The 60,712-nt window shown below is 51.8% G+C and overlaps 2 protein-coding genes across 3 annotated transcripts; both read left to right on the top strand.

Moving 5' to 3' along the window:
• Window positions 1–1,325: 1,325 nt before the first annotated feature.
• HSPA9 (heat shock protein family A (Hsp70) member 9) lies at window positions 1,326–20,487 on the top strand. 2 transcript variants are annotated; one of them, XM_035338334.1, is made up of 16 exons: window positions 1,326–1,477; window positions 2,817–2,904; window positions 2,996–3,177; window positions 3,676–3,800; window positions 4,991–5,064; window positions 5,154–5,260; window positions 5,991–6,153; window positions 6,776–6,863; window positions 8,620–8,834; window positions 11,242–11,469; window positions 12,217–12,321; window positions 13,114–13,231; window positions 14,865–14,959; window positions 17,154–17,246; window positions 18,911–19,051; window positions 19,721–20,487. In XM_035338334.1, exons 2-16 carry the CDS (start codon window positions 2,884–2,886, stop codon window positions 19,778–19,780), a joined length of 1,815 nt encoding a protein of 604 aa, XP_035194225.1. In that variant the 5' UTR covers window positions 1,326–1,477; window positions 2,817–2,883; the 3' UTR covers window positions 19,781–20,487. The 2 variants fall into 2 exon arrangements, with proteins under 2 accessions (XP_035194225.1, XP_035194224.1); XM_035338333.1 differs by having other exon boundaries at window positions 1,327–1,477; window positions 6,776–6,868; window positions 8,625–8,834.
• Window positions 20,488–22,418: 1,931 nt separating this feature from the next.
• On the top strand, window positions 22,419–49,499 carry ETF1 (eukaryotic translation termination factor 1). Its single transcript, XM_035338335.1, has 11 exons — window positions 22,419–22,548; window positions 22,644–22,776; window positions 36,243–36,418; window positions 37,247–37,386; window positions 41,345–41,483; window positions 42,381–42,571; window positions 43,110–43,239; window positions 43,997–44,152; window positions 44,753–44,817; window positions 45,799–45,946; window positions 47,381–49,499. Exons 2-11 carry the CDS (start codon window positions 22,691–22,693, stop codon window positions 47,461–47,463), a joined length of 1,314 nt encoding a protein of 437 aa, XP_035194226.1. The 5' UTR covers window positions 22,419–22,548; window positions 22,644–22,690; the 3' UTR covers window positions 47,464–49,499.
• Window positions 49,500–60,712: the final 11,213 nt, after the last annotated feature.

Here is a 60,712-nt window from a genome sequence, read left to right as displayed (position 1 = left end):
GGGGTATGGGGGGGGGGTTGTGGGCTGAAGGGGCCTGGTGGAGCCTGGGAGGCTTGGGGGGAAGCGGAGAGGAGCTCGGGAGGGGATTAAGGGGTTTAGGGGGGCTATGGGGAGGGGTCTGAAGGGTCGGGGGTGTCTGAGGGGGGGTTGGGGGGCCTGGGATGGGCTGAGGGTCATGAGGGGGGCTGAGGAGGAGCTAAAAGGGTGGGTTGAGGGTTCTCGGAGAGGCTGAAGGGGCATCGTGAAGGGTGGGAGGCTTGGGGGAAGCTGAGAGGAGCTGGAGGGGTGAAGGGGCTTAGGGGGTCTTGGGGGGCCTGAGGGAGGTTGGGGGGGCTGGGGTGGGCTGAAGGGGGCCTGGGGGGAGCTGAGGGGGGCTGGGGATGAGGGGCCTCAAGTGGGGGATGAGGAGGGGATGGGTGGTGAGGGCCTGAGCGAGCCTGATGGGGCTGGGACAGGCCAAAGGGGGCTGCAGGAGGCTGCTGGTGCCGTGTGGCTGCCAGCCCCTATGGAGACAGGCCCAGGCCATGTGGGGGCGGCAGGCGGGGGTTGCAAGAAGCGCCCCGTTAGGGTTCAGCGCTCCCCTGGCGCTGGTGCCGTTCACAGGGAAGCCTGGGGCAGGGCTGCTCAATTCCCCACTGCCCCGGGACAAAATGGTCGTGGAGGCAGCGGCAGGGGACCAAAATGAGTTCAGGGGACGGGGCCTCTCGGTCCAGCAGCTCTTGGTGCTGGGAGTGCTCAGCGCTGGGTCCTGAGCAGAGCCCAGCACAGGGCCAGCCTGCCCGAGCCAGCCTGTGACACCCTGTTCTGCTTCTGGCATGGGGCAAGGCCACGAGTCCCGAGGGATCCCCAAAACACTCATGTGTTGGGGTGCACTTGTTTGCAATGAGATGCTCTGCTAGAAACAGCAGCCAGAGGAAAGCACGGCACTGTCAGAGCTCTGGGATACTGACGTGTGCGTGCGGAGACGCAGCTGGTGCAAAAAACACGTAAAAACTGTCACAAAACCTTGAGCGCAGATTCTTCAAGTAGAACATCTGTAGCTGACCGCACGCGAGGCCTCAGGAACTGGGTTAATGTTTATTTGCTGCTCCTCATCGTGGCCCAAAGGTTCAGAGTTAAATTAGTGAACGAATTTTTGTCCGCTTAACTGGTAGCGTGTGCATAGACTGCTTCGAGTGGAATTGCTCAGTTCCAGTAATAAATATTGGTATCATAGGGATAGTAACTGTTGTGTGTTTTTTTTTAAGGCAAACAGAAACTTTCTTAAATTCTTGCTTAGTTTGCCCTTAAGATTTTTTAAAAAAATAGTGTTGTAGTCGGGCTGTGATACTTCAGAACTTGTCTTCCTCTGAAAGTCTTGGGCTGAAGATCGCTTCCCGTTCCAGCTGAACCTTCACGAGAACCTCTTTATTTTGTAGACATTCTGGAATGGCCTCAGTCAGAACGTTCTCAGAGCGGCATCCAGCAGAAAATATGCGTGAGTATTGCCTTGCTTTTTCAGGTCTGGATGTTTGATCTTTATTTTGACCCCTGTGACTCCAGAACCGATGATGGGAGTGGGAGATGGTGAAAAAGAGCAGAACTAGAAGCTATGCCTGTCATTTTCCTCAGGCTGTGTCTTTATCCCTGTGCTGTTTGTTTTTCAGGGGAACTTTTAGGATTGTTCTGCCCCCCACCATCAGCAGCATCCACAAAATTCTTGAGATTTGTTTGACTGGGGAGGGAGAAAGGATGGAGAACTTGATTCACACTGGTGTGAAACCGGGGTGACAAGTGGCTCTGTTTCAGTGCAGATAAAGCTTATTCCCAAGAGCTTCTGCATTTCGGTCACTTGTTTTTGATGTTACAGGGTGATGAGAAAAGGGCAGCAGCTGTATAACTTAGTCAGATGGTCTGTGGGCAGCGGTGACTGGGGACACGGGGCAGGAAATCTGCTTGTGTTAGGGAAACGGCCCAGCTCCGGTCAGTACAAAGGCACGGGGCGGTTGCTCATTTTCGAGATCGCTGCCTGATGCTGTGTGAACCGGAGTTAGAGCGGCCGAGCACCCCGGGGAGTGAGGTGGTGATATTCTGGTCATAAACAGGGCCCTGGCCTGGCTTCAGGGTGCTCCTCGATTCCAGAACATGACTTTGTAAAGCAGAACTATGGTTTGGGAGTTCTTGCTAGCCTTGGAAGAGGTAACGCGCTTCCTAGAAAGAAGGAAGAGGTTTAAGTTTCCCTCGTGTGAGAACCGCTCCTGTTTTTCAGAATTAGCTTAGTGCTCTTCAGGAGCAAACAGATGGTTCTTTCACTGCGCCTCAGAGGGCCCTGCGTGGGCTTAGCTGATTTTGTTGTCTTTGTGCATTCTTCACTTCATGCCAAGCAGCAGTAAATGAACGGATCCAGTTTATCACTAGCATCTTGACCCCAGGAGGATGTCATCAGGCAGGTTGGAGTGCAAAAATCAAAAGTAACCCAAAACAGGTCCAGGAAACCTCATGTGAGGAGGGCTGGGCTTGCTTGCAGCTCACCGTGTATCTAAATCTTACTGGATGTTGAGGAGATGTAGTCGAGATATTTCTGGTGAAGAACAGTGTTATGGGTTTAAACAAATACATGGGGATTGAGCTGTAGGCGATCTGATCGAGTCGAGATCCAGGAGGTTTAATTCCAATGCAAGAGTCAGGGAGCACCTTTGGGCCCAGAACAGCATGTGGGTTTGCTTCGGTGTCTAGTGAAAAATGTCTTTGTCCTGCATTCAGACCAAAAGGTTGTTGTATCGAGGTAGGATCTGCCTTTAGCAGTACTCTGATTTTTCCTGTAATGCTCCTTACAGCTCCGAAGCAATTAAGGGTGCCGTTATTGGAATCGATCTGGGCACAACAAATTCCTGCGTGGCAGTTATGGAAGGAAAACAAGCCAAAGTAAGTCAAAAATAAACGTCAGCCTGTGGTCCCAGTCGGTGTTTTCAGAGGCGGTGATTTCTGACGGTGTCGTGTGATGGCTTTCACGTAGGTGCTGGAGAACTCGGAAGGTGCCAGGACGACGCCGTCGGTCGTTGCCTTTACAGCAGATGGTGAGCGCTTGGTGGGAATGCCAGCGAAGCGGCAGGCGGTAACTAATCCGCACAACACCTTCTACGCTACCAAGCGTCTCATCGGGCGGCGCTTCGACGACTCTGAAGTGAAGAAGGACATGTGAGTGGGGTGGGGAGGGCGACTCCACCTGCAGCAGGAAGAGCCCAAAACCCAGTGCTGCGTAACGTGACCGGTTGTGATTTAAAATGCAGCCCTTGTGTGGGTAATGAGGGCTCAAGCAGTTACACCCTCGTGTTTCCAAGTTTTTCTGCTTATACTCTGAGGACCACACACTATTTTTATTTTACGGTTTTCAGAGAAGTCATCAAACAGTGCACCCATTAGTATTTCTCCTTGAGAGCCTTGCTAATACTGTGCAGAACACTCAGCATCTTCCAAGCAAGTTGTGTCTTATTCTTGAGAGCTGTAACTGAATAAGAACAGAAGTGTGTTGGTACTTCTGGGACTCCCTGGACCTGAGGCCGTTGGAAACTTCAGTATTCTCTGTCTAAAGCCTGCATGTTGTTCTGATGATGCTACTTGTAGGGGATCCATGTGTATGTTGATACAGAAATTGCAAATGGAGTTGCTCTAGGGTTTTTTGTCTCTTTCTTCCAGTAAGAACGTCCCATTTAAAATTGTCCGTGCCTCCAATGGTGACGCCTGGGTGGAGGCCCACGGGAAACTGTATTCTCCCAGCCAGATTGGTGCCTTTGTGCTAATGAAGATGAAGGAAACTGCAGGTTGGTGGATTTGGTCGTTGCCATGCACAGATATGAGCATGACGAGTACTGGGCAGCAGTAACTGGCTGTGCTGCAGCAGTGCAGAGACTTGTGCTGTGGGAATTCTTGCCTAGCAGGCTGTGCTGTGGGGCACGCTGTGGAAGGGGGTGATGGTGGGCTGCTAGGAAACCTCAGGGAGGATGAGGGCCTGTCTTAACATGGGATCTCTGGCAAAATACTAGTGCTTCACTTAAAACGCACTCAAGTGCCAAGTGAGCTGATTTTCAACTGACTTGAGTGCCCCCTTATTTCAGAAGGGGGAGCTCCTTTTCCTTGAAAACTGCAGTCCTCGTGCCTCCTAGGCTGCAGCTGAGCACAGGCTTTGGCAGCAGGGTTTTGAGGTTCTTACCCAGTGACCAGAAGTGTAGTCAGGGAATTCTCAAGGGACCTGATCTGTCAGCTGCAGGGGAAAGCTGCATAGCCTGTGGTGACTTTGAATCTTTACTAGGAAGAAATATCCATTGTCCTGGAGATTTTTTTTCCTTCTCAATTCCTAATATAGTTTCTGGAATAATTTATAACAAATCAGTGTAATAGTAAATCAAATAGCTGTCTTTTGCAGCCTGGTTAGGAAAGTATTATGCAATCACTGTGAAGTGTTTCAAGGGCAAGACTGAAGCTTGTGACTGAAGCTTCATGTGAAGGTTTGTTTTTTTTTTCAGTTAGTTCCTGGACACTTGGCTAAAGTTGCCAAGAATAAAATAGGAATACTGTTTCAAAGGCTCGTAAACAAGTAGTGTGTATATGTTATATACCTTAGCTATAAATGTTACCTACAACAGGTTGTATGGTAAGGACAAAAATGATGAAGTGATCAGTACCTCGCATGCTGAACACTCCAAAGAAACAGAAAACAACCTCAGTCTTGCACACTGAGAAGGCTAATTAAGCTCAGGAAATCTCTCTCACTAATGGCATCCAGTTACCGATTGAAGAGCAGAGCTGTTCTGTCAGAAATCCACAAAGTGTTCCATGGAAGGACTTGGTTTCTGCACAGCTCCCTTTGCACCTTCCCAGAAAGCAGCAAGTTCTTGAGCAGGAAGCCATTCTCTTGTTAGTTCAGGGAAATTATTTCAAATCAAGTGGTAATGAAGATTGTGGGATTCTTTCTAATGTAAAAATAACTTTTTGTCTCTTTTTTTCCCTCCAGAAAATTACCTGGGACATTCAGCAAAGAATGCTGTGATCACAGTTCCTGCTTATTTCAATGATTCTCAGAGACAGGTATTCACCAAGCTCTAAGGTTTTCAGGCTTTTAGGCTGCATTTAGTTTCTCTCACTTATCAGCGCTCATTTTTTTCCCCCCCAATTAGGCTACAAAAGATGCTGGGCAGATCTCTGGCTTAAATGTTTTGAGGGTGATTAATGAACCAACAGCAGCTGCACTTGCGTATGGTCTGGACAAGTCTGAAGACAAAATGTAAGCTCATGTTCATAGCATCTCCCCCCTTAACTAAGCGTGCTGTAATTTGCTCTCTAAATGCACCTTCTGGGCTGTTTTTTTCCTGAATCACTGGTTGGAATTCCGCCAAAGCAACCTCTCAGGAGTGAATCAACGCTGTGTCATGTCACCTGTCCTCCGTGTCAACTATACTTGTTAAAGAAAGTTCGTAACTTGCAGCTACAGCTGAAATTGGTGCTGAGTGTTGATAGTGGTATTGCCTGCTGGTAGCAGTGATAGCTGTGGCTCCGGCCAGCTGGGTGGGAGGTGGTCACCAGCGGTGCTTAAAGGCTGCTGTAAGAGGGAGGCTGAGGTTTGGTGCCTGGTAATCCACAGTTTCTCTTCCTGGCTGCGTTCAACCTTCTGCCGCTGTCAAGGGTGGTCATAAAAATGTGGGGGGTGGGGGTTGTTACTGGTCTCGTGTTTGTGACGGGGATTATAGTGCTGTGGAAGCCTTCCGTCTTGTAGGACATGTTTCATGATGGTTCTGGTGTCCTTGCCTTTGTCGTTAGATGTCTCTGCTCAAAGAAGAGGAAAGAACTGGACTCAGGGCGCTCAAGGAATGTGCACACTAATCTGTTCATTGTTGTTTTTAAAGAACTGTTGTGGATGACAGCATGAGTTCTGCACACTTAGCTCTTGGGAAGAATGACTTTGAGCCACAGAGCTTTGTCTAGAAAGTAATGTTTTTCTGTCTCTGTCCATGTAGCATTGCAGTTTATGACTTGGGTGGAGGCACTTTCGATATCTCCATTTTGGAAATCCAGAAGGGAGTCTTTGAGGTGAAGTCAACCAATGGCGACACGTTCTTGGGTGGAGAAGATTTTGACCAGGCTTTGCTGCAGTATATTGTTAAAGAGTTCAAGAGAGAGGTAAGGTACCTCATCAGAACTCAACCTCATGTTACGTTGTCTTCTAACCCTGCTTAACTTCTGTGGAAGGATAAGAATTTCCTTAAATTATTAGGACTTCTTTTGGGATCTCTGGCACAATTGAGACTTAAAAGTACTGAGGATACCTGTTAGCCTGACTTCCAGATCTTAGATTGGTCCTCTCCTGGAAGGCAGAATAAATAGCAGGGTTTCTGCTTTTTTTTTTCTTCCAGCGTAGCAGGACTCCCTATATGTAGTCTGCTTACTTTTACTAACAAGAATCTGTGGGCCGATTGAATGTGTCAGCACAGATGTACGTGGTGCAGTGTTGGCCGTGGGAAACTGTGATGGAATTCCAACTCTGCTCTTCTGTGATGCAGCAGCTTTTCCCAGCTTTTATCTGTAACTAACTGAATAATCACTTCTAGAGCAGAGAGGGCTAACAGACGGTTTTGAAATGGCTTTTGAATCTTTTTGAGAGATCAAGAGTTAGAGAGAAGTTTAACAGGCTCTATTCCAACAAACATCTTTGCAGTCAAGAGTGATTAAAAAGGTGAACTGCAGTGATGAAAAGCTCTCCATGGCTAGCTAACAGTCTGCTAACATGTTTTTTGTTGCTTAGACGGGTGTTGACCTGACTAAAGACAACATGGCCCTTCAAAGGGTGAGAGAAGCATCAGAGAAAGCGAAGTGTGAGCTTTCTTCATCTGTGCAGGTAGGTGGCTGGGCTCAAAGGAGAGTATCAAAATGTTTTACTGAGCTGTTTTGATTATTTTTGTTTCTAAAACTCTGAAGTTGCTTTTCTCCTGTGCTGGCAGCTCAGGGTTCTGTTTAATGAAACAGCATTGGTTTAACTGCAAGCTCTCTTTCTCAGGACAATCTCTCAGTGTGTGTTTAGGAGCAAAATCAGTTGTCAGAAGTGAAGAATGATAACAGATGCTGCCTTTTGCTGCCTGACACCATGTTTGCTCGTTGTGCAGAGAATGGGACCTTGTTCCCAACTTACATATTACAGAAGTATGATGGGCAATAGGGAACTGAGCTGCAGCTAGTGCTTCTGTGTTACAGGAAGGACTTAAGGCTTTGTGCAAGCAGGTCCAAAACCTTGTGGTGCTGCTCGCACCACTGAAACAGCTCATTTGTCTAATAGCAAGGAATAATTTCTATAAAGAATCTTATTTTCCAGCAGAAGGGTTGCTTAACCAATGAGCAGCACACACACCCTTTCCTTTTCACCCCTTTTGTATCTTAGTGTATTCAGGTTTGTCCTCTATTCAGTACTGAATAAGGAGCTGGAGAAGCAGCAAGCTGGGGGTGTAATAGTCTTCCCGAAGTGAAATTAAGGTCAATTATATAGTAATTGAAATGGGGGCTCTGCCAATTTCTGGGTTCTGAATAAACATTTTTTTTTGTTGGCCAGTGGGGAGCTCATAGCAAGGAGTTTAGGCCAGTCACAATGGGCGCATAGTTCTGCCAGGGACATAGCAGGCTCTGTTTTAACTGGCTCAAGAGCTGGTAAATGCAGTCTGTTCATGCCGGGAAAAACTGAATTCCCAAACTCCTTGGTGGAGAAGGGAAAACAACTCACTGCTGGCCCTGTCCTCCCTGGTATTTTTGAGCATGCCATTTGCGAAGTGAATGCGCACCTCTAGCCTGTAACACGAGTGCAGTTCTTGTTCTGCGAAGTTAAATCTCTAGAGCTTAAAGCAGTCATGGTTTTGTAGTCCTGATGATGTCATCATGATTCAGCACTTGAAGGTGATTTCAGTGTAAGACTTGATTTTAAAATCCAGGGTGGGGATTTGTAAGATTGTGCACAAATAGCCCTGAGAAACAGGGACTGTGGCCCAGGGCACTGGTGAACGTTTGGGTTAAAGCAGCAGACTAGTCAGACAAGCTGCTTGCCTTTGACCAGCAGTCATGAGTTAGTTCCTTTGGGTAGCTTACCTTGTGTGAAGTGTTAGGTAGTTGATAGCAAAGTCTGTCTGAAGATGGGCTTGTGTTGTGCTGGAGGGAGGGAAATAAGGTTGTAACTTCACAGGCTTCAGCTCTTACTTCCTACCTGTGATAGAAATTAAATACTGCTGCTCACAACCACTAGTGAAAAGATGGTTTCGTTGTTGTTACTTCCTCTGTAACACTGACAAACCGTGTGCATAAGCCACGATCACACGAGCTGTGAAGAGCAAGAGAACACATTTTCTGTGACTGTGAAAGACCTCAGAGTAACACGGAGTATTAAAATTGGTACTTAACGGTTGTAATTGTGAGATGTGTAACAAAATCTTATCTATTGTCTGAAATGTAAAATACAAACGTAGCTGCTGCCAGGTGGGGACTGGGCTCTGAGCGCACAGGCACGTCCATGTTCTACAACAGGCAGAACAGAACCTGTAGCTTGGTCTGCAACCTGTGTGGGGCTGCCTTGCTTTCTGTTCGTGTTTTTCACACTGTCTGTTTGTGTGCTGCAGACTGATATTAACTTGCCATACCTTACTATGGATGCCTCTGGACCAAAGCACCTGAACATGAAGCTGAGCCGCTCGCAGTTTGAGGGCATTGTGGCTGATCTGATCAGAAGGACGGTAGCGCCGTGCCAGAAAGCCATGCAGGATGCCGAAGTCAGCAAGAGTGACATTGGTGAAGTCATCCTCGTCGGTGGCATGACCAGAATGCCGAAGGTATGAGCTATGTCCCTGTTAGGGACCCAGCTGGCACAGCTACCAGTGCTTGCTGCTGAGGGTGATCTATTACAGAAAGATCAGGGTCTGGTCACTTCATGGCTCCAGCCATTGAAGGCCCCCCAGAGCAGAGCAGAAGTGCTAGGTAGTCCTATGAAAGCAGTGGCAAGGGACAGTCCTCTTCCTGCAGCTCAGCTGGGGGTCGTAGCTGAGTCGCAGTTTAAAAAGACAAGAGAGGTATCAAGACTTGAAAACTCAACCTGATTTTCTGATGCAGACCGAACACAAGCAGTGTTGTTGAGATGTGCAGTGTGCTTTTTTCTTGTGGAATTCAGCATGTGATAAAGGTCCACTTCAACAACAGTAACTTCTCAGTAATCTCTGGCACCCATGAGCTTTCCTCACCTGCGCAGGGCACTTGCAGCTAGCTGTGAAGAAAGCTCAGCAGCACAACTGTTCAGTTACCTGCTGCTTGTGTGTGTGTTTGCTTACTCGAGGCGGTGCTGGCTGTTGTCAGGCATGCTTAATCGGCTCTTCTCAATGCTCATTACCTAACACCTGGTCCTGGTGTTCTGGTGATAAGCACCAAGGAACTTAAAAGCTTGCTCTGCTGACGTGTACAGTCTTGCAGATAAGGTGCTCTGTTCTGGTAATTTACTGCTTTTATTCATAGCAACGCAGACTGTTAGCTCCCCTGAAGTCAGTGCTGAACAGGTATGTGCGCTGCTGTCTTCAAGGGTACAGCTTATCCTTTTCTGCAGAGATCAGCAAAATTTCATTCCACAGGATCTGTCAGGCGTGGGCAGCTTGTTTTTGCTTGTAATTGACAGGTCCTTGCTAGGATAAGACATTGTGCATGGTCCTGCTTGGGGTTCTCAGTTCCTTTTTTTTTTTCTCTCTCTCTCTCCCCTTTCTGATGTGTTATGTGAGCCTGGGGGCTGCAGGTGATGTTAGTGTGTGCAAAAGGTCACCCAGGTAGCGGAACCAAAGGGAGAAGATAAGGAAAAGGTGCTGCTCTGGCCAAAGCTCAAGTGGAATAACTGATAAACCTTCCCAAAGCCCCTGCCAGTCTGGTTGGATACAAGAAAAATGCTGAACTGTCTATGAAGTGAGGAATAAGTGAGGAAAATACTTCTGGAAGTGGGGAAGCCCTTCCTGAAACATGAAGTATCCTTTAAGGGTGGGAGACAGTACATAAATACTCCCTTCACCTTGTTTATGTCCCGTGCTCATGGCTCTGAGGTTATATAATGCTTTCCTGCGTGCCTGTAGCCAGAGTTAGAGCTCTGGCTCCAAGATCAGTGCCCATATGTTGTGCATAGCACAGTGTTCTCTTGTGTGTTGTTGTTTGCTTTGCCCCTGCTAGGAGGGAGCTTGCCTTCTCTGGAGTACTCACGTGGCCAGTGCTCCAGGAAACATAAAGTGGGTGGTTAGAAGTAATGGTTCTTTTGTGCTGTAAAATATGCCTCCGGAGGGAGAGACTTGCACTTAATTATATGTTCATGCATAGTGTCTTCCTCTGCAGGGACCACTGCCTGCAAACTTCTCTTGGCTTACACGCAGAGCTGGACACTTGCTTACAGTGCAGTTTGCCAGGCACGCGATGCTCACCTGTGCAGATGTTTGCCTGCTGAGCCCGCTCAGACAGGCAGGATGCTGTGAACAGGAACCAGGCATCACACCCTTCTCAGCAGGGGAGAGAAACGGGCTACTGAGCTGCGGCTCTCATTGCATTCCCTTCTGGGTACTTCAGCAGTAAATCTGTTGCAATCATGAGCACATCATTCCACAGGGGCAGAGCAGTGAAAAGCTAATAACACAGCTCAAACCGTCTGCTGACATAGCTATCTACCTCTCTGGTGAAACAGCCCATTAAATAAAGAGTTTGAAAACGCTGCCCTTCATACACTTTAATTTTTTTCTTTATGACATGCAAACAAGATGAACTGTCCTTCTCTGGAGACAGAGCACAGGGAAGGTCAGAAATCCTGAGTTGTGCTGTCCTTGGCAGCTGTGTTCTGCCCGGTGCTGATTTGTACAAGTTCCAGGGGAGCAGTCCTCGGCTCCTGCTTGATAAACATGGAGTGATCCCTTCTGAATAAGGCCGGGCTATGTGAAAGGACCAACATAGGTGGGGTGCGCAGGTTGATGGGCAGCTGGAGAGCCTGACTGCAAGAAAGTCTCCGGAGAAAAGGTTTCCTAGACTGCAGCAAGTGCATGTCACAGGGAACATGGAATGGCAGATGAGGGGAGCAATCACAAGCTAGCATTTCTCTCGTGCCACCAGGTAACACAGCAGCAGGACCATAAAGACAAAACCTTTGGTCAGGGTTGGAGCGTTCCTGTGGCTGCAGCATGGTGCAGCGATGGCTCGCTCCCATCTGAGCTGTGCTTTTTCCCCATTCAGGTGCAGCAGACTGTGCAGGAATTGTTTGGCCGCGCTCCGAGCAAAGCAGTTAATCCCGATGAAGCCGTGGCGATCGGCGCGGCTATTCAAGGCGGCGTGTTAGCTGGTGACGTTACCGACGTGCTGCTGCTGGATGTGACTCCCCTCTCCTTGGGCATCGAGACCCTGGGAGGAGTCTTCACCAAGCTCATCAACAGGAATACCACCATACCAACCAAGAAGAGCCAGGTATGAATGGACTCTGTCCAGTGGAGGTCTCGGCACCCAAGCAAGGCTGCCCAAAGCATCCCACTAGATAGTCTTCTCTCCTCAGCTGGCAAAAAGAAGCAGCTTAGAAGTCAAGGTTTAGTGTCCACCAATGAGTATCTCTGTTAATTGTTAGTGTGCCCAAAGGAGGAGAATAAAACTGAGTCCCTGCATGCCAAGTATCCCAGGGTGCCTGTGGCCTGCTCAGGATTGCAGCGTGTGCCGTGATGTAACTGACACATCATCCTGAAGGATCGTGTGGAGACCTGTAACTGAGCACCACGCTCATCTGAGACCTCCTTTCTTCATCTGTGTGCCTTGGAACCTTTCTTTTTCAGATGTTTTTTTTTGTACTGTGGGCCACCAGCATACTTGGGTGTGATCCTTTCTGTCACTTTGCCTTGGCTGGCTCTCCTGGTGTGTGCTCCTACTGATAACACTGGTTCTCTCTGGTGTGGGGCTGGGACGGGAGTCTTGTTGCTTCAGGAGGAAGCGTTCTGGTAATGTGGCTGCCTGCCAGCGACTGGAGCCTGCTGCTGGCATGGCCTTGCCAGTTTTTGTGTGTTCCAACGCATATAAGATGAGATGCCAGTGAACTTGGCTGTGGCTAGTCTTGGTGCTTTGTTGTTTAGTCAGAGCTTTTTAAAGGAGCAGGGACACATGAGCAGGAATCGGTTCATGTGGTGCAGTTTGCTAGCCATCCACTAACTCTGTGTTTGTTTTCCACAGGTGTTTTCTACTGCTGCAGATGGGCAGACTCAAGTGGAGATTAAAGTATGCCAGGGGGAGAGGGAGATGGCGAGTGACAACAAACTTCTTGGCCAGTTCACACTGGTAGGTTGGCTACTCGGTATTCCTGACCTTAATTTTGACCTTCTTTGAGAAGTTCAAAGCCTTCTCCATGTCAGGCCAACCCTGAAGGCAGTGTTAGGGGTGAGTTGTCTTACAGAAGATATTTCACCCTCTTTGTAACTTAAAGAAAAAAGCAATCCCTAAAGTTAAAGCCTGATGCTGGGACAGCTTTTCAGTGGCAGGGGACCAGCCAGTGTTTAAGATTGAGCTCAAAGTTTCCCAGCAGTGTTAGGTGATGCTTTAGGGCTAGGCGCAGTCACCTAGCAAAGCCTTCTCCAGTTCTGCGCACAAAGAGCTGAAAGAGCTCTGTACTACCAGACGTGCACAGCAGCTAACCTGAATGTTGGCCTTTCACTCCAGGCTCGGTGCAGTCCCTATAGAGCAGTCACTTTCCAGCCTGGTACCACTTTTCTGCAAGCACGTGTGCATCTGCCCCGCTTATGGGAGGACAGTTCGGCACTTGGTGTGTGCAGCACGTGGCTGACTGTGGCTCCATGCACAGAATTGGTTTGTTCAGGTATCAGTCAGTGTCAGCGAAGTTTGGCAGTTAGAACCATTGGATTCTGTCGTTGCTAAGAAGTAGTTCCTAAGGTAGGAGTCTATGCTGTTAAATCTGTTAAGATGCTGTTAATTCTCCACGTGATGCCAATGGGCGTTTTGAGGGCTCAGCCCTGAGGCTTAGTTACCAGTCGATTTAACTGGCAGATCACCAAGGTGAGGTGCCCAGCATTGGAGCCTTGCACCCTGAGCTAATGGCTGAGCTCTTCTTCTCAGGTTGGGATTCCTCCGGCGCCACGTGGGGTGCCCCAGATCGAGGTCACTTTTGACATTGATGCCAACGGTATCGTTCATGTGTCAGCCAAGGACAAAGGCACCGGGCGTGAACAGCAAAGTAAGTGCTCCACGGTGCTGCGTAGGGGTGGGAAGGGCAGGTGTGGAGCAGGGTCCTGTGCCCCGAAGGGACAGAAATCAGGGACTGGGAATCCTGCACCTTGTCCCTGTGCTGTGCTCCTGGGCACAGTGCTCCTCGCGGAGTGCTCTCTGCCACCACACAGAGGTGGCCGAGGCTGCTTGCATGGAGGTACCAGCTTTTAAGGGAGAAATCAAACTGGGGAGACCCCTGTAAAATCCGAGGCTGAGTACACCAGCGTTGTGCTGCCACCCTCTTTTGGTTCTGATCTTTGGCAAAGATCTTGAAATTCAGGCATACTGAAGCAGCAGGTATTTTGAGAGACCACTTGATTCGCTTTCCTTTGTTTAGGCTGCAAACATCTCTAAATGGCAGGGGGCTCAGGGACTTGAAGCTGCCAGTACGTTGTGCTCTGTGTGCAATGAAGTGTTAGGCCCAGCGTTCTGGGGTAATTAACGGCGTGGTTGACTCTTTATAAAGCCCTGTTGTGGGCTTAGAAAATTAATTTGAAGCATTTGTAGATTCCCCTGGTACAAATAGATCGCTGTTGTGCCTGTGACTGGGCAGGCTCTACACTGCCCTTCAGTCATCTCTTGGAGGGAGTGACTAGAGCAGTCGGATGCATGCTCCAGTTAAGGAGAATACTGTTAACTCTGCTGGCAACTTGAAAGTATGTGGTGTTCTTAATCATGCTGCTTGGCTTTTGGCATAAACTTGACTCCAAAAGCACACTGCATGTTACTTTGATTTCTTTGTAGATTTTTCTATCTGCGGCAGCCTTCTAGCTCTAAATAAATAGGCAACCTGATAATAGGCAACTGGAATTTAAGTTGCCTCTCTGTCTGCAAATATGGTCCTAACTGGAAGGCTGAACTCCTCACCCACAGCTGCGTCCAAAGGGTGTGTGTGTGCCTTTGTTCAGGGTTTTGTACCCCTGGCGAATAACTATACAAAACTTTGGGGCCTGGCATACCATTTTTTTGACTGCAATATCCAGGATGTCAGTCCGCCCGACCAAGTTATGCTTTTCTACAGAACTCAGTTTACGTCTAGGCTATATGTTTTGGCTTTTAGACACAAATGGAGAAAAATAGGGGACCTTTAGGTGCCCACCTACGGAATCATGCTGGGCTTGCTTATCAAGGGCAGCATGATAAGCTGGGTAGGGAATACTGTTACTGTGCTACCAGCCTGAACGTCTGTCCAGTAGTGAAAGGAATCTGTGTCCTGGTAAAAGCAATTTGGTGATGGGGTTTTTGTGGTGTTTTTCTGGGTTTTCATTTTTTAATCTCCCCCCTTTTGGTTTGGGGGCTTTTTGTGCATGTTTGCTTTCCAGAAGGAGTAACTGGAGAACAAGGTGATTACAAAGAAATAGGCAGGAAGTGTCTGGCAGAGCTGGGGAGGAGGGAAGGAGGGAATTTAAGATGTCAGGCTTTTATCTTGCCAACTGCATCGATGCCCCTTCAAAGGCTGGTAGTCTTTGTACTGCCCACGGGGTCTGCACAGGTGCAGAGTCCCTGAGCAAGGCTGCTGATGTGGAGAGGGTTTGGGAAATTAGTCTCCTTTCCTCAAAGAGGAGGGCACATTCTTTATTAATGTTAATTCTCTAATGCAGTTGTTATCCAGTCTTCTGGTGGCCTTAGCAAAGACGAAATTGAGAACATGGTGAAGAATGCAGAGAAATACGCAGAGGAAGACAGGCGGAGAAAGGTAACGAGGCTGCTGCGGCACCTCACAGCTTGCAGCGAGCCTGCTGCTTACTGCCGTCGTGTGCCATTAACCGTGCTGACCTTGAAGGAGCTGGAGGTTCTGATCTGCACAGTCCTGAGCCGTGGGCCCGTGCGGTTACCTGGATATCTGCTTGCTTCCCCGTATCCAGTTCAGACTCCACAGTTGCAAGGCAGGCTGGGCTGGGTAACTGGCCCTGTGCGATTAGTAACTTAATTCCTCCCTGAAGAGTTACTGGGGCTTGGAGGCAGCAGTAAGCAAACTCACCTGCCTGCTACTCGTGACTGACAGCTTTGCAACTGTAGCTAATGCTTTCTGTCACCAGTGCTCTGTGCTGTTCAGCTGCCCGTTATCCTGGCTGTTTATCTGAAGGTAGCCTGCTGCAGCCAGCTTCTCACAGTGGGGGCGTTGCATTTAATTGCAGGCAGTACAGGGGATATGCAGTCTCCTTACGAGTTCATTTTAAAGCCGAATTTATAGAGCCTGCTAAGCAAAGCTGCACCACATCCACCGCGTCCTATTCCTCCCTAAGTGGGAAGTTGCTTTCTCTAGTCTTTAAAATCTCCCTGTCTAGCACCTTGAACGCGCAGTGCTTGCCCTCAGCGCAGGTGAAGCCGTCAGGAGGTGTCTGAAAGCCTCGCTGACTCTGTCAGAAACGTCTGATGCTGGCCATGGTTGAGCGACTGAACCTGTGATACTCGCAGGGTTAATGGTTGGAACTAATTGGTTTAATGAGGGTAGAACTAATGAATGACACTACTAAATACGGAGCATTGATTTTTAAAGCAGACACGAGGAAGGCCTGCTCAGGGATATGACACCAGCCTATGTTCAGTGATGGCTGAAGCCGCACGCTGCATTTATCTGCTTTGTGTTCCCCTAGTCTGTATTAACCTGTCTCAGGCGTTCGTGCGGCCCCTACTCATGGTAGAGAAGGGATCAGAAGAGGACCAAAGGAGAAAGTGCATGGAATAAATTCACATGAAGCAGCCTCCGTGTGCTGTAAGAGCTCTAGATCCACAAAAGATTGGCTTAACCTGCAGGTTAGGTGCAGAGCACTTAGACTTTGGTCTGGAAGCCCCACTGGTTAAATAACTGCATCGTTGCTGGGAGCCGAAGTGGTGGCACAGCACTTGAAGAGATTGTGCTGAAATTTCCTGTTGCCGTTCTTTGACTTTGTACCTTAAATCATGGAGGGAGGAAGTTCTTCCCTGTTACAAAGTGGGATTCATCTCTGCCCAGTGAACTACCGCATGGAGGCTGCTTTCTTAACGGGCACTTCTGTCTCTTTATAAGACCTGCGTAATTTGATTGTCAAAGGTCCCCTGGTACACCTTGCTGATCGTGGTTTTACCACCATGGAAGTAATCAGTGCATACACAGATAGCACTCCGCTGGACTTAACATCCTACTGCCAACTCTCACATCCCACAGAAAGTACAGGCACAGCACAGCAACTAAATAATTTATCACCTGCTTTCCTCCGTGAGGCTCCTGAGCATGTTATCACACCCTTGCTCAGGTAGACCCATCTTTGAGCTGGAGAGGGCTGGGTGTCCCAGAGGCTGCTGCTGAAATAGCTCATGCTGACATTGGGGCTGAGTTATGTCTGAGAACTACCGTGCTCACTACTGTCCTCAGAGCCTCCTCAGTCACCTGTTGGTCGTCCTCGCAGCACTAACATCAGGAATTAATCCTTCCTACCTAGCACAGTGGTTATTTCATCGCTGAGTTGTTGCATGTACTGCTAATAAGGAAACACCAGTACAACAACCCCACATTTGAGTTGTCTCTAGTGCCCACGTTGCTCAAGAAGCCCAAGAGTATTCTTGGAAAGCTCCGTGGCTTCCTCAAGGAGCAGAACACAGAGCTGTGCAGTCTCTGCACTGGCTCACTTTTCCAGGTGCCAGCAGTAGTGCTTTGTTGGTTGCTTCTGTTTTGGTGGGTGTCAGAGGAAGGACTGTCTCATGTAGGCTGCCTGCTTGGGATTCGGTGCCAGAATACCCCTAGAAGTGGTTGGCTTGCATTTCCTTTTTCCACCTTGCCATTAAGAAGGACCCTGGCTGGGAGCTAGAATGGAGTTTGGGGAAAGAAATGTTAGCCGCTAGCTCGCGTGGAGCGCAGCTCGGAGCGCCAGCGCTGTGTGCAGTAGGCCCTGATGAGCTCTCTTCCCCAGGAACGCGTGGAAGCTGTCAACATGGCCGAGGGCATCATCCACGACACGGAGTCTAAGATGGAGGAGTTCAAGGATCAGCTGCCAGCAGATGAGGTAGGTGACACCCGATGCCGTAGGGTAACAGAGGTGAGGATCTTCGCTGTATCTCTGCTCAAGCTCCTGAACTCCTCGCTGGCCCTGGGCTGCGGAACCAGCTCGGTGTTGCCGTTCTGTGTAAGGGTGGCGCGGTCATCGGCTCGTCCGGGTTTTGCACTTGGGTGGGATGAGTATGGGGAGGTGTAAGAGCAGACTTAGGAGGGCGTGGTTTGAGTAAAAGCAAATATCCTATTTCAGAGCGTGAGTTGGGTGTCAGTGAAGGTCTAAGAGCCTGGGAAGCTGTTAATGAGAGGCTTCTGCATGAGTCGTGTCCTTGGCCTGGCCTTGGAGCAATTTGATAAGAACTGGACTATGTCCTGCAAGAGAGGGGAGTTCTGCTCAAAAGCTAGAGATTCCAAGCAGCGCCTACCCGGCGTTCGCAGAGGGACAGGGGAAAGCTGCTGTGCAGTCCTGGCAGTCTCGGTGGTGTGAACGCAGCATCCGAGAGCTTGGAGGCAGTGAAAATGATGGTATCCACTTAGCTCCAATTTTCCTTCTATCTTTGGAGTGAAGTGGATAGTTAGTGTCAAAGGAGTGCTTTTCGTGCCTTCCTAAGTGACGGTTTAATTTCAACATTATGAATTTCAAAAGCCAAGTTTAAAACAGATTGCACAATCTTCAACTTAACAACTCTTGGGAATGGGATAAAAGGGGCTCTGTGAGGCATTTGAGGGAACAAGATGTTGGTTTGTTGGTAAGGAGCCTCTGATCACTTAAAATTCTGTTTTTCAGCTCAGGTCCTCTGTGTCTGGGATTATGATTGCTGGAGTTTTCTCTCGCAGGAGCAGAGCCTGTATCTCTGTTCTTCACGAGGACTGTTTCCTGTGATGTTTTTGGGGGGAATACCAACAGAAAGAGGGGTAGCAGTGCTTGGAAGAAGGTCTGGGTGGAGCTGGGAGCCTGGCACAGAAGGCCTTGATTGCCTTCCCCATCCCACAGGTCTAAATGAGGAGCATTCTGCCCACGTTTTCCCTGCGAATGCTGCTGAGCAAGCGCTGCCGGCACAGCTGTCCCCCAGTAACCTCCCTTCTCCAGGCCTGCCTCGCCAGCAGCCTGCCAGCCTGACAGAGAAATGCCAGACTGTGTGGAGGGTTTGACAGATGGCTACAGGGGCTGGGATGAGACCGTACTGCTTTTGTTTGCCTCTCTGCTCCTCCCACGTGCAACAAAGGGATTAAACAGGGCTGTGAGCAGCATTACTCGTTGGCTTCCTGACAGTGCCTTAAATATAGATGAAAACCGGCTTTCTTTTCCCTTTACCCTGGCTCCCGGGGTGACTGCCTGGCTGGTGAGGTGTGCCAGGGAGAGCAGCTCTCCTCCTTGGCGGGCTGTTCAGTCTCTGCAGTGCTTTCTGTCCTTGGCGCCTCTGCTGAGACTGCAAACGAGGGGACCGCTTAATGCCAACTGTGGTGCGTTTAGCGAGGTGGACACATGCCCATTGGGGACGGAGCGCGGTCCCAGTCCCTGCAGACCATATGGCTCAATTTGAGACTCTACCTTCCCAGCTTCTGGCAAAAAACTGTAGTTTTGCTGTGGCCACTAGGTGGGTGAAATGACAGGACTGAGATTTTTTTTCAGTGAACGGGTGCAGCGGGATCATGTTTGTCTTGTGTTCTTTGCAGTGCAACAAATTGAAGGAAGAAATTGCTAAAATGAGGGAACTTCTGGCTCGTAAAGACACCGAAACGGGAGAAAACATCAGGCAGGCAGCAACCAGCCTGCAGCAGGCTTCCCTGAAGCTCTTTGAAATGGCATACAAGAAGGTAGGTTCGCGGTCACTTAGATGTTACAGTGCTCAGATGGGGAGGGGGGAGTTGGGCCACCAAACACCTAGGCACGAGCTGTGCTGGAGGTGGTGCTGAGTCTCAGCACAGCTCCCTTTGGCTGGGGCTTTCCGCTATGTCTGCAGGTTATCTAAAGTAATGTCTGGAATAACTTGAAGATGATCCTGTAACGGGCTTCCTGTTGAGCCTGCCTAAAACCACACTAGTCAGACCAGCGGGATTTTTCTCCCAGTCTTCCCAGTGAGAGGCCTGCCTGGCCGAGCCCCTTTGGGCAGACGGGTGCTGACCCTGACCGGGGACGTGTGCTGGGATGGAGATGGCACACACCGGCCAGGTGACCTTGGTGGTGCTAAGCCGCCCTTCTTGTGGAAAGCTGCTTTCTGGTGTCAAACTGACAACGTTCAGTGCTGCAATGTAAGCTCGTTATGTCCACTGGGAATGAGTGAATAATGGGAAGATAATTTCCTTCCTCTTAGCAGTCATGCGGAGATGGAGATTGCTTCCATTCTCCAGTGGACAATTACCCTTTTCTCTGGAGAAGGGTTTCTTCAGTCTAGAAGTAACCTAAACAGCTAGTTAGGGGAAAAAACCATGTCTGGGGAGAAGCACGTTGTTGTTGCTGCCACTAAGAAGCTCTCTCTTTCACAGATGGCCTCGGAACGAGAGGGTTCTGGAAGTCCAGGAGATCAGAAGGAAGAGAAGCAATAGGAAGTCTCGGCCTCGCCTTGACTAGCGTACAAAGAGGAGGTGGATGTTCTTGATGCTTGGGAGAGAAGGCACCTTCCTGAGCAGAAGTGGGCAGAATTCAGACTTACTGTGTTTTTGCAGTATTCTATATATAAAATTCTTTAATGTATAAACTTAGTGATGTGTCTGCTAGGTAAATTGTCACATGATGAAAGTTAATTCATGCAAGACAAAGTTCTAAGTGTTTGGCCCTGCGGTATTCAACTGAGGCACCCGAGGACTTGCTGATCATTTGTTTCTGATACTCGACACAATGGTGTACTAAATCTGGTAGCGGAGTTTGGAAACCATGTTAGTAAATCAAAGGTGGAGATGGAGGTTCTGGTGGAAGCAGGCAGAGAGAAACACCTGTCTGGATCCTCCTCGTGCACTTGTGAACAGGTCCTGAGGCCTGTGAACAGCAAGGGTAAGGCTGGTTACGTTGCTAGAGAACATGCAGATCTGCAGCTAGTACCCTTGTTCTGCAGGAGGTGGGTTCTTCAAATTTAGCTGCAACATTTCTTACAAAAGAGGCTACACGGAAGCTGCATACTTTACTTGTCTGAGCCTTCTGCTCCATCCTGTGTCTGTTCTCTGCTTATGGCAAAACAATTTCCTGGAAAATAAAACTGTTATTGGATCCGTTCTGGATTTTTTTAAATAAAAGCAGAAAAGTGTCCAACCTGGAATTTGTGGTATCATGCCCTTTGTTGGAGAAGGGGAGGCTGCTTGTGAGAGCTCCTGTGAAGGAACAGCCAGCTGTAGCAGCACGGGGTTTCTCAAATTTGTGCTTGATTCAAGTGCAGAAAGAATGCACCTGGTGTCAGATTAGGGTCCGTTCTCTCTACTCCCCTGGAGCTGCCTGGAAGTGCTGCTGTGATCTGCAAGAGCTTGGCCGGGGGCCTCTGCCTTCAGGCCCTTTGTGCTTGGGCTCTGTCCCCTGAAGCAGCAGCCTGTGGACTGAGAGCAGCAGCTGCCTGGTGCTGCTTGTAGCAACCCAGCCTTCCCCCTTGCTGTGCAATACATGTCCCCCTTGTCCTGGTACACCGTCACCTCTTAATTCTTGCTCCTTCTCTTCTGGTGCTGTGGGTGTAATCTGCAAGGAAAGGAAATTTTGTAGCTGCCCTGATGTGGCAGCTGAGATACATAGCCGAGAGGAAGAGGTTTATTTTTCCTAGCACTAGGCACTTCCCCTATGAGGATGGCTGTGAGGCCCGGAGCCATTGCCCTTCCTCTTCTTGCACTCATGAGCTGTAGGGGGGTGAGAGCGGCTGCTTCAGCCACTGAGATCTCTCTGGCAAGAAAACCCAGAGGCAGCTTCCACTCGAAAATGAATGGAAAGCTGACCTGGCCCCCTGAGGCTTTTTCCTGTTGCCCCTTAAAAGAGTGGTGAGCAACCTCTGCATGAAGCAAAAGGGAACCTGGAGCATTTCTGTCTGGACAGAAGGTGAAGAAGAGGCCTGGCGCAGCCACGGGAAGAGCTGAGAGGCAAAGCGCTGCGTGGCCAGGCTGCGGGGAGCGAGGTGTGAGGAAGCTGGCTGAGGGGTTGCATGTGCTGCTGCTTGTGCCACCTGGGCCTGCAGGTGTGTGTGAAGCGGTGGCTTCGTTCTGTCACGGCATAGCCCCAGCGCTGTCCTTCCTGGGGGTGGTGGTAACGGCAGGGAGCGCATGGCTGCGTTGGGAGAACGGATCTTACACGGCCAGGCCGCAGGCAGCTCCTGCCCTGGGTTGCCCGGTGCTGCCTCGTGTCGCGAGCCGCCCCCTGCTCGGTTACCACCTGGAAGCCAAGGACCGTTCGGCACAGCCAGCCGGGTTCCTCCGGGCGCTCGGCGCTGAAACAAACGGCTGTGGGTGAAATGGTTCAAAAATGGCCCCCACAGGGGGGCTCCTGCGCCCTGCCCCAGCTGCGGGTGGGTGGTGTGGGGGGGGGGACAGCTGGGGACAACCCGGCTGCTGCTGGGCTCCTGCTGCAGCCTGGGGGCCACGGGGTGAGGGCAGGGGAGCGTCTTCATCATCACCACCATCATCGTCATCGTATTCATCATCTTCCTCACCACAATCATCATCCTCATCATCACCATCATCCTCATCGCCACCACCACCTTCTTCATCTTCACCATCATCATCATCTTCATCACCGTCACCTTCCTCACCACCATCATCTTCCTCATCACCGCCACCCTCACCACCACCGTCCCCACCCTCGCCCTGTGCCCTCGGGGGTCCCGAGCCACCCACCAGGGTTGCCGTCCCCCCTCTCGCCCCCTCCCTGTCGCGACATGGCCCGCCTGTCGCGACACCCCGTTCCCCACAGGGCCGGCCGGTACACGCCCTCCGTGCACGCGCAGCAGACGCTGCTCACCGCAGCCCCTCAGCCCTGTGCGCGGGGTGGCGAGCCGCTAATTAACCAGGCGCTAATTAACAGCGGCGGGGAGGCCGCGTCCCCTTTAAGCACCCCGCACCCCCCCATCCCGTCTCGCGATACTTCCCCCCCACTGCGAACTACACCCCCCAGAACCCCCCGCGCGGGCGAGCCGCCCAATCGCCAGCCGCCCCGCGAGCGCGCTCCGCGTCCCCCCCACCCCGTCTCCTCCCCCCCCTTCCCCCCGGAAGTGATGTCACGGCGCCCCCACGTGAGCCGATTGCAACACATGCGGCGCGGCGAGGGGGAGCGCGAGCAGCCGCGGGCCGACGTCAGCGCCGCCGCCAGCCGCGCGCCGCCGGGGGGGGGAGGGAGGAGCGGGCCTGAGGTGAGCGGCGGGGGGGGGGGGGGGGGGGGGGGGGGGGGGGGGGGGGGCGCTGAGGGGGCCGGGCCGTAACCGCCGTGCGCGTGCCGCCGCCGCAGGCCGCCGCAGGAGGAGGAGGAGGAGGAGGAGGAGGAGGAGGGAGAAGATGGCGGACGATCCCAGCGCTGCCGACCGCAACGTGGAGATCTGGAAGATCAAGAAGCTCATCAAGAGCCTGGAGGCGGCCCGCGGGTGCGTGAGGGGCGGCGGCGGCGGGGGGAGGGGGGGTGCGTTGTGGGGGGGGGGGGGGTTCGGGGTGCGGGGCCCGCCCTGAGGAGGCTCCGCGGGCAGGGCAGGGCAGGGCCGGGCCGCCCTCCTCGCCCCTCTCGCCCCGGCCTCGCCGCTCCCAGGAGGCCCCGTGGAGGCCCGGCGGGGGGAGGCCCGCGGCTCCGGGCCGGTCTCGGCCTCGGCTGCCCCCCCTCCCCCCGCGGCCGGGTGCCGGAGCCGCCTGCCCCCGGCCAAAGATGGCGCGGGGCGGTCGCTGTGCGCCCGGGGGGCTCCGTGCGGGGAGCGGGCAGCCCCTCGGCCCTGAGCGGTGGCCGGGATTGCAGGTACGGGAGCTGCAGAAAAGCCGAGAAGGCGGCTGCCTCAGCAAAGCACAGACCGAGGGCAGCTCCGCAGCCGCCCCCGTGGCTGTGGTTCCCGTAGGGCCCTCCAGCCCCGCGCTAACCCAGCCATGTGTCTGCTTGGGCACCTCACCTCCGGGCAGCTCCCGTGTGCCCGAGCAGCCGCCTTGCCCTTCCCCGCGTGCTGGCGGTTATCCTCCTCTGGGGAGCGTGCTGCTGAAAACCAGCCTTAAGAAGAGGGAAAGGGGACGAAAATCCAAACCAGGTCTCTCTTAACGTATTTATTTTTTTTAACCTGACTTGAGATGTGGCTGCACGAGGGTTGGGGTGTACAAGAAGGGAGTGTGGAGCTGGGGTTTCCCTCACCTGTAGCAGAGTGGACTTTGACTGCCTGAGCTGACCGCGCAGCTGTGCCTTCACGCGGCGCTAACAGCGCACGGCGTCCTGGCAGGGAGGTCCCGGCAAGCACGGAGCCTCCGAGCCACTTCTGCCATGGTGCCGGGAGGGCTCGAGCGGCTACAGGCATCTGTTGTAGCTTGTGGAAACAGCTAACAGTGCTGAGAGGGGCTGGGATGCATTTGGGAAACGTTTAGCTAGTGTTTTGGCTCTTCCCAACTCAGAACACCGTAGCACGAGCATGTCTGCGTGGAGCGGTGGTCCATCACTTCAGACAGGTGAATGTTGTGGAGGTTGAGGCCGAAACTGAGAGCTCCTGGAAGGCGTGAGGCAGAAGGGCTGGTGGGGGCCGGGCGCGCCCCTGGGCTTTGGGCAGCCTCCTGGGGCCGCAGCCCTGCTGTCCCCCCTCCTCCCCACCTGTGTGCCCTGCCACAGCTCAGGCTCACGGTGGAGATGCGTGTAGGGGGTTCAGGGGAGCCCTCTGGGTATCTCCTAGGTGCTGTGATACCGCTGCTGCTTGGCTTACCGCGTGTGCTGGCAGCTAAACCCCCACCTGGCGACGGCTGCTGACGCCAGCAGTCCTCGCCCTAAGCAGGGTTGCGCTGGCTCTCTGTAAACGCCCGGCGTGGCTCCGGGAGGCCCGGCCGAAGCCGTGACTTGGGCCCGGTGAGGGGAAGAGGTGCTGTGGCTCTCGCTACCAGCGGCGCCGGGCTCCCTGGCACGAGAGGTGCGAGCCCGTGAAACAGGCTTTTCCTGCCGCCGGGAGAGTCGCTTCCTCTTCCTGCCGAGTAGGAAGACCTGTTCTGGGGTGGGTTAGGGGGCAAAGCCTGTAAGTAGGGTGGTGTGGAGGGCCGGGGCTCCTTGGTGTCTCCACCTTCCCTTACTCATGTGCTCCTCATAGTGACCCAGCAGCAGTGCCCCAGTTTCAGGCGCTGGTTGTTCCTGCAGGGGATCAAAGGGAAACGGAGGAGGCCGGAGCTAGGCGTTGAATTCGTCTGTGGCACTTGGGCTGCTTTTGGCGTTACCCTGGCATTTCAGGAAAACCTCAGCAGAATCTGGGCTATGATCAAAATGTGAAGGGAGCACGAGGGCAAGGGAATGCTTTTGTCGTGTCTGAGACAGCCGAGGCAAGTGGCGGTACTGGCCGGAGGTCTAGGGGAGAAGGTTGGAGCTGCAGCGTCCCCTGAAGCTGATCGGCTGGAGGCCCACGAGGCTGAGGCTGCTGCTCACATTGTGAGGTAACATCCTAGCCAGAACGTCCGGCGTTACTTGTCAAGCTCTGCTTCGGAGAGCTGCTGTTCTTAGTGATGGCTGGGCTGCAAGAACCTGGCAAAACGATTAAAAAAACAACAACAACAACAAAACCCAAACCCTTAACCTCCAAACTGCTGTCTCGTTCCTAAAGCAGAGGTGTCTCTCATCTCCTACCAGTTCTTCGCCAGCTGAGCTGCACACCCTGGTGCTGTGTGAAGTTAATGAGCTGGTCTTTCTGCCGTGGCGATAAGGGAAGGGGAGCAGCTGGCATCTGCAGCGCATGTGAGGGAGAGCAAATGGGGCCCGAGGCCTGGCTAGGAAGGTTAATTGCTTCCAGCACAGAAGTGGAGCAGGGGAAGAGGCTGACGAGGAGCAGGCTGTGCCCTTGTGAGAAGCCTGGCCTTGTCGTTCATCCCCCACGGCTCCAACTGCTCGGGTTCTCAGCAGGCATCTCAGCCGCTGCCTTGCGGAAGGGCTCTGGTTTCTGAGCAGTGTGCGGGTAGTTCCTGCCAAGGACTGTGCCCCTGGGTGGCTGCGGCTGTGCTGCTGCGTGTGGATGGGGCGTCAGCCACTCTCTTTCCCCTTACCCTCTGTCTCGGGGCCTTTCTGTTAGTGCTGCGTGCAGTTCTCCAGCGTCGCTGTGAAATTGACAATCCCTCTTTGTTCCTCTGCAGCTCTGAACTGTTAGCAGGACTGCAGGCAGCCTTTCTGCTCATCTAAGCTGCGAATGCTTGGCAAAATCAAGTATCAGCAACAACTAGCGGCCTCCTTGCAGGCTGAGGCCTGAGCTGTCACCCCAACGGTGTTTGGAGAGCTTCTCAAAGCCTTGGTGGTGAGGGAGCTCTGCTCCAAAATGGTTCGGAAACCCCTCTGCTGGGCACGCAGCGAGTTTCTGACCCTGAGTAAGAGCACAGCGGGGGCTGATGCAGGGTGGGGAGCCCAGTGACAATGGCAAAACCTTCAGGAGCTCGCTGCCTTCGAGACACCTGCTTGAACTTCAGGGTAGGGCTGGACTGCTCAGAACAGCGATTGTTCTGTATTGTGCTACTGAAATGGGGAGAGGAAGCAACCCAGACAGCTGTCTTTGGAGGCAAAGCCAAATAGAGTGGGTAGAAATTGAGGATCAAAACCTCTCTCCAAACCAGGTATTCTGGAATGTGGGGGAACAGGACATACGCAGGCTTCTGAGCAAATTCAAAAATGGCCTGAATGGGTGACTTGTTCTAAGTGTAACGGGAAGAAATGCATTAAGGCAGGAGGACGGGGAAATAGGAAGAGAAAGGGGAAATGTTGGTGGCTCTGGAGCCATGGCAAAGTGAAGTAAGGCTGTTTCTCACTAGGGCTTGGATTTTGTTGAGCTGAAACTTCCATCTGCTACATGGGAGAAACCAAATGTGAGGCAAGAAGCTACCAGTAGAGACAGAGGTGTGAACATGTATGGGAATTCCTGCAAAATGAAACGTACGCTAGGTCTGTGTGAGTGGCATGAACCTGACCTGTGGCTCACCCAAGAACAACTTGCCCGGCACGCAGTGCAGAAGGCTGCAAGTGCAGCTGGGATTGCCTCAGTCCACCCGGAGCCTTGCTGGCCCTGGTGGAAGGGCCCAGCTCTGGAACTGGCCTCGAGCTGCTGCTGCTTCCCCGCCACGGGGTAGGAGTCTGCTCAGCTGAGGGTGGTGGTGGGGCCGTTCTGGGTGTCCTGGGTTGACGCCGCTTTGGTGACCGGGCAGGTTGGTGAGATTGAGACCTGCTGGGATGTCCTGGTGGCTCCGGAGAGCGAGGTGAGCCCTGGTCAGTTCTGCTGGTGGCGTGGTGAGCCTCTCCAGAGCTCCCCAGGACGGTAACACCGGAGCTGTGAACGCTGCACCAGCTGCTGGGGGCGGCTGTGACTGTGTGCATCGCTTAGAGAGCGGCCGGGCTCGGTTAGACATCTGTACAGCCTTGTGGTGTTCCTGGCTTCTTTTGAGCAAGCACTGGGAAACTTTGGGGGTACCAGAATTGCACCGCTCCGCACTGGTGAGCTGTTTCCTCTCCTGAAGTACTCCATGCAAATACCCAGCTGCGCTGCGTGGCGTCTGCAGCACATGACCATGGATGTCCCGTACCCGCTCCCGCAGAACGGGCTAGCTGCGTGGCACCCGAGTCATCGCTGTGTCCGGAGCAGCCGTGGAATCAACTCCAGGGTGAACGGCTCTGCTGCACCCGGCGTGGTGCCCTGCTGGGGCCGAGCTTGTCCCTCAGGGGTGCCGTGCCTCGGGAGGAGGGTTTGGCCTGGGCTTACATCTGTGACCATTTTCTGGCCGTGCTGCCCGAGCTGCGGCTTCAGAGCCGTGCCCCAGGGAGGCAGCAGCCCTCCCCTGCCTTCTCAGAGGGATCCGTTTGTTGCTGTGGCTCGGGGCTCTGGGGGCAGTTTAACACCTGGCACAGAACCTGCCTGCAGAGCTGCAGCTTTCCCCCTGAGACGTGGAGCACGATGGAGACCTTGAACCTGGTGGAGCTGTGAGAGGCAGTGCTGTGGCAAGGTGCTGCTTGGCCTTCTGATGTGTGCTGTAGCCCTGAGGATCTCTGTGCAGCCTCGTGTAGGTGTCCCCAGCGGGCCTGCGTTTGCTAGAAGTCTGCTGGCATCTGGGCTGGGCCAGTCCCGAGGTAAAAACCCTGCTGTGCGAAGGGTTTGTGTGGAAGGGCCTGCAAGAGGAGTGTCGCCGGTGTGGCTGTGGGGTTTATCTTAACTGGCAGTGAGCCTTCTGCTACGGCTTTATGATCCGTCATTTAAGACACGGGGTGTTTAGGGAAGAGGTTATGACACGAGCTGATACCCGAGCTGAAGTGCTTCTGTGCAGTGGTGCTTCCTCTGCCCAGCTGCGCTCGGGGTGAGGCTCTGCAGAAGGGCATGTTCCTGTTATGGGGGAAAGTGAGGATGTCGGTGCTGCCTTTTGCGCTTGGTAGCGTGAGAAGGAAAGGGAAGGGACGTTTGCAGAGGCCAGTGTAGGAATAGCCCTAGCGTAGGACAGGCAGTGGCTCTTCCCATGCTGCTGCCGGTCCCCGCAGTGCTGGGGCTGGGAGCTGCATGCACGGGGCTGCTCGGACTCCGAACGAAGGCGGGTCTGTGGGGAGGGCATTGGGGGGGTGTGGAGCCAAGCAGGTCGAGGGCAGGTGGTCGAGGAAGCTGTGCGGGCAGCAGGACGGGGCACGGTGCGGGGGAGGGCTGCTGGCACCCTCTGCTCGCCTGTGCCGAGTTGTTCACTTCTGGCCTTCCTCATCTGCTGCTCCCCCTGCTCCTTCTGAATTATGGCAACTGTCAGACAGTGCTGGGTGAGTACGTGCTAGCAGGTGGTGGAGAACGGCCTGACTGGGAGAGCTGCTGCGTGTCAGACAAGCCCTAGTCGGTGTTTTGGAGCTTTTGGTGGCTCGGTGGCCTGGTGCCCTCCCTTACAACGGCGTGAATCAGAGCTGAGCGGCGTGATTCATGCGCAGATCATGGTTCATGTAGAGCTAATGAATGGGACCCTGCCTGCTGAAGACAAATGATGTAGGAAATGGGGATGAGCACCTCCAAAGAGGACAGGACAGACTCTTTTTTTGGCTTTGTGGCAACTGGATCCCCCCCCACCCCCCCCCATTGGCTCCCTGTTCCTATGTAACTGTGAGGCATTAACATCTTAACGAGCAAATCTGGATTTGTTGCTTCAGTCCCTCGGCGTACAGCCTGTACCCAACTGGCCCATTAGCATAATGCAACAGGTCTTTAAAACTTGGAGCATTAATAATTGGAGAGGGAGGAGGGAGAGCAGGGGAGCTGTGGCAAACCCAAGCCTGCCAGTGAGTCACAGACGTGGCGGTGTCTGCTCACTGCCCGGGCATTGGGCAGCCGGGCTTCCTGCGTCAGGCCGGGTGCCGCCAGCAAGGCCCGTTCAGAACGTGCCTGCGTGGTTGTGTTCTTGGCGTGTGTTTGCCTTTTGATCGCAGAGAGGCGTTGATTCACCCTCCCCACACTAGCAGCACGGGATGAAGTTGGGGGGGCTCCTCCTGACCTGCAGAGCTGGGGTCTGGGCTGGTGCAGGAGCTGCTCTGGCTGAGGAAGGGAGGAAGCCGGGAGCGTGGAGCTGCCAACTCCAAGCCCGGGCGCTGCTTATGCTGAGCTGTGTGGAGCTGCACGAGCTGGACCCACGGGCAAGGGCTCAGTTACCTGCTGCCTGAGTCGCCTCGGGACAAGCGACACCAGGCCACGTTCCCTGCTGCCTGCAGAAGGGGAGCTCCGTGACCCCGATCTCCCTTCGCCTCCCTTCTGGCCCCGGGGAGCAGCGCCTGCTGAGCTCAGGAGCCAGACGCTGGCGGCAGGCCAGGAGCTGCTGGGGGGAGCACCGCCACCCCGCCTGCCCCCGGTGCCCCTCTGGGCAGCCCTGCCTCTGTGCCTCTGCAGGAGCAGCCGAGTGCTGCCTCCCTGCGGGGAGCTCTCCCTGGCTGCCGGAGCGAGGGCTGTGCTGTGGGAAGCAGGCTCACCGCCCTGGGGTGGGTGCTGGCGGGTGCTGGGCTCCACGGCTGGCACGGCTTCTGGGGGCTTCTCGTTTCTGCTTCGGGAAGGACAGGGGGTTAGGGTGAGGGCACAGAACGTCTTTCCAGGACGCTCGTGATGTCCGTGCTGAAGCTGTTGGTGGTTACACGGTGCTTTGTGTACCACCTCTGGCAGATGAGATGGAAGGTTCCTGCCTAGGGCTCCGGGACAGCTGCAGCATGAGAGCTTGGTGCTGAGCGGGCCGTGGTGGTGATAACTGTGCGGCCTCACGCTGTGCAGCTCATTTGCTGCCCGTTTGTCCAGGGCAGAGGTGGCATTCAGAGACACGGGAATTAGCCATCTGGAGTGTTCCCGGGGCTCAACAGGGGTCACTTTCTCCAGTTAATGCTTGTGCTGTACGGTACTCTGGAAGAAAGAACGACTTGGTCTCGGGGCCCCACGATCCTTCCCTCCTGACCACACTTTCCTCCATCCTGTACTTTTTCTGTGCTTCTCAGGTGGCACCAAGTCCAGGGACATCCTCCTCCCCACACTTGTGCTTGGGAACTGATCTCCAGGTCTTCGTATCCCTCTTCGGATGACCTGGGAGCAGGGAGGGACACATTGGGCTTTCAGTAGATTGTCCTGAATTGCAGTGCATGCTATGGTGAGATGCAGAGCGTCTCTGAGGTGGGAGCTGAGAGGTTCTTGCTGAAATGGTGCAGTAAAACATGCTGCCAACAGCATGGCTTTCAGCTCCCCTTTAAACTTAAAGGGGCCAATGGTAGGTCCCAGTTTCTGCTGGCTGGTGTTGTGGGCTCTGTGTAGACACCTGTGCAGCGCCTGTCCCCTCTGCTTTGAGACCACGAAACGAACAGGGTGGATTTTCATCCGTGTTGATGGAGACATCCCAAAGCTGTTGCTTCTCGAGCAGCAGTTAGATGGGGATCTGTTGGCTGGGCTTGTCAAAGCACTCGCTCCACGCTGTGATGTGCAGGCAGTGCAGGCTTCGGGTGAGCTTCCAGGTGACATTGCCTCCGGAGCACTGCTGCACTGCTGAGATCCTCTGCTCTCTGCTCGTGGGCTGACAGGATTTCTAGGAAAAGTGTTCTGCTTCTGCCTCTGCAGTCGTCTGTCTAGACTGGGCACCTCAAGTGAGCTGGTGCCACTTCCTATTTGGAGAGGCCTTTGTCTTATTAAAAGACACAGAGTCTTTAAAGGGCGGTCTGTGACCTGTTCGTGTACTTCCAGCCCCAACTGATGAGCTGTGCGAGCATATGCACGGAACTTCCTTGTGGCAAGGTCAGCGCTGCTACTTGCGAGGCGTTTATGAACAGGGAGTGTCTGGGGCCTGTCGCCTGTAAGAGAACCCAAAGCAGCACTTTTGGACGTGCCCATACCAAAGGGCATTTCCTTTTTTTAGTATTTCATTCGACGTGTTCAGATACAGGATCAAAAAGAAAAAATAAAACCAAACCCAAGCAGTCAGCTCTTCCCTTCCGCTGCTGCTCGGGTGGGACTGCATTCTCCACTCAGCCCGTGCTGAAGCCCCATGGCCTGCTGGGCTGGCTGGCTGTCCAGAAGTGGGGCTCTCCTGAGGTACGTGCCCGGCTGTGGTAGGCTCCGCCTGGGATTACGGGGCTATTCCTGGCAGCCATCTCGCAGCAGGCCATGGGCGTGCGGCGAGGGATCTGCTCGGGCCCTCACATGGCTTTGGCAGCCTCAGCTGTGTAGGTAGGGGTGCTGTGCACCCGGTAACCTGCAGCCCTCTGGGAGGGGGCCGGGATTGTTGCCTTCCCAAGGTAACGTCGCTTGAAGCAGCGTGGCAGCGGGTACAGAAAGCTTCCTAGCTGAAGCACGTGGGTAAGAGCAGATTACCTGAAAGCTGCCTCAGCTCATGCCAGACGCGTGTAGGCCTCGTGCTCCCCTGTTCCTGGGAAAGCAAGGTGCTCGGGGAGCTAGCGCCTGCAAAATACTCCTGTAAAATATTCCCATTTTGAGTCAGAGAACGAGTGGCCTGCCTTGCCTCTGTATCTCCGCGTCACCCCGGGTGCTGTTAGTGGGAGCTGCCTCACTGGAACATGCGCGGCTCAGCTGCTGCTGCCGCCTTTGGAGCTCCGGGTGGCCTTTTGGGCAGCTGTTTCACTGTGGTAGCGCCGTGTGGGACGGGGGTGACTCTTGGGAAGCAGCTGGGCCAGCTTGCAGTGTCAGCCGGGAGCTGAAGGTGCAAGGACCTGCTCAGCTGTTTCTCGCCTGGTAGAAGCGCAGAAACCGGATCCCTGCAGCTGAAGGTGGCCGCCCGGAGCAGGAGGCTCGGCCACAGCAAAAGCCATCCGGGGGGTGTCTTCAGCACCTTGTCTCCAGGGTGATGCGCTGCTTGCTCTGCGCTCTTGCCTTCTCTTGTGGCTTCTACATGCTGAACAACAAAATGCAAACGCAGCGAGCGCCGCTCCTGGTGCTGAGCGGGGCAAGGGACTGGGCGCAGCAGTGCGGCCAGGTGAAGCCTTCTGTGAGATCCCTGCTTGGGCTCCAGGGCAGAGCCCGGCGTGTGCTGCTCCTAACCCGAAACACCACAGCTGCTGGAAGGTGCCCGGAGAGCTTGGTAAGAGCAGGAAGGTCTCCCAGTGAAAACAAGCCTTGTGGGTGCCCGGGCACCTGCTTGCAGGAACTGGCAGACTTCTTCCTGTGCTTTCTGTGGACGAGGTTAGAAGTGATTCAGCACCTCACACCGCCCCTCGCTGCGATAATCTGTTAACGTTTGCTTTTAGGCCTCTCCGTGACTGGGAGCGCTGTTTGTTTTGTCATACAGTTATCTAAAATCCAAACTGTACTAGTGCTGAGGTTTCAGTACCAGAACAGCCTGTCCTCTCCACAAACCTCACTTGCGAAGAACTTGCTGTCTCAAGAGAACAAAGCGTGCTTGCTTTTGCCTCCCTCCTACCCCAAACAGCTCTGGTGGGTTTTAGGAGTGAAGTTGGAGGTCCCCCTGAGATGGTTTAGGAGCAAAGGCAGAGCTTCCATCTCCAGCACCAGGTATCTTCTCTGATGATCTGTGTTGGTAGCTTCCAGGCCTCGCTAAATCTGAGCTAATTGCCAATTAGTGGCAGGGCTGGCGCGCTGTGATTAGTAACCATAGCACCCAGCAGGGAAGTGCTTCTACCTTCCCAGGGGCTGGCGCTCCGTGCACCCCCTCCCTGTGTCTCTGCAGCCCGTGGCAGGTTCCCTTAGTGCTTCATTGTTCTGCCCTCCAGTCCGCGAGCGGTGGCGCATTTTGTGCCGTCCTGCGGACGAGGATGCCGGGTTGTTACACAGCAAACACCTCGATGCTCATGTTTACGTTCTGGAGGCAGTTGTTTGGCTGCTCTGCTGGCGCTTCTGAGCCCAGAATAGGGACAACAACTGTCTCTAGCTGCTTAAAACTTCCTGGCTTAGTTCAGCCTGAAAGCATTAGCTGATCGAGTGTAATTTGTCTTGGGTGCACTGAAACCTGGGGGAGCCTCTTGGCAGTGCTGAAAATCCTGTGCCTCTGAAAAGCCTTGGCACTCCTGCACCTGGGATCCTGCTGTGCCGACCATACCCATGCGTCAGGCCCCTCTTGCCTGCGGGAGCACCGGGGGTGACGAGAGGAAGCAGCTCGTTCATTGCTCGTTCGATCCTGAGCTGCCAGTGTGAGCGCTTCCTTTAATCCAGACAGGTAATTAATTGCTCGCTGTAACCATTCTGTGATACAGCTCTGCCTGGTGGTGTGCTGGCCGCGGGGTTTGTGGCTGGCAGCAGCCCTCCAGGTGGCAAACATCCCCCGTGCTTTGTGCGGGGCCGAGCCGCTTGCTTTTAGGGCTGCACCTTGCCAAGGCCTCTTCCTGGAGGCTGCAGCCAGCACCGTGATCTCCTGTATGGTGTTCCCGGAGGAAATGCACTCTGAAACAGCTCAGCCAGCAGCTGTGCAGGAGGATGAGGCGCGGGACTGTGCAGGAATCCTCCTGTTCTTGTTGAGGCACTGTGCGAAGGCTGATAGGAAACCTACTCGCTGTATTGCTGTGCACGGTACTCCCAAGCATTTTGGAGCTGTGGTGTTCTCAGCAATTCCTCGCTGTGTTTTGTCTCACTGCGGTGATCACAGCAGACAGAGCCGCAGGTTTTCAGACCTGACCACCCTGCAGTAAGGTCACGCACAGGGACAAGCTCGGTCTGGAAGGGGAAAGCTGCTTGTTTGGGGTAGGTTGGTGTGGCCCCTGCTGTGGGAGGCAGTTCTGCGGCCACCTGAGTGCAGATCCACTTCAGCTGGCGTCTTCCTGGTCTCCTCCCTGGCCACGCTCTCACTTAGTGCACAGATCCCCGCCGGGCCTTCGTGTGGGGCAGAGGGAGCAGGGCAGGGAGCAGCGGGTGCTCTTCCCTTCAATTAGCCGGCTGCCCAACGAGCTGCTCGCTGGGGGGGATTAACAGCAGGCAGCAGCAGCGGTGTGCGGGCTGGGGCTGCCCCCAGGGGTGTCCCCGTGTGAGGCTGGGCAGGATCCAGGTGCTGCGGGGTGCTGGAGGTGCTGCTCTCGTGGCGAGCTGTGCGCCGGCTGCTTTGTTGGGTGCTGCAGCAATCGCTTAGCGCCTGAAATAGCTTTGGCTGAGTAAATAGTGACAAAGGCACGGCAAACCAGAGAAATGCACTTGAAGTTGGTAGTGGAAGGTGCTTTTGGACGTACATCGGGGCTGGGATTTGCTGCAGGATTCGAGCAAGCAGAGTGCTGTGCCGTGCTGAGCGTATTTGAGGCTCAGATGATGCATTCGCCCTCGTTCATAAGGTTCCTTTTCACTCGCTCGTTTGCAGCAATAAATAAGTCAGTGTGACTTGGGGCGGTGCGGCAGCCTGGCTGACATCCATGACCGCCTCCTGATAAGATGCTGTGTGTGACCGTAAATAACGGCGCCGTACCTAGTGCTGGGCCTCCGCAGCTCCGCTCGTGCCCCTGTCGCTGCGGGGTTTCTGGGGCAGCGGGACATAACACGAGGCCGGGGGCTAGGATTTGGGGGTGGCTTGCCCTTAGAAGCAAAAGGCACCTCGACGAGTGCTTTGTTGCTGGAGAGTGGATCTTGGGAAGGCATGGCTGCTGTTCCTCCCTGCTATATCCCCCAGAGTACGCCTGTACCTCGCTGTCTGCTCTCTCCCAGTTCGGTAACTTCAACAGAGGAAACGCTGCAGGAAACCTGTTGCTATCAGGAGAGCCACGGAGCGCCCGAGGGGCACGCGGGTCCCACCTCCTGCCTGCCGCATCACTAGGAATGCCCCTTAGCTCGTGCAGGTAGGCAGGAGCTGCGGAGCTTTCTGATCTTTCTGATCTCTGGAAGCTGGAGAACCTCTCCTTTCAGAGGAAGAAGGGAGCTGTGTGAGCTTGCCTCGAGAGTGCTGCTTTCAGAAAAGTCGGAAGAGTCGCTTTCATTCTGATCGGCCTCTTGCTCAAAGGAGCCTGCTGGGACTGGGAGGCCATTACACGTCCCCTAAGGCCTGTGCCATTCACCGAGGTAGCTCGCTGCTTTAATTGAGTGGTGCACGGAGTATTCTTGGCTGGTGTGACCCGCAAGTCTGCGATAGCTGTCAGCATGGCTCAAAGCTCCTTCGGGGAATAATGTGTGCAAGTGTCTCTTTGCGACTGTCTTGATTAGCGTGTATGGGGATCTTGGATATTAAAACCAATTAGTTGTCTGGAAGGTCAGGGACATATTTGACCCAGCATCTGTTTCAACTTGGCCTGAATTGAAGATCTTTGGAAGAGGGCTGTGTAACTTTTGTAAGGAGGCTAATGAAGTGATGCTTTTTAAAGCACTTCCCTGCTGCCTCTGTAGCCCAAACGCTTCGGGAGGATGCTGGCGCGTGGCAGCCTGACACGGCAGCAGGCAGGTGCTGCCTTACAGCAGCTTGTCCTACTGAAAGGTTTGTGTAAGAGCAGAAATCTTTTTCTTTCGTGGCTGACGAGCGCGTTGTCAGTGATCTGACTCAGAATCCTGAGCACAGCTTTTGCCCTTGAGAGGGCTGGAGGGCGTGATGAGGCATTCGATTTTTATGCCATGACTAAATGTGCGGTATGAGGTCTGGGCTACGCTGAGATGATGCAGCGGCACTTCAGGCATCTGGGATACTTCGGCAGCAAATGGGAGTTAGCTGCTGGAAGGCGGACGGAACTTCCCTCGCTTCCATTTTGGCTTCGGATGCAGTTAACCCACAAGGCGCTCTTGGGGATTAAGACCTCTGCAGGATCCCTCCCAAAGCCGTAGGAAAAGCTAATATCCAAGTTCTTTCATTTAGCTTAAGCCAGCTCTGTGATTTGTGGGGTCTTATCTCCTGCCTCTGTGCCTGGGCTTGGTGCTTCTGAACTAGCAGTCGCGTACTTCAGCACTTTAAAACAGCTGCTGGCATCTCGGAGCTTCCCGTGCAGCAGGGCTAGCAGGAAAGCAGAGAAGTAGAAAATTGCTGCAAAATGACCCTTTCAGTTCAGTTTTTGGTATGAATCTGAGGAGAGCAATGTGCTAAAACAACACTTGGACTAGCAAGTGCTCCAGCTGTCTGAGAACAAATGCAGTGGGCTTTAAAATGTCCTTAAAGTATGTGGCTGCATTGTTCTAAAGAACCTCAACTGGGGGCTGCTTACATGCCTTTTAGCTGGCAGCCCCTCGCCTGTAACTATGTTCTTTGCTCCCCAAGTAGAACCCAAGTTAAACAAGCAGCATTTGGAGGACTTGCTTGGTAGTGACCTGCAAATCCTCTGAGGACACTTTATTTTATATTTTTTCTCCCATTATTGTCCAGCAGAAGGGGAATTACACCGATAGCAGTGGGTCAAAGCGTCCCCAGAGGTGGGGTGGAATGGGGGGCAGGAGGGAGGAGACTGGTCTGGAACGTGGTATGAATGCTCAGCGTTGCTTTGACTGGTGGCTGCTCACAACCCCTCTTCTTCCCTTCTCAGCAATGGTACCAGCATGATATCGTTGATCATTCCCCCCAAAGACCAGATCTCGCGAGTGGCAAAAATGTTAGCGGATGAGTTTGGCACTGCCTCCAACATCAAGTCTCGAGTGAATCGCCTTTCAGTACTGGGAGCCATCACGTCTGTACAACAAAGACTCAAACTCTATAACAAAGGTAACTTCTAGCTTGTGTGGGTGCTGGCAGACTTCCCTTTCTTGGAAGCACTCTTAAGTTCCTGTGTTGTGCACTGTTCTGCTAATCAAATCCGTTGGCCTGTGCTGCTGTTTTGCTCTGCTGTTCGAGGTGCGTTGCCTGTGGGTGGTTACTGTAGGGGTGGCCCCTGGGTGTAGTAGGATGGTCCTGGTTTTTGGTAAGTGGGATAACGACTTGGTCCTTAGCAGTGCTGACTCTTTGAAACTTGTCCAGCCTTAAGAGCTGGTCTGCTGTAATTGCCTTGCATTAAACCGGTGGGTTTCCATCCAGCAGAAACGTGGGCATGCAGCTATGAAGCCTCCATAGCTCTGGGAGGAAGTAGACCCAGCCCATCTAAAATAAGTACTGGAAAAGGGTTTGGCACTCTTACCTGTATGCTGACAAGTGGCCTTCACTTGTCAGCCTTCAGAGACGGTCAGTGTGTAAATTGCCATATGAGAGCTAGGAAAGCTTCACGGGGATGTTCAGCTGTTCTCAGGGTTCTAGGAGTTCGGAAGCTCGTAGGTTGAACATACGAGTACACATTTCTGGAGTGTTGCTCCAAGTCCTTCCTTCAGTGCTATCCAAGGTTACTTTTCTTCCACTGCCCTGAGCTGTTCAATATAAGTGCACTAAATTAGTTTGTTTTCCGCTGTAGAGATCTGGGAGGAAATGAAGTGGGGGAAAATTAAGGTAAAAGACTTGGGAACTTCAGTTCTGTCTTAAGTCTCCTGGCTAGATGGTTAGTTTTTGATGGTTATGCCTTGCAGTATTTCATAGTGATCCAAAATTACATTGTATCCTTTATAGTACCTCCAAATGGTCTGGTTGTTTACTGTGGAACAATTGTGACAGAAGAAGGAAAAGAGAAGAAGGTCAACATCGACTTTGAACCTTTCAAACCAATCAATACATCGCTGTATTTGTGTGACAACAAATTCCACACAGAGGTAAGAAGTCTCCTATTGTCTACTGGTCTTGCAAAGCGCTTTCGTTTCCATTACTGCTAGACTCATTGAAACAATCCTTGATGTGCCTGCGTCCACAGACTCCGTAACACCAGGCTCTAATTTAGCCTGAATGGCTGGCTTGTGACCGGCTAATATTCAAAAATGTGTGATACTTGGTGAAAGGAATTGACATATTGTCCAGCTCCTGCTATAGCTGACTTGATGGCCCAGCAAGCAACTGCTCAGTTGGTTACCCATGGACATGAGTTTTTCCCTGTAATTGGAGGCAGTGTTTTTTTCTTCTTAATGCTAGAGGCCCATAGATCTTATTCCAAGCCAGGCCTTAAAGTAAAGCCGAGATAATATTAGTGCTGCCAGTCTTGATATCAGATGTGTTACCTGAGACCCTTGATGGAGAACTGGCATGCGCTTTATCTGGGGTGAGATGGGATTATATTCATCCGGCACCTACTTGCCTTAGTGAAATGGCTGGTTTGAGGCATACTGTGTTGGTGTGGATCGCAGTGGTCTGAACTCCATGAAGTCAGTTTGTGTGTACGTCTGTTTTGGCTCTGCGTTGGCAGAGGTCTCAGTGCCTCTAGGAGACTGATTGCATTTCATGTCCATGACGTTCACCGCAGTGCGTGGCTGGAAGTGTTGATGGTTTGTCATCAAACCCAGCTGACGTGGGCTTGACAGGGCCTTCGGTGATGTAGTCTGCTTGGTTGGTTGGGTTTTTGGAGGTCTGATCCCTGGCTGAGTTTCAAAAGGCAGGAGCACAGGCAGGAAAGGGTTGGTTGTCGCACAGGTGTGAGGTACATCCCTGTGCTTCTCCTCTCCCTACTGAGGATGAAACCCCAATGTGTCTTTGACTTAGCAGAAGTATCAAAACTAGGTGCAACTCGTGAAAGTTCTGCTGAGCCCATGTGTCTGTAGGTCATTGAAACCAGGAGGTAAGCAGGGGGGAATTCAGGGGGAGAGAGAGACAGAGGTGGAAAGTCAAGGGAGCCATTTGTCCCTGCAGCTGTTGGCAGTGGGTGGGTGGAGGTAGGCTGTTCTGCCCTATCAGCAAAGGGATTAATTCAGTCTTGGCTGCGGCTCCTGCTTCAGGGCATTGATTCAATACAAAAAAGTAGCTGCTGCCCAGTGGGCTGTTCCCGGGAGGCAGCTGTAGATACTCTGCTGGTGTGCAGCCTTGCTCCGCAAGGCAGTGCCAGTAACTTGAGAGGAACTTGTGGTAACTGACACTACTGATGACGTGATTACTGCCAGCACCTTTCTGCAAGGGCTGTTTGCTCTCCTGTGCCTTTGGAATGTGCGCTCACTTTGTGATATCGTCTGCACTGCAGAATCAAATCTAGCTGTAAAAGCAAGGAGTGATGTTAGCGCTGGAGTTCTGATGTGGTTGATGAGCCCTGCTCTTAAGTCGGGGGTTCCCAACACCCAGCTGGAACTTGAGAGCTGGGCATCTGAGTACCCAACAGATGCCTTGTGGAAGCGAGAACCTGTCAAAGAGCAGAAAAAGGACATGATCTTCAGTGTTAGGCTGAAGTGGAGAAAGGAAGCTCAGTCCAGGCTGAAGGAAGAGAAATAAAAGCACCAGTCCCTTCTTTGTGCTTGATAGGTCAAATGGTAGAATTGCTGACAGAACTAATGAAGGGGAAATTGGGGGATTACTGACCGTTGGATACTTCATGAAGAGTAAGAAGGAATCGGGAACATCAGAGCTGTAGTCATTTGCTGCCTGGCAAGGCTATCTGATAAGATTTCATCTAGATATTTTATTGCCTGTGTGAAACTGAAGTAACTTCCCAAGAGGGATATGAACCCTGATGTATTTCTGAAGAGTAGGATTTACAATGACTTACTTTGATACCTTGGCTGGAGCATTCATTCCAGTCGCACGATTTGCTTGGCTCTGTCCCAGTTAAATAGATTGCAATGTAATATGCCACTTCCTCCTCTCATTCATCCCACTGCTGAGGAATTAATACAGAATATTTACTTTGGCCAGAAGATTCCATTAAACCTTAGTGTCTCTGTTTCTTTTAAGCTTGAAACCCATAGACTTGGTTGTGTGGATTTTGGATAAAGACAACTGTTTTTTATTCTTGCCATTCAGCCCAGTAATCAAGCTGGCATGCGTGCAGGCAGTTAAGAGTCCAGTGGGAGTAAATCATCACCATCACTCTTACTGTATTAAACTAGTGACTTGAAACCAGCTGGAACTTGATAAGTTCTCTGTCCTGCTAATGTATTTTTGCTAGCCTGGCTATAACATCAGGAAAAGGAATCCTGCTGTGCTGTTCTTTGGGCACGTAGAAGTGAGCAGCGTGTGTGTGTGCTGAATGTGCCTACCAGCTTGTGCTGCCTTTACGAGGGAGCAGGAGCTGACAGATTCCTTCCAAGAAGGAGTGTAAAGTTGAAGTACCCACAGATATCCCACACCGACAGAACTAGGGTTGAGCAGGAAGTTGGACAAAAGGAACTTGGAAGCCTTGATACCAGGCAGTCCTTCAGTTGTCATTCAAACTGATTACAGGATGAATTTAGCTCCCTTGTTTAAAGAGCAGAAACTTGCTGGGTAACTTCATTTTACCAACAAATGCTGTGGCTGTCTTCTTCGTAACTGGTTACTCATGTGACAGTTCTTGCTGCTGTTGCTTAATTCTGCTTTGTAAGGCTGAATCTTTGAAACATCTACTATAGGCATTTCATCGTCCTGCCTTTGGGAATTCCTGGGGTCTCTGACTCTAGTAGAAGGGTGCCTGTGCTAGTTGGTGAGTTGGAAGGCAGGCTGTAGTGGTGCTCTGTATAAAGCTGATGGACAAATAGCCCAAGCAGTTAACTGTGTGGGTTCAGCTTCCCTGGCAGGAATGCCAGGAGAATTACTCTTGCAGTTTTGCTAGCTGGAGGTGTGATGCAGCCTTGTGGAGGTGTGATCCCTTTCACCTAACGCTTTCAGAGCCACTCAGTAGGGTTTTGCTGTTACACCTGCATGTGACGTGATGAGCTGGTAATGCTGTGAAAAGAGTTACCAAACTTGAACATTGGTTTCCTTTCAGGTTCTGGCAGCATTGTTTATCAGAGGTAGTCCTGACAAAGCACAAATAGAGGTGGGACAGAGAATGGAGTGAGAGCAGCCCTGAGGGGAAGGACCTGTGGGTGTTGCTGGAGGAGAAGTTCAACAGGAGCTGGCAATGTGCACATGCAGCCTGGAATGCAGTTGGCTTTTGGGGCTGCACCAAAAGCAGCGTGGCCAGCACGGTGAGGGGGGGCTGCCTTCAGCTCTGGGCCCCCCAGCACAGGAAGGACACTGACATATTAGAACGGGTCCAGAGGCTCCAGCCCTCTGACCACCTCTCCTATGAGAGGCTGAGAGAAGTGGGGCTGTTCAGCCTGGAGAAGAGAAGGCTCTGGACTGACCTTATAGCAACTTCCGATACCTTAAGGAGGCTACAGAAAGCATGGGGAGGGACTCCTTGTTAGGGAGTATAGTGATAGGACAAGGAGTAATGGTTTAAAACTTAAAAAAAAAAAAAAATTAAAAAAAAAAAATTAGATTAGGTATTAGGAAGAAATTCTTTAATATAAGCATGATGAGGCACTGGCACAGGCTGCCCAGAGAAGCTGTGGATGTCCCGTCCCTGGAGGTGCTCAAGGCCAAGTTGGATGGGGCTTTGGGCATCCTGGGCTAGTGGGAGGTGCCCAGGTCCCCACGGCAAGGAGGTTGGAATTAAATGATCTTTAAGCTTCCTTTCAACCCAAACCATTACGTGATTCTGTGACTCCTCAATCTGCAATTCTTTTTCTAATTTACTTGTAAAAATCACCATGAAACTGAACTGTATTGAGGTATAATGAATGTTTTTGAGGTATAATGTGCCTGGTAGTCTTTTGAACTGGTGTCATGGACAAACTGGTTCTTACTGCTGACAGCTCTTGTTTTCTGTTCCAGGCTCTTACAGCGCTGCTCTCTGATGACAGCAAGTTTGGCTTTATTGTAATAGATGGTAGTGGTGCCCTCTTTGGAACCCTTCAAGGAAACACAAGAGAAGTCTTGCACAAATTCACTGTGGATCTTCCAAAGAAGCATGGTAACACGCTTGTGTATCTCTAAACTATTTGGTATCTCTAAATTATTAGCAGCCAAATTCTGAGGGGTGGGATGTGAGGGCAGAAGCAGGGAACTTAGCCTGTATGTGTGTAGCTGGACACCATTCTGTGCTCCCTTGTGCTCTGACAGCGAAGCCTCTAGTCTGAGCCTTCGATCAAAATTAACAAATCACGGTAACATGCAGTTGATCTTCTTAAAGCGGTGTTTATTTCTTGGTGCATCAGGCCCTTTACTTGGCTTTGAGGCAGTCTTTACTGAAGATTACTAGCAGAAGTAGTAATAACACCTGCATCTCAGGGTGTTGCATCCAAACAACAGGGAAAAACAAAGCTGTACCTTGCAAGAAGCAAAGAAGTGTAATGGAGCAAGCAAAACTCTGCAGTACACCACAACACAGTGGAACTAGCAAGCCACTAATGGGTGAAGGGTCTGTCAGCTACCTCCTGGCTTGCCATCCTTCTCTGTAGAGTAGGCTGGGACAATGAAATAAACATCTTCAGTAAGTTTCTGCAGCAGAGAGCGCTGGGAAGCATCGCATCAGCAAGAAAGGTATATGAGGCAGTGTAATAAAGGAAATAGCTTTTAATGGAGGTACAGGATATAAAGTGTGCAGATGTTCAAAATTTCTATAGAGTTGTGAGTCTGAATTAAAAAAAATCCTGCTTTGGGATATATGGAGAAAAATCTTTCTGTGAATGAACACTCCTTCAGCTATTCCAGCTGAATACCCCTAGCTCAGCTGGAGGCAAACTAACTCCGAAGGCTGCATCTGCCCTTCAGTTCACTTAGTACATGGTCCTCACTGGGCCCAGAATAACGACCTTCCCAAAATTAAACAACTTCCAAATTACTACCCCACCTTTCTTCTTTTGTAAAGGTAGAGGAGGTCAGTCTGCCTTGCGTTTCGCTCGTTTGAGAATGGAAAAAAGACACAACTATGTAAGGAAGGTAGCAGAGACGGCTGTGCAACTGTTCATTTCTGGTGACAAGGTGAACGTGGCTGGTCTCGTTTTAGCTGGATCAGCAGACTTCAAAACTGAATTAAGTCAATCTGACATGTTTGACCAGGTGAGTGGCCTTTTCTGAGCAAAGCTCACGTTTTAAGCTGTCGGTAGTAACACAGCGATATTAGCTGCATCTCTGGAGACGTATAGCCTTGGTGTCTTAAGTGATTTGAACAAAATGAAAAATCTTTTGTGTCCTAAAGATGTCTTCCTTTCCTAATGCATTCCTAAAGACACCCTAAAGATGCCTTTATTTCCTAATAAAGGAGGTAAGATCTCCTTTGCTTAGTAACAGTGCTGAAAGAAATCTGTTCTCCCTGGTTTGGAACTGATGTTCGTGTTCTTTGTGTTCCCAAATCTAAAGTAGAAGCCTTATGGGAATTAAGCTCGACTAAACCTAATCTCTATGGCCCTGCTGCCTGAAAACTGTGCTTCAGTATTAAGTATTCAGAGGTCCCTCTGACTCAACAACCCCTGCTTACAAGTGAACAAAATAGACTAATGCCCTGACTCTTGCCAGGTACTTATTCTTGAGGCATTATGAAGTAGTTTTGTTATAATAGAGCTGTCACAGACTTTTTTTTTGTCTCTTTCTTGTTTAGCGGTTGCAATCCAAAGTGCTCAAACTAGTTGACATTTCCTACGGAGGAGAAAATGGATTCAATCAAGCAATTGAATTGTCAACTGAGGTCCTCTCCAATGTGAAATTCATTCAAGAGAAGAAACTAATAGGTATCTGACTACATGTTTAGCCTTCTCCTGAGCCAAGTATGCTTCACTGAATAATCTGGTCATGATTTAGACCTTCTGGTAATGCCTGCGTGTGTTAGCTCAGCCCTGCGATGCTTTCTGTGTTGGGCAGAGCACAGTTCTCCAGACACCTTCTGAAATGCTGTGGGACTTAATGACACTTTAAGAAGTATTTGTTCTGTTGCTTTTTTTCCCCACTGGGCTCCTCTGATCTTCTGTTTATCCTTTCATCAGAGGTACCCTTAGTTTCAAGCCTTCTGGTGACATTGGGGTGGGAGGGGAGACAATCTCCGATTTTTTTTGCATCTCAGCATGATAAGAATTAAGGTTTATTTTGTTTTTAAGATGGCAGTAGAAATGATCCGTTGGTTTGACCAGCAGCAGAGACATGCTTTTGACCTCAAAGTACAGGAGGGCAGTAGTAACAGTAGCTACCTTACACTGGAGAGAACAAAGTTCGGTAGTGTCTGCTGGTGGGTTAGTCCAGTGGAATGTTTCATAACGAAGGGAAGCCTTTAAATGGAGCGAGCTTCCTGACAGGGCAGGGCTTGGTAGAGCTGACTTACTGGTGATGAATCTTCTGAAGTACATGCTTTGACATGCTATCAGACACCTTGCCTTCCTTCGGCAGTACCATATACTTTTCCAGTTTCTTCTCGCATTCAGTTCAGGCGTGTTAAAAATTCATGTGGCACAATCTTTGCGCATGACAATCTGTTTCTTTGTATCCTGGCTACAGGACGATACTTCGATGAAATCAGTCAGGACACAGGGAAGTACTGTTTCGGCGTTGAAGATACACTAAAAGCTTTGGAAATGGGAGCAGTAGAGATACTGATAGTCTATGAAAACCTGGATATAATGAGATACGTTCTGCACTGCCAAGGCACGGAGGGTAGGTAGTGCTTCTGTGGGACCAAAAGATCTGTGAGGGGTTTAACACCTAAGCCACCTGATTTGGATAGGCTGTGCTGCAGGAACTCCTCAAGGTATCTTTAAAGAACTGATCAAGGGGATGTTGTGCAGGCAGGTTACTAGCTTGCAGTTTCCCAGCTGCTCTGGGGAAAAAGTGTGAAACTAGCAAGCTTCCACCATGGAGAAGAATTGCAGGGAGGGGTAATAACGTCACAACGCTGGCATCAAGTCTGCCTTTTGCTTGTGTAAGTATAAATGGGATACCAGTGCGCTGTAGGGGAGAAACTGACTTGAGCCCTGTGGCCTGAAACAAAATTTATATGAGCTGTGTATAATCAGTAAGCCTATGGCAGGAGCTGTGTTTTTTTTTTTCTGTGGTATGGTGGTTTTGTTTTTGTGGCACTACACACTACTGGTGTGCCCTGTTGAGTTATCCACAGAGCATCTACTAGGACGGAAGGCAGTGTTAATGACCAAGCCTTCTGTGTTGAAATGGCTCCGTCCTCAGTCTCCTGCTATTTTTAACCTGCTTCCAATAGCTTCATCCAACCTAATACTTTTTTTTCCTCTTCCTTCTCAGAGGAGAAGATCCTGTATTTGACACCTGAGCAGGAGAAGGATAAGTCCCACTTCACAGACAAAGAGGTATTTTAGCTTTGGGGCCGGTACATTTATTCTCAGTGTAGTAGTGCAGTACTGTGAATGTCTGAGCTTAGTTTGTCACAAGCACATGAGCACGATGACCTTTCTGGTGCCCGGAGGAGACTTTGAGAGGCTAGTCCGTGGCTCCTCCTGTTCTCCTTCAGTTTAACCCCTGGATTCTGACCTTGTTTGTCTCCAATCTTCCATGCTGCCAATTCAGAGGTTGTTGAAATGAACTGAGGTGACAGGCAGGACAGCTTATTTGACCACCTTTCATCCATCCACCAGAAGAGTTAAGTCTGTCCCTTGCAAAAGGGGTGGTCATCTCTGTCTTGCCTTAGGTCTGCCAGGGCAGCCTTTCCCTGCTGCTTTTCCTCCTTTTGGGGTAATTGCCAATTCTTTCTGTGCACAGAAGGTTTACAATGTTATCTGCAGTGATGTAGTGTTTCTATGCCAATAATCACTTGACCTTCTACTTAAAAAACTCTGCTTTTTGCCTCTGTATTTGCAAAGATCAGTATTTCCCAGAGTAAACAGTGCCTGGTTAGAAGAATACCTATGGACTGTTTGCGGGGCAAAAACAGAAAAAAAAATCAGCAAAACTGTGAAAATGTAAGAGTAAGAGTGCAGCCAGAGGTGATATTTGAATGAAGGAATAAATCAGGTGTTTTCTCTCTGACTTCCACACTGGCTTCTGTAGTATGGAGGCCAAAACAAGGCTTGTCAGAACTTAATTTCTTAGCGCCAGGAGTCCTGTGCTTGTGCCAGCATGTTTGCCAGTTGTGTCAGCAGTGTCTGCCACCTGAACCCTGGCAAGCGTGTCGGACTGTGAGCCTGTGGAGCATTAATGCAGGTGTCTGAGGACAGAAAAGATACTGTTGATGCTTAAGCCAAAGACAGCTTGTAGTAGGAGTGTTTTCTGTAGTTAACGTGCAATGAGCTTAACATTGTGGCTTTTTTTCCCCCCCCCAAACATCTACAAAGACTGGCCAAGAACATGAACTGATAGAAAGCATGCCCCTTCTGGAGTGGTTTGCAAACAACTACAAGAAATTTGGAGCAACATTGGAAATTGTTACAGATAAATCACAGGAAGGATCTCAATTTGTGAAAGGATTTGGAGGAATCGGAGGTAAACTGCAGAAGAAAAGTGTTGTGGTTTGTCTTTTTTTGTAATGGTTGATTTGATAATCCGGTGCCAACACAAAGCAGATGAGTCCTATTCCTACTAGTCATTGCACTAGTGTAAGAAACAATCATGTTCAGCCGGGGTCTTTGGGTGAACTCATTCCACATTCAGCAAGATGATGCTGCATGTTAGGCACGCTACTCCCAGACTCTGTTTCTCAGATTCTTTTGTCCTTCATAGTTCACGGAGGGGGGGCTGTCTGTATTCCAGCTGCTGAATTTCAGGTGTGAGCTGCTTCACTCTATCTGCAGATGTTGTTTGGTGGAAGACCATGCCCTGCTATGTAGAAATGGTGTATGACAAACACAAGCTGGATTTTTGAGGCAGTTGGATATGTTATTTGTCTCTCAGAACTTCTCTATATTTTGCTCTCCAGTCTAAAGCTTCTTTTCAAAACCGGGTATTACCGGCCCAACTTTGTGGAGAGGCCGAGGTTCTGTAATCATTTGGTCCCTCTGTTAAACTCGACAACCAGTTTAGCCTTTAATTTGGCAGAGGTGCAGGTAGTTAATGGGTTTCAGCCTGACAAAATCTGTAGCAGGGTAGAGCAAAAACACCTGCCAGAGACTGTGCCCTCCCCAGAGTAGCAATTCTAGCACAATGCATTGCTTACTCACTGCTGTGCTAAGTGCTGCCACTTGCTGTGTGTAGGTTGATGGATGTAGAGCCAAATGTATTGTAAAGAGAAATTTCCAGGGGACAAAGAATGCTGCTCGGGAAGAAACAAGTTTGAATAGCCAGGCTACGTACGGAGCAACATGTTTGTGAGCTTTCAGGGTTTATAATTTCAGAGGTCCTTCTCGTCCTGCCAGATGCAGGCTCTTTGCATGGTGGCCTGTTGCTTGCTACCATGCTCCTGTCCCTGCACTTTGAATAGAACTTACCTAAGTAAACCTTTCCAGGATAAAGGCATACCAGTGACCTGGCATGGTGTGTGGGGTAGGAGGAGTCCAGGAAGACAGCCAGCGAGTATAGCTTGCTGTAAAAGTTGCTTCAATACCAGCTGCCTGCTGAATTTAACTGATAGGCTTCAGTCTGGGCGGTTGTATTAGAACAAATAACCTGTTCCTGGCAATGCCTGGAGGTACTGTCCTAGAATAGGCTCAGCTTTGCCAGAAGAAAGCTGGTCTAGGCAGGGCAGGTAGGAATTTCTTCCTTTAGACAATAAATCATATGAGGCTGAGATGTGGCGTGTTCACGATAGCTGTGTGTTTGCTGCCAGCCATCAGCTGCAGCCTGTCTTCGAGCACAAATGCAGAGTTAGCTTCTGAGAACTCAGCTGAGAAACTCTCGATGTGCAGACAGGGCTCAATAAACTGCTTAATGCCTCTCTAGCTCTTGCATTTTGAAGAAGCTGAAGTGTGTTGTTTTTACCAGGTATCTTGCGGTACCGAGTGGACTTCCAGGGAATGGAATACCAAGGAGGAGACGATGAATTTTTTGACCTTGATGACTACTAGGTAGTCGACCTGGGTCCGGCAAAACGTGCCTCGCCCCTCCAGCATCCAACCCAAGGAGCAAACTCATGGTGGAAAACACAACAGATCCCTGCCTTAGAATTGGAACATTTCCAGAACTTGATCCACAAACATTGGATTTAAAAAAGCGAAACCCTACACTTTGATTTGTCATAGTGTCAGTACAGCAGCAAACTACTAAGTTCCTATATGCCACTTCGGACTAATTTAAAATGAATCCCAGTTTTTACTTTTACTCAATGGTGAAATTGGTTGCTCTTGTATTTTATGAAAATGATTTTTTTAACCTTCATGATACATTAACTGCTGTAAACCTCTTCCTTCCAAAATTAATAGAAGTAAGATCCTACTGGTTTGTTTCTTTTTATTCGATTGGAGAAATCAATTGCTGCATTTTGCAGCAATGTGACCCATTTACATGGCACTCTCAGCTTAGACTGCAGAAGAAGAAATGTAACGAAATTGGAGCCATTCATTCTCTTCAAAAGAATGAGAAAGCACTTACCTAGAGTGCTAGCTTATGAGGTGTGGCTTGCAAATTCAGATGGTTTGGGGAGGCTTACCAGCCAAACGTGCTCTAATCTATTTGCAGACGCACTGCTCTTACAAATTAGGAAATGCACTTCATTGATTGCGATGAAAATGCTGCTGAAGTCTTGGGCTTAATTGGATTTGAGCAGTGCAGCCTTTGGTTTTTTTTTTCAGTATTGACAAAAATAAACATACAATTTAAGTGAAGTAAGGTACATTTTGTTTTGTTCCTCAGTCTTTTTTTTTTTTGCTTTAGGACTGCGTAAGGTTTCCTTGATTATGTGAATTTGATTGAACCCACAGTTCGTTAATGGAAGCGGGTATTTTACAGGAATAATTAGTAAGTGGAGCCCTTGACTGAAACCTTAGTTCTGGTGCCTTTGAGGAGCCCTTGATACTAGTATGTTGAACGTTAGCACAGCCCACTGGGATGTCCCTCTCCCAGCACTAAGGAAGCCTGTTGTAGTGGCTCACAATTGTCCTGTAAATCTGATGCTGAACTCTAAGGCACCCTTCATGGGTTAAAACTTCTGGTTGCATCAAGACTCAAGAAAGTTTTTTGTCATGCCCGCTATATAGAATGCGTTTCAACCTACTAGAAATGGCTAAGGGTTTTTCAGATGGTCTTGCAGGCGGAGGATGAATTTAGTTAGCACTGGCATGAGGTAATGCACAAGTCTTGCTTCTTTTTCAGGGTTATTGGGTTCTCCGATGGGCGCTTTGACATCTTAGTGCCCAGGAGTCCTGGTCTTTGCTGGCTCATCACTCTGGGTGCATCAGTCAAAAGCAGCCACTGTTGCTAGTTGCATACCTGTCCATTTTTTTTTCCAATAATCCTGTTTCACTTGAACGGAGGTGGAGCTTGTCTTAACCTTCTGCCACGCTGTTCTTTGAGGTCCAAAATTACTGTCATTGTGAGCAATACAATTTGTAGCCCTGGTTTATAGCCTGGCAGATGGCTTTGCTGTTGTTTTCACATCAAAGCTGGAATCTCTCACGGAAGGTGTGACTGGGTCTGCCGCAGATGTGTACAAACCCAGGTTTGAGCATGTTTGCGGTCTTCAAAGCGGTATGTTCTGGATTTTGCCATTGTAAATGGGTCTAATGTGACATGACAAGACCAGAAAAATTGGATGTAAATTTACATTTTTGAATATACTGCTTGTTGTTTCACATGATACATTAGGGTATGCAGCTCCTTTTTGTAGTTTTTATTTTTACTATTTAAGTTTGGAAATGATGCCAAATTTTTGTATTTCTTTAATCAATGTGTTCTCTTCAGTGATATATATTGCATTATATATTGATGTGTATATCAATATATACTGATATGTATTACACTTACACATACAAACACGTTAAACGGGGGTGAAAAATCCTAGCCTTTGCATACTATATAGCCTCTGCAGAGAGATCCCAAGCAGTGATATCTTGGTGTTGTGATGTACAGAAATGGAGAAGAGTATTAAACCATATTTAAGAATATAGCGCGGACTCCTGATTTATTTTCTTTAGTCCAGGAAACGCCTGCTTTGCTGAGTTCAATGCCAGCAAGGCTTCAGGTCGGTACTTGGGTTTAAGGTGGCTGTTTCATAGCTGAGTGTGAGCACGTCTTGTTCCTTCATCGTCCTGAGCAGAAATCCGCCTTGGAGGAGGAGGGGGAGACAAACAGATCGGGTTGTGCAGTGTTACCGAAGGTGGTCTTTTAAACAAATGAGCTGAAAAATACCTTGCAGATGCAGAAAATTGCCCTTAACGCTCCCGTCCCAGGACAGTTGGACATTACTTTTTGAAAGGCCTTTTTTTTAGGACCCTACCTCTGTGCGGAACAAATCCAGATCAGAGCTGTACTTGCTGTGTGGGCCTGCCTGCTCTGCTTTTCCTGATCCAGAATAGATGTATTGATGCCTTTTTCAGAGAACAGTATGTCATCAATATCAGGAGTTTTAACAGATGCTTTAAATCACTGTTGGATTGCTCTCACCTAGCAGTGATCCTCTGCCTGAAGCTGAGCATTAGCCAAGGCAGCGATAGGCCCTGTGCCAACCAGGCTGCCCTGTGGCAGTTGAAGGTGAGCTTCAGGCTTTGCACTCCTGGCCTCACTCTGATCTGCCCCGTGGCGGGCAGCAGAGCGTGGCCCATGGTCCTGCTGCTGCTGGGTGCTGCGGAGACGTGGCGTTTCTGCTGGGGCACAAACACGAACAAGGCACAAAATGCTGCGCGCATCCCACGCTGCCTGCAGCCTCGGGGCAGAACGCTGATCCCGATGGCTGCCGGTGCAGATCAAAGCATCCAGCTGAGATCAGCAGGGAGTGAAACATCCCAGCAGTCAGTGCACACATCACAGGAGGAGCTAGTGCTGCAGGAAATGCCCACCCGCTCTCACCAGTCTGTAACTGGCTGTGGATGTACGCTGTGATTAACCCTTTCCTGACAGGGCCAGAAGTCCCGGTTTCAGCTTTTCAGTTTTTCATTCTGAGGAGCGGCAGAGCTTGGCTGCTACGGAGGGATGCCCGAGAGCTGTCTAGTTCAGTGTCACAAATGCTCTGTGCCAGATGTGCTTGGAAGCTGATTTCCTCCTGTACTGATCTGCTCGGCTGGTTCTCACATCTCTTCCCTTCGCATTTCAGTGGGAAAAGAGAACTGTGCCTGGTTTGCAGCACAGCCCCGTGAGCAGTGTGCTGGGGTCCCCTCGGTGTGTGTCTGGTATATTTTAATGTCTCCTGGGGGCATGTCACAGCAGGAGGATGAGGCTGCTGGAGAGCAGTGCGGGATTATTTCGTTCCCTGTAACTGCTGACAGGGGCCCTGGTCCTTCTGACCCTTCAGAAAGCCATTTCTGTCGCAGGCTTGCTTTTGTTGCTGCTGGAAGGTCAGCGCGAGCACTGAGATTCTCATTCCAAAGCGTTGACTTGCAGTTTTCTTTTTTCACCTCAAATACTGCTGAGTGCCGTGGTGTCAGCTTGGCCGGCTGGCACGTGGCTTCTGCCTGGTGTGCGAGCAAGAGCATCACCTCAGCGCTCTTGCCTGGGGGACTTTGCCACCTTCCGTAGCTGGGATCGCTGTGACGTTTGGTTCACAGGACTGGCAGCACTGCCACGGGCGATCCCTGGGGCTGAGCCTGTGTGCTTGCAGACCGAAATGAGCAGAGAATTCAAGTTCGTACTTAAAAGCCAGGCCTCCGATGTACCTGGTGTACCACAGGCCGTTAACTAATTATTTTCCTTTAAGGAACATGCTCTTAATAGGCTTGGAACCAAGAGCAGCATAAATCAAGTGTTCCCGTACGCCGCGTGGAGCTGTTCCCTGCATCTTGGGGGGGTTGAAAGCACACCCGGAGGCTGCTGGTGCCCCCAGGGCAGAGCCCTCCTTGTGTGGCTGCTCCTCGCCCTGAGCCAGGAGTGTGGGCACGTGCCACCCGGTCCCTCTGCAGATCAGCCCCTGCTTGCTGCCCAAAGGCGTTTTTGTCGTGCCCGAGGGCTTCAGCCCTTCTAAATGCTTAACCACGCGCCTTCCGCCCTCGGTAATGCTGGCTGCATTTTCACTTCACCTACAGGCAGTCCCTGCCGCTCTCACAGCATCCCCAGGCTCGGTTTTAAGCTGGCACCGCACGTTCAGGTATTTGGGTAATGGCCTTTTTAATCGCTGCTTCTTGCACAGCTGTAATCAAAGACAGATTTTGCCCTTTATAGCTTGTTATTTAGGGAGCTGGAGCCCAGCCTGTGCTGTTGGTGCTAGCAGCCTACGAATGCCATTGTCCTGGTAAGCCGAGCGCAGCCGGCAGCGCTGAAAGGCAGCTCTGGAATTTCACTCGGCTATTTTTAGTTGGTGGTGAAAAATTGCACTTCCAACACTTTTGAGTCTTTGTCAGTGCATGAATAAATCAAAGGACAAATCCTGGCCTCCTGCTAACCAGCGGGACGCTGGGGTGACCTTACGCACCGGAGGCTGAGCGGGCGGAAAGCTGGTGGGCCGGCGGGGAAGAGCCCTCTGCTTTCTGCAGGGGAAACCTCGGCTCTGCCCGGCCGGCTGCTGCCTTGCTCGGAAGGTGAAGGGCGGCAGCACGGCCTGTGCTGCTCCACGGGGGCTGCCCGTGCCTGTCGCTGTGCTGAGCTCGCTCCTGGCTCCTCGCTCCTCTTCCTGTGCCCCTTCCCAGGCCGCTTCCCTTCGCCTCCTCTCCGCAGCGAGGTTTCCCTCCTGCCTCTGCCGGGTGCCATGCCTGCAGGTCAGCCCCGCGGAGCAGCCGAGGGCACCGCCCCAGCCGTGGTGGCTCTCCAAGAGCCGGGACCTGGAGAGCAGAGAGCAGAGCTCCTGGAGGATGCCGTGTGTAAGTGGGTGGCTGAACATCAGCCTCTTCAGGGCGTGTTGGGTTGTTCCTGTCTGCCCTGGTCACTGCTGCAGTTGCAGGGCAGAACATGTCAATAACCCAGCTTCTCCTTTTTAATGCCAGGGCAGGAGGTTTCTCTAAGAAGCTGCTTCACCTGTTGGACCACCAAATTTCCACCTTGGCACAGAAAAAAAAAAAAATCCTCTGGCAACAGGATCCTTGCAGCCAAGTTTCCTTTTCCCGGTGATCCCTGCCACGTGCCCGGAGAGCTGCAGGGGGCTGCCTTGCTGCTGTCTTTCCCCTGGACTCCCGGTACCCTCCAGTCACCCAGCGCTGCTCTGACGCCGCCCGGGCCCCAGCAGCTCCGTGGAGGTAAGCTGGCACCGAGCGCTGCAGCTGCTGGTGGTGCGGATACCTGCAGGGACCCTTGGGTGCACGGGGACCGTGCAGCTCCGCAGGCTCGCAGCCAGCTCTGGGCCACCCGGACACAACACCGGGGAGCAGCCGGGCACTTGGGCAGCCAGGGCTGGGTGCGCTGCCAGTGCCAGCCCCTGTCCTCCTCCTCCTCCTCCTGGGCTGGCAGCTGCTGCGGCTGGTGAGATTCAGACACTGGAAGGATGTGAAAGGAAACGTGTGGGCTGGGGATGCTGCGGGGTGACGCCACAGGAGGGGAGATGTCCCATCCCGCAAAGCCTGGACTGCTGAAGGGAGCTGGCGGTTTCCATCGCACTGCGCAGGCACTGGGAAAATCCCCAGCTCTTGGAGCTCTGCTGAGCCCCGTGCCCTGAAGGGCGCAGCCCCCAGGAAGGCAGAGGAGCTTCACACAGGCTCCCAAAAGCTGTCTCATCTCTAGCTGGCTGCTGGGGGGCCGCTTTCAGCCCAGGTTGCCATAATTCAGTAGAAAAGCTCCTGGATGCCCCGTACCCACGTGGTGCCTGCACGGCCAGGCTGTGCTCGCGCTCTGGTCCGCCCCGTGCAGCTCACCAGGGGGTGTGGAAACATCTCGTTTGGCAGAAGGGTTCACACCTAGCTGCGTGCAACCTCGTGTCAGGGCTTTCCCCTGCACGCAGCAGCAGGGGCTGCGAGGGATGCTCCTTGCCCTCTGAAACAGCCTTTCACGAATTTCAAAGCTGCCGTCCTCTTTCCCTTCCATCCGTGCTTCTCTAGCCTCAACAAACACAGCCCGTGCTCAGCCCTCCCCAGGGATCGGGGTGCACCAGCCCACCTCGAAGCCAGTCTCTGCCCTGCTGTCCGCCCGCCTGCGCGGGTGCAGGGTCCGGCCAGGGCCCTCAGTAGGTGGAGCGGTGTTCAGGAGAGGCACGGTACAGCCTGGGTGCTTCTGGGCAGTAATGGCCGAGTTCACCTGAATTAGGGGAGAGGCTTTGTTCTTTGTGGAGGGGATGGAAGCAGGCAGCTCATCTACGTGCTAAACGTGTGGAAAAAAAATCCTTCTAGTGAGGAGATAGGAAAAAAGTGGCGAAGAGTCAGGACAGTGATGCCATCCTTCAGGAAAAACATCCCAGCTGTTAGCCGGGGGTTTGGCTCGCCGGGCTCGCAGCACCAAGGCTCAGCCGCGTGGCCCAGCGCCGCTCCAGGGCCGTCCCCGCGGTGCCCTTGTGTTCGCCCCGTGCCTGCGTCCCCATCGGTGCTTGGAGCTGATGTTGCTGATCTCATGTTTTTCTTTGCGTAACGTCTGACCTGGGGCAAGCAAGAAGGGAAGAGTTTGCTTAGAGATGCTCTCTGTTTACAGAGGGGCTTTTCTTATCTGACATCTGCAAGGCTTGCCCAGCGCTCGGCTCACCCAGCGGTGTCTGGAGGTGCCTGCAGCAGCTCGCCATGGGGACGGGCAGGCATCTGAGTGCGGCTGGTTGTCATGAGGAAAGATCTCCACTCCTACCCCGACCGCCACAGCGGCCTCAGGAAGCTCCCATTGACTCCCTGCGCCAGCATCGCGGCAGGCAGCCAGCTGAAAGGATGGCTCCAGCGCTCTGCGGACAGGACAAAGCGCGGGGACTTTCCGTGTGAAATGAGAGCGTCAGGAGGCGTAGCGACGATTGCCGTAAGCTGAAGTCAGTCTGCCTTTGCCCAAGTGTCGTTTGGGAGCCAGGAGCATACCTGTGCAGGGTGGGACGGGACGTGAGGATGTTTCAGACCTGCACCGCAGGTTGCAGCGGGCCGCCAGCACCACGCACCACCCTCCCGTGCCGGCGTGACACCGTGTGGGGTTTGCACCTGGGCTTTGTCGTCACTGCTGTTGGGTCATAGTAACGTGCTGTGTCTTTTCCTCCTTGCTTTTACCCTCCCTGTTTTGCCGCAACCATGTCTCATCTCCTCTTAACCTTCCTATTTTATTATGCTGGGATGGATTTTGTGTGCATCGGAGGCTGAATGAATCTTTAACACTTTCCTCCTGCGTCCTCTGTGCTCCCCAGGGGTGAGGAAGGTCTGTGCAGCTTTCCTGAGCCCCCTGAAGGGCACAAAGACATGCTTGGGTAAAGTGCGGGGCCCGTGCTCCTGCAGAGCCACCTTTCATTTCCATCCTGTTACCGTCCTGGCTGCCACGTGCCCGCAGTGAGATGGTAGCGGGACGATTCCTGCTGTGAGTGCAGGGCAGCCTGCAGCTGAGGATTTTGAGTTAAATGAAAATTCTTTGGCTGTGGGACAGAACAGGGCTGCTGGGGCCGAGGGAGCTCCAGAGCAGTAATCCTTCGCAAAGTCTGCGGAGTTTTAATGCATGGTAAAACAAACAAGCGAACACCTGGAAGTAAGTTAAGGCCAACAAAAGGGCTGGGGCCTTCTCTTTCACTTACAAGACCAGCAGGTGGTTTCATCCATCGCTGCCTGGTACCGGGAGTAAAGACCTTGCACGTGAATCGCTTCTGTTCTCACGTTCTTGTTAGCGAAGTAACTGAGCCGTTCATCGTCCCTTGCTGTGCTCCTCGGGCAGGTGGATGTGCTGAGGAATGCAGCTGCAGCGTGAAGCACATCCGTGTCTTTTCCCAGTCAGTTACTGGGATTGTCGTGTGGTTGGCAGGACACCACCTCCCACACGCCACCTCTGCGTGGGATGGAGAGCCAACGCTTCGCGCCTTCATGAGTGGGAGCTGCTGCCCTGCTCTTCCAGGGAGACTTCTGCTGCTGGTACGTAGGAGCACGCCTTACGTGCGGAGGCAGAAATTTACTGTTAGTTAAATCAGTGTTTAATGGAAATACAACAAGCATGCTATACCCCTGCAGTCCAGGTCATCCCGTTGTTGTTAATCCCACTAACAACAGTCACGGCTCTTGTTGCAGGCGTTCCGACACCTCCTGGTGTCGTGCTCGCCCACCCCGGCTCCCTCCTGCAGCACGTCCCCGCTCCCCAGTGTTGTCAGCCTCCCCTCCTGGCGCTGCGGGGCCGGTTCTGTTCTTCCCGATGCTTCTTTCTTCTGATGGTTTGTAAATTGAGTTAGATGTTGAGGGCTTACCTGCACCTTCACAGGATGGCTCGGGTTGGAAGGGACCGTAAAGGTCATCTAGTTCCAGCCGCTTTCACCGTGTATGACCTTACTCCTGAGGGCAGTGACTGTGTAACTGCACAAACCCAGACTGGAGCTGGGAGCGACGCGTGCCGTTCCTCGCCTGGTGGCTGGAGAGCTCTGCTGCGGCAGCGAGGGGGATTTGTCTGAGCACTGGGCAAGATGTCAGAGTTCAAACCAAGCTCGAACAAGCCGAGGTCAAGGCAAGTCCTTAGGCTGGTGTGAGCGGAGCTATGGTCAGCTGCTGGTGACGGTGACACCGTCCTTACCGTGCTGCAGGGCTGTACTGCAGCCTGCCTCGGTATCGATGCCATCGGGCTGCTCTTCAGCAAGTGAGGTCTAGTTCCGTTTTCAAATCACAAAGTGACCCAAATCAGAAGGTGCCGTGCCAGGCAGGAGAAACCCTTTTGCCCCACCTGAAAACACAGGTGAGAAATCAGGACGTGGCAGAACTACGGCCGTCTCACGTCCGAGTGGCACTCTGCATGCTGTTCAGGGGTTTGTTCTCTCTGCCCAGAACAAGGTGGAAGTATGTTTTAATGTCTGAAATACTCAGAACATGCCAAAGGCATCACCAGAAAATAAAGACATGGCTGGAATTACTCGACAGCATGTCTGCAGAGGATATAAAAACAAATAGATGGTAGGCATCCAAGTCAGGAAACAGTGAGAAGGGTACTTGCTTTTGTCCTGTAGTGGACCACCCGGCAGCATTTCCATCACCCCAGGGCATCCATGAGCACTGCAGGGTCGGGAGCAGCTGGGCTGTTTAAAGCTGGGGTCACAGCCCCCTTCCCCACCTGACTCAGGGCAGGGGTTAAAATAGGGGTGGCCCTCTGGTTTGCGTGAGTTCAGGCACTGAACCAGGCTTTGGAACGGGATCTCGTGGCTCCCTCAGCTGTGGGTGACAAAGCCACATCCTGCTTTATCAGGCCAGACTTGGGAGCTGTGTCGTGTGGCGCCAGCAAAACCCCCGGCAGCTCGAGAGGAGCTGGAGGAGGCGAACCTCAGGCGTGAGTCACAAAATCCGGGCACCGCAGCTGGACGCTGTCTCACTTCCCACACCTGCTTCTCCTTTTCCTTTCCCAGTTCGTTATCTCCACATCTTTATTGAATGAACAAAGCCACAGGAAAGAGAAGGCGGGGTGCTGAGCATGCGTCCCGAGCAGGCTCCTGAGGGGAGTCCCCGTGCCACAAGGCGGCAATGCCACCCGTGACAAAAGCCACGTGCCCTCGTCCTCGTGCGCTGTGTCCTTGTGACGAGCAGCCCTGTGCCACGCAGGCTGTGCTGCTCCCGTCCCCTGGGGTCCTGCTGCAGGCAGCACCTCCTGCAACCTGGGGCTCTGCGCTGACCGGAATTACTGCTTCAGTGGTCAGGCAGATGGAAGAGTTGTTATCAATCTGCTCTTCTTGTTCCAGATGTTTAGAAAGAAATAAAATAAATCATCAAATCTAGTGTCATCCCATTCTGGATAGAAAATGTTTACTTGAAGGAAGAATAATTTTCCTACTTCAAGTGCATTTGTCCCTGCCCTAGCAAGAATGTTTATGTCATGCTCATACCAGCTCTGAGTTCAGTAATTATTCTTCCAGCAGGAGCAGTTGCGTTGTATCAGAACTGTGTACCATTGAGCAGCCACTGCTCTCTGTCCAACAGCCAGACAGTCGTGTGATCACAAGATCGCGGTTTCGGTGAGCAGAATGTGTTGGCTGGGGATGACAGGAGGCGCCTGGTGTTAGCAAATCAAGACCCGCTGAGCTGCAGGAAGGCTCGAGCACCTCGCTCCTGGGGCATCTGTGGAAAATCCCATCACGTAGTTTTACTGCTCTGAGTCTCTTGTTTAACTTGCTGAGGTTTGCCTTTTTCCCCTCCAAACCACCTTCCTCTCACCTTAGCTGACACCACAGCTGACCAGGATCTGCCAAACCCCAGACCAGGCTCTGTGGGCTCCCTGCCCTAGCCAAAGCTCCTTGTCCTGCTGCACAGCCTCTGGTTCCTGGGCTCTGGGGCTTTCCCACTTCCCCTCATCCGGATGGGAAAGCTGGCAGAGCAAGTTCTGCTCGCCTGGGACTGCCCCTGCGTCAGCTCCGTAAGGTCACCGAGGCAGAGATCTGCTTCGCTGATGTGCAGGCGTATGGCACAGATCTGTCAGCAAGCAGCGACGTGTACCTGCACCGAGGGTTTGTTGATACGGCGTCAGATTAACTGGAATTCAGAGCACGTGCCTGGAGATGTGTTCTTCAAAGTACCGCAGCAACTGGAACAAAGTGCTTGACCTTACCAAAATCAGGTGTTTTGGCAGAATATTTCTGTATCTCAGATTAAATTTGTCAAAACCCTTGTTCTTCATTCACCTAATTAGACTCTGATGCATCCCTCAGTTTTGATGAGCTCCCCTCAGGAGTCACAAGTGGCTCAGAAACAATTGTGATTTACAAATATGAGCCTCTATGTCAGCTGGCCTTGCCTTTCCAGGTGTTCAGCTCTAAAGCCAAAAATCTGATTTTTATAATGCTTTGCTTAATTATTTTCAACACTCTTCTTTCGTGTCACGGCAGTTATTTTTTGTCAGTGACTAACAGCCAGTTATGGTTCTCTGCTCGAGTTCCACACAACAGCTCGTGCCACAGCTTCCAAGTCCCCTGCGTACTGCTGTAGTGCCTGTTGTTGAGGTGTGTTCACCACACATTAACCATGTTGACATTCAAATTGTCAGGCCACAGCTTTACCTTCTCTTCAAATAAATGGGGGAATTTTTGCCTTTTTTGCCTGTTTTGTTTCATATGTCTTGGGCAGTACTCTCTGCTTTCAGCAAACTGTCCCGAGCGTGCGGCAGCGGCTCTATGAGGTGGTATTGTCCCGGTCAGCGGAGCTCTTCCCTGCATATATTTAGGATTAGACATGTTGATTTTTTACTTCATCACAGACAAATATCTGCTGGCTTGTTTGATCTCCAGAGCAAAGGTGTTATTAGAGAGAACAGAAGTGAGATGGGTTTTGTCATGCAGCGCAAAAGCTAGGCTGTGATTTGACTTGTGAGTCTGTAGTTACAGGCCACGATGCAGAGGTGGAAAGAATTCCGCCCAGCTGTTGGCCTGAGGCTGCAGGTCCGACAGGGAGAGCCCTCGGACATTTCTCAGGGTCGGGGCCGTGGGTACCCGCACAGCCCGAGCTGCTGCGAGGCGGTGCGCGAGGCTGGGCCTTGCCGGTTGTGAGAGGGATGTGGGGGAAAGCATGCAGCCGTGGCTGTGTGTTTGGCACTGGCTTTGTCTGTAAACGTGGCAGCTTTGGGGGCACGTCAAAGTCTTGCTTGTGTCCCTAGGACACTGAATGGCAGCAGGCTGATGGGAAGGGAGGCCTGCTGGGCTCGGTTTATGCGTTCAAATTCTATGAAAGGGGTTTGGGCCACATGACAAGTATTCATTATAACTTTTGTTATGAATAAAGTACATTTCTGCTGATATAAATGTAACATAAAGCAGCTGTGTTATCAGTAACAAAGGGCTTTGTGTCATTCCTTTTGTTCCTACTCCAGTTTTTAACTATTTGGCTGAGGTTTAAACAGGTAACAAAAAAAAGGCTTTGGATGAAAGCTACTGAGTTCATTTCCATCACAAGCAGGGAATTGCAAGTGTTGTGCTGTTATAGCAGATTGCTGTTTATGACAATTTTCCTTCCAATTTTCAGTGCCGACGAATGCATTCGGTCCCTGCTGTGTCATCAGCTCGCAGCCTTGTGTGACCTTGGTAGCCCAAAGAGTTTTGTTCCTGCGGATCCTGCACGCGCTGCGGGTCAGTGGGGCTGCCCTGGGGGGATTGTATGGTGCCAGCGAGCCCCAGCCAAAGCTTGGGACACAAACCCTAAAGGTCTGGATGCTGAAAAAGCTGCTCAGTGCTAATTGCTGCATGAGCTAGATGGAAACACCGCTGCCTTATCCGAGCGTTTCCATCTTCCCCTGCAAGTGCGGTGTGTCTTCTTTCCAAGCTTTGTTTGCGCTTTCATCTTCATCTAACCTAGGGTGCACGTTTCCTCTGGCAAGGACCATCTGCTTAATTTGCAGTCGCTGTGCACGCTGTCGGTCAGCACGTGGCCCATGATGCCGGTTAAGCCTCGCCGCCATGGGGCCGAGCATCGCCATCGGTGCTGCGGGCTGGGGGGCAAGGCGAGCAGAAAGGGGACAGGCGGTGAGGCGGGTGGCAGGGCAGGACTGGACTCCTGACATGAAACTTTATTTATTTATCTTTATTTATTTAAAGCTTTAAATAAAGCCGTAGTTATTAAGTGGCACTGTGACATTAGCACTGCATCCTGCACGCTGAGGCGCACTCTCTATTAGAGCGGCTTGTCTTCTGAAGTGTTTTTCATGGGGGCTATTTTATTAACACCACTTAGGGAAAACAAACACTAGGAATAAACCTGTACCGTTTAGTATTTTGTTAATGCTACCGAATACCACGCTAGTAAGCTCCTGTGTACTCAGTGCGTTGAGGAAAGAGGGTAGTTTAAATAAAAATAAATTAAAAAAAAAATGTATTTAAACCAACGGAGCGCTGTGCTGCAACCGCAAGCCCCTCCGGAGGGGCACCGTGGCCCCCCTTCCTTGAGGCTGGGGTCGGGGTCAGGGTCTGGGCTGGGGTCGGGGCCCAACCGCCCCCTCCCGCCGCCCCCTCCCAGCCCGTGAGGCGCCCCCACGACCCCTCCCCTCCCTCCCGCACTAAGCCGCGAGCCCGCCGCCTGCACCCCGCAGCCAATGGGAGCGCGGCGCCGCGGGGGCCGCCGGGAGTTGTGGTCCGCCGGGAGACGGGCCCGTAGGCGGGAAGAGGGGCGGAGCTCCCCGTCGGGGCGCGGTGACGTT

This window comes from Oxyura jamaicensis, chromosome 13 (assembly GCF_011077185.1).
Source record: "Oxyura jamaicensis isolate SHBP4307 breed ruddy duck chromosome 13, BPBGC_Ojam_1.0, whole genome shotgun sequence".
NCBI lineage: Eukaryota > Metazoa > Chordata > Aves > Anseriformes > Anatidae > Oxyura > Oxyura jamaicensis.
The sequence above is the reverse complement of the archived record's forward strand: the minus strand, read 5'-3'. Positions and strand labels throughout refer to the sequence as shown.

Bases quoted from the DNA above. Each gene is read 5' to 3' on its own strand.
- ETF1 (XM_035338335.1), top strand. From the start codon at position 22,691: ATGGCGGACGATCCCAGCGCTGCCGACCGCAACGTGGAGATCTGGAAG. The intron at 42,572-43,109 runs GTGAGTGGCCTT...TTTCTTGTTTAG, and splicing joins AATCTGACATGTTTGACCAG to CGGTTGCAATCCAAAGTGCT. The intron at 43,240-43,996 runs GTATCTGACTAC...TCCTGGCTACAG, and splicing joins TCAAGAGAAGAAACTAATAG to GACGATACTTCGATGAAATC.
- HSPA9 (XM_035338334.1), top strand. From the start codon at position 2,884: ATGGAAGGAAAACAAGCCAAA. The intron at 3,178-3,675 runs GTGAGTGGGGTG...TCTTTCTTCCAG, and splicing joins TCTGAAGTGAAGAAGGACAT to TAAGAACGTCCCATTTAAAA. The intron at 6,864-8,619 runs TGCAGGTAGGTG...CTGTTTGTGTGC, and splicing joins GTGTGAGCTTTCTTCATCTG to TGCAGACTGATATTAACTTG.